The sequence below is a fragment of the Erpetoichthys calabaricus genome, chromosome 5 (genome assembly GCF_900747795.2).
Source record: "Erpetoichthys calabaricus chromosome 5, fErpCal1.3, whole genome shotgun sequence".
Lineage (NCBI taxonomy): Eukaryota > Metazoa > Chordata > Cladistia > Polypteriformes > Polypteridae > Erpetoichthys > Erpetoichthys calabaricus.
In genome coordinates, this window is record NC_041398.2 from 203650031 (window position 1) to 203722119 (window position 72089).

The 72089-nt window shown below is 37.1% G+C and overlaps 3 protein-coding genes across 8 annotated transcripts in view; 2 read left to right on the plus strand and 1 right to left on the minus strand.

The window, feature by feature from the left end:
- Window positions 1-11520: 11520 nt before the first annotated feature.
- Window positions 11521-31514, minus strand: rmi1 (RMI1, RecQ mediated genome instability 1, homolog (S. cerevisiae)). The gene is made up of 2 exons (XM_028802413.2): window positions 31242-31514; window positions 11521-13829 (listed from the first exon to the last, which is right to left on the minus strand). The coding sequence occupies exon 2, from the start codon at window positions 13782-13784 to the stop codon at window positions 11997-11999; it is 1788 nt and encodes a 595-aa protein (XP_028658246.1). The 5' UTR covers window positions 13785-13829; window positions 31242-31514; the 3' UTR covers window positions 11521-11996.
- An 83-nt stretch (window positions 31515-31597) lies between these two features.
- Window positions 31598-45106, plus strand: hnrnpk (heterogeneous nuclear ribonucleoprotein K). 4 transcript variants are annotated; one of them, XM_028802417.2, is made up of 16 exons: window positions 31599-31711; window positions 33700-33821; window positions 34919-35016; window positions 35204-35260; window positions 36449-36492; window positions 37638-37710; window positions 38639-38752; window positions 39099-39227; window positions 39311-39618; window positions 40069-40122; window positions 40819-40858; window positions 41408-41423; window positions 42558-42590; window positions 42793-42872; window positions 43919-44088; window positions 44649-45106. In XM_028802417.2, the coding sequence occupies exons 2-16, from the start codon at window positions 33761-33763 to the stop codon at window positions 44677-44679; spliced, it is 1308 nt and encodes a 435-aa protein (XP_028658250.1). In that variant the 5' UTR covers window positions 31599-31711; window positions 33700-33760; the 3' UTR covers window positions 44680-45106. The 4 variants fall into 4 exon arrangements, with proteins under 4 accessions (XP_028658252.1, XP_028658250.1, XP_028658253.1 ...); XM_028802418.2 differs by having other exon boundaries at window positions 31600-31711; window positions 42805-42872; XM_028802419.2 differs by lacking the exon at window positions 40069-40122 and having other exon boundaries at window positions 31598-31711.
- A 10612-nt stretch (window positions 45107-55718) lies between these two features.
- The window catches only part of qng1 (Q-nucleotide N-glycosylase 1), a 39031-nt gene continuing 22660 nt past the window's right edge, over window positions 55719-72089 (plus strand). The window contains exons 1-3 of one of the 3 annotated variants that reach the window (XM_028802422.2): window positions 55719-55787; window positions 60225-60587; window positions 71733-71989. In XM_028802422.2, the coding sequence (XP_028658255.1) occupies window positions 60251-60587; window positions 71733-71989 (594 nt within the window). In that variant the 5' untranslated portion in view covers window positions 55719-55787; window positions 60225-60250. Of the gene's footprint in view, window positions 55796-58904; window positions 59034-60224; window positions 60588-71732; window positions 71990-72089 lie in introns of those variants that run through there. The other 2 variants (XM_028802421.2, XM_028802423.2) reach the window with 2 other exon arrangements.

Genomic DNA, 72089 nt, shown 5'->3' on the forward strand with positions numbered 1-72089 from the left:
CAACCTTCCTTTAAAATGTCCAATATGCCCCGGGGTTGTCGCCCATATAATAATTCAAAGGGTGAGAACCCCGTTGAGGCTTGCGGGACTTCCTGGTAGGCAAAGAGTACGAGGGGGAGGAGTTGATCCCAATTCCTCCCATCCCCGCTGACCACCTTGCAAAGCATCTGTTTGAGAGTCTGATTAAATCTCTCTACTAAATCATCGGTTTGAGGATAATACACCGCGGTTCTCAAGTGCTTTATTTTGAGTAACTTGGCCGTTTCCTTGAACGTCTCCGAGGTAAACGGCATCCCTTGGTCCGTAAGGACTTCTTTAGGGATTCCAACTCGCGCAAAGACCTCCATTAGTGCCCGTGCGATTGCTTTAGAATTAGCTGAGCACAACGGAACAGCTTCTGGATATTGGGTCGCATAATCTATGAGGACTAGTATATATTTATGTCCTCGGGCCGAGGGTTCCAGGGGTCCCACTGTGTCGACCCCTATCCTTTCAAAGGGAACATCAATTAAGGGAAGGGGAACGAGAGGAGCACGGTCCCTCCTAGGAATTTGCCGCAGCTGACATTCCGGGCACGAAACACAGAAGCAGCGAACCTCCTCGTTAATTCCCGGCCAATAAAAGCGGAGCTTAATACGCTCTAAAGTTTTTTCGGTGCCCAAGTGGCCTCCTAGGAGATGGGCGTGCGCTAACTCACAAACTTGCCGCCGGAAAGTTTGCGGAATTAGCAGTAACTTCCGCACTCCCCCCTCGTGTTCACTGACCCGATATAATAAGTCATTCTCCAACACAAAGTGGGGTCCTTGTGGCATGGGCTGATTGGTGCGTTGGCCGTTGGCGAGGACTACTACGTTCTTCGCAAACTTAAGGGAATCATCATTCCACTGTTCCCTTCTAAATGATGCCGGTGTTTGTCTGAATTGAAAGCTCAGATCTGAGAGAGGTTCCGGGCTGACATCAAGGGGCGGAGAGTCGTCCCGCTCTGGTGAGGTGCGGACTGATGACGTATTAGTCCGCGACGGGCCGGGAAGCTCTCCATCCTCCTCGGGGTTTCCCATATCTTTCTCCACCGGCTGCGTACACGGTGTGGAGACAACCCGAGATGGTGGATTCCCATTTGTTACTAGGCCTAATTTCGAATAAGGCGAGATCAGTACTGCACCGCTTTTAATGTCAGACCAGTCCCGCCCGAGAATCACCACACACGGTGGATTTGGAAGTACTGCTACAACTAGTTTTCGGAGTATTCCTCCGTGGCAGATGAAACACCGGGAGGAGTCATAGGCGCGGACATTTCCGTGTACACAGGTAATTCTGGTCTTTGTTTTTAACCACTGTCGCGATAGTACATATCGGCAATCAACAATAGAAATGTTGCTGCCGGAATCAAATAAGGCCTCTACCTTGTAGCTATTTACTATGACCTCACCCTTATGAGCCAAAGCCAGAGGGTTTGAAAGTGCACATAACCCATCCCTCTCTCTCCACTTACATTCCGCCTCGCCTCCGAGCGAGGACCGCGCCCGCGGAATCGGGAACTCCGATGCAAACTCCGGTTTATGTCGAGAGGGCAGTGTAAGAGGGACGTAATCTCTACGGCTTCTACTTAAGGACCGTTCAGCCCTCTCAAATTGTGAGGCTGCCCTAGACGTTTCTATGAGCTCAATGAGCTCATTTACATTTGCAAATTCTCCCCAGACCGGCTGGGTGAAATGCTCTGGCAGGCTATTTATGAATAAAAAACAGGCCACTTTTTTCACTACTTGAAAGGTGGTACATTCAGCGGGCCTTAACCAGCCTGCCACCTCTTCCCAGAGAACGTCGAGCTGTTCTTGGGTAGACCGTTCAGGTTTAAACCTCCAGTTTTTTATTTTCTTCTCCTGCTGGTCTGGGGAATGTCCACCTTCCTCTGGGACCTTAGCCCCGGTGGGACGGACAGCTTTCTCCTCTGAGAGAGCATAATAAGTCCCCATCGTATCCCCCATAGAGACCAGCCCACGTCTGTGTGTCCCAACGACAATCTCCCTATTCAATTTAGGTGACCCAGAGATAGACAAAGGGAGCGGAGTCTACACCGGTTCTTTCCGAAACCCGAGACGCACTCCCCACCCGAAAGCTCGGCCCAGGTACTCTCCCACCTGGACATGATTCAGGTCCGGTCCCGTTCTCTTCAGGGATTCCTCCTTCCTGCCGACTACGTCACTGTCAGAAAAACGACCAAAAGACATCAAGAAGGTTTGGGACAGCCACCCATTTAATCAATTACGGCTGCAAAAGGTATCAAAAAACAGAGACATGCTCATTCAAAACAGAACTGATCTCCAGGTAGCAAGATGGCAGCTTTAAAGGCCAGTAGCGGAAGTGATGTCATCCCGACCGGAACCAGAAGTGACGTCAGTGACTGCCCCAGAGCCGGGTGGGATTTCCCTAGAATGGTCTGTAAAAGATCGAGAGGGAAAATTAGTGCACTCCGCCACCCCCTGGTCTGGCATGGAACTACCTGTATTTAAGCCCTTTAGCTGCCTCCTAAACACACGTGTGTGACACACTTTATGTCTTTTGAGTTCCTGTGCTGTTGTGTAATCTCTTGCTGTTGGGATCAGCTCCTGAGTAGAAACAAGCACGTTTAGAAAATAGATGGATGGACATTTTGAAAACTGTCATTTATAGAATTTGGAATTCCTTCATTTTTAATTACTTTTAGGACATTACTTTTTTATACATTAATAAACGAAATCCAGTCAGTATTTTGGTTGTTACTTTAAGCTTACTTACTTTTATTTGTTTGTCCTTTTACTGGCCATTGCCTCTAGCTTCCATAGTGTGAATGGGATAGCTATATAACAAAATCTATTAATGTAAACTTGTGGCACAGCTGCGCAGGTCTAACCATCTTACTGACATCTACAAGACTTCTGTTGATAGCAGCATCACTCCACTTTCTTATTATCAAAGCTGGAAGTTCTTACATGTTTTTTTGTTTTTTTTTTATAGTATTTATATCTTCCCTGAGCTTCTCTAAATAAGAATTTCACTACAATCCACACTGTGTGTACAGTATAATTACAAGTATAATATATGTATAATATTAATGTAAAATATAATTTGCCACCTGATAGAGCTCTTTAGGCTTAGATCACATTGAGCTTAAATAAAAATTTCCACCCTTTCAGGAGTGCCATGATACATGTAAGGGTCCAATATAGAACTGTACAAATGAGCCCCTGCTTCACCTCAACAGCATATTGGCCACTTAGCAACACCGTTACTAACACAATATTACCAAAATGTTTTTTTTTTTTAAACATCTCGAGTCAAATGCAAAATATCATCATAAGCTTGTATTTTGTAACACTACAAGGCAAATTCAGCAAAATATCCTTTTAACATTATGTAAAATAAATATAGGAAATAAACAGTCCTGGACTAATTTCTATACAACACTCCTCCGAACTTTGCAGTTCCAAAGTCATTAATGATATCGATAAAACTCCCTTGACCCACAAACCCCCACTGCATCGACAGGATTGCAAGACAGTCAAAGTGGTTCTTGGTACATGGATGCGTGCAAGAAAGGTGCAACATTTAAAGTGGGTATGCATGACCCATAGCAATGAAGACAGAGAGATGTACTTTGGTCTACTGCGACCAGGTGAGGTTTGGGGTTCTGGAGGGGAGTCATAGTCGCTAAAGAATGAGCAATGCTCTTTATGGGCCCTGTCTGCTATGGGTCTCCATGCAATGCCTCCTTTGCAATTCCCCCTTATTTGCACCCTTGTGTTTAAGTAGGTAATCTCTCACGGATTTCAGATTTAGACCACAATCCTCTGTGGAATAACTGAAATCTGGCTGAGGTGGGTGGCTGCTTTTTCCTTTGGCGGTCAGTGAGGTACTAGAAGCAGGAGGCTAATTTTCATAAAGGTCAGAAGAGATTCTAGGGATTCTGGGAGCCTTAGGCAGAAAAATCCATGGGGCCTGCTTCTGTATCTTTGGAGTTCAGTAGGTTTGGTATGGGACACTCATGTTCAAGCTTTTACTACTTGAGCATAGATTGCGGGTCGTTGGTTTCTTGGATGTTGACTTTTTATTCCAACTGTAATTTTTGTTTTACTGATGGATCAAACTAGTTTTTCACTCCAAAGAAGTTATCCGCCATTCATCCCCTACTGGTGTGAAACACTCCGCCCATTTGTTCACAGTGTGTGAGGTTTTGCTTCCACTCCAACAGACTACTTTCGCAGTTCAGTTCCAAATCACTCCAATTAAGTACATCCAAGTAAATACGGGAATACCTGAGTCAACATTACAGACTCTACTATATATCATTGCCCTGTTTATTCTTTTTCTTGTGTTTTTTCCAATGTTCACTTTCTCTTCATGATTTCTGAAAGTGGCACTGATTACATTTAAAGTTACTAAAAAAGTAACGCTCATCACAAACACTCTTGCAATAGACATTGGGTCCCCCCTTAGAGGGATTTCCGACTGTATCACTGTAGCGTGTGTGGTATGAGTATTACAATGAGTGCCTACAGTATCTAAACAGACTCTCTTATGGGGTCCCTTCCCAATTCAGGCTCCAGGCAATTGCCTGCCTTGCCTATTCTGTCACTACACATTTGCACTCAGTTCAAGTCATTATGCATTCCTGCCTGCTGTAGCCACAAAGCTGTTGAAGTCACTTTTGCCGATAATGCTACTGATGGCACAATTACGAAAAAATGAAATTCTGCACTGACCATTCTGGGCCTATCCCAAACCTGTTTCCCTCACCTGTGTTGGCACCCCTGGTTACAGGAACTAGAAATAATCTAAAAGGTAAACCAACAAGAACTAAAACCTCGCTACAATGGTATAATAAATACAATCTTAAAGTCCACCCATCCATCTTTTAACCAGTGTATGCAGTTCAGGATTATGGGCACTAGTCCACTACTCGTGTAGAGATAATTTCGACCTACCAATCAAAATATCCTACACATTTTTGGAATATTGCTGCAATGTCAGAGTTCCTGGAGTGAAAAAAGTGAACATGCATAGTTTACAGTGATCAAGCAGGATTCAAAGTCAATTTCCACATCCTGTGAGGGAGCATCACTAGCCACTGTGCCAGCCTATATGAGAATATCTTGAATTTAATTTTAAAAGAAAACATAAAAACATACAGGTTCAAATGCTTTAGAGACATGGAAAAAATGCATTGCTGAAGCAATGTGTGGTAGAAAAAATGAGTATTTGAAGAACTGGCAATTGTAAGCAATTTAATAAAATCAAAACTTTGTAAAAACACTGGTCCACAAAATTCTGGCAGCAGAATTGCTTTGCCACATCCAGTTTTTGAGAGGTAAAGGGTTAACATGAAAAAAAAAATTTAGAGAAAAAAGTAATATTTTGAAAATTAAAAGTGATAAACTACACATCCAATTGTTTTAAAGATAATTATTTTGTAGAAACTAGTCACTCTGTAGTTTTTATCCCTCTTATAATCATATGAAGGTGTTTCACAGTAGAATGACTATCAAATATCTGCTAACAAAGCGAGCATAGGAAATACATTTTTAAAGACATGTTGCATTCAAGTGCTAAGTAGGAAGAGAAAAGCTCCTTAGCTAGTTCCTCTTCGTTTTCCTCCTTTGTAGTCCCAAGAAAATTGTTGCACACACTGTATAATAAAAGAAGACTGTGTATTCTTTTACAGCTAGCTGACCTGTTACCCAGTCAAGACAATGGATGTATCAACTCAACCTTATATATTTCTGTATAAAACATTTAAACAAAAACTTTCTCTCTTACAGACAATAAAAATGTGTCTTTCTAACCTTCTAAATATAAATTATTGGCTATTTTGAATTAATTACAAAAGATACTGATAAAAAAAATACTGATTGACAGCAAAAAAATGTGTAGCAAATGCTTGATTTTGGGTTATTTCCACCTTGAGTAACATTAAGAATGAAAAAGAAACATACTTGAAGTAATATTATGAACATGAAAAATACTTGTGCCATAAAACAGTTTATTTTAAGCATTTGCAGTAATGATTTGTGGTAGAGAAATTCTAATTTCAGAAATAGATTCAGCATACCTAAATCTATAAAATACTAAATCTTTTGGAGGGTTTTGGTGTGGACGTGTTTCATAAAATAAAATTTAAAAAAATATTTTCTAAGCATGCTATTCCTTTACAGAGTTTTGTAGAGCTGTAGTCTGTCCAGGCAGCAATGTGGGAACATCTGGAATTAACCTTGATATGGTTGTCAGCCTGTCATAGAATACAGTCAAACACAGCAGGCTAATTTAGTGGCACCAACCTTTTCACAACATTTTCTTTTTTTTAATTAACTTGGAGTCCCCAGAGGAATCTGGTATGGGTTTGTAGAAAACTTGCAAACTATTTAGAGAAAGCTCAGGCAGGAAATCAACCTTAGGTTCAAAATCTGCAAGGAGGCAGCATTAGGCATCTCATCACTGTGTCTCTCGTATCCAAATATTATCCTCAACACTAATTTTATGAACAGTAAAGGGGACTTGGCATATTTTAAACTATCATTGATTACTATCGCCGTGTCTTTACCAGATGTCTCCAAGGATCCAAGGAAATTTAAAAGATCAAACGGTTATATTTATAAAAGTTGCAGTTTTTAAAGTACAGTGGTAGCTGTACTTCTCTACGACATGTGGACTCAGGTTCAGTTATGGGCTGAGGTGCTTCTTATGTAATGTGTACACATTCTCTCCATGTCCAAATGTGTTTCCTCAGTAGACTCCGACTTACAAAACATACGATACATATTACAATGGATGGATCTCTCATTCTAGAGCAGTGCAAGCTCCCCACAATCCTGGACTGATCTGACCAGTTCTGAAGATGGATGTTACTGCTCAAAGAAATTAAAGGAACACTTTGAAAACCCATCAGATCTAAATGGGAAAAAAATCCTGCTGGATATCTATACTGAAATGAACTGGGTAATGTGTTAGGAACGAAAGGATGCCACATCATTTGATGGAAATGAAAATTATCAACGTACAGAGGGCTGAATTCAAAGGCACCCAGAAAATCAAACTGAAAAAATGATACGGCAGGCTAGTCCATTTTGCCAAAATTTCATTGCAGCAACTCCAAATCATACTCCGTAGTTTGTATGGCCCCCATGTGCTTGTATACATGCCTGACAATGTCGGCCATGCTCCAAATGAGACGACGGATAGTGTCCTGGGGGATCTCCTCCCAGATCTGGACCAGTCTGAGGTGCAACCTGGCGGAGACAGATGGACTGAAACATAATGTCCCAGAGGTGTTCTATTGGATTTAGGTCATGCGAGCGTGGGGGCCAGTCAATGGTATCAATTCCTTCATCCTCCAGGAACTGCCTACATACTCTCGCCACATTAGGCCAGGCATTGTCGTGCACCAGGAGGAACCCAAGACCCACTGCACCAGCATAGGGTCTGACAATGGGTCCAAGGATTTCATCTGATGATTAATGGCAGTCAAGGTGCTGTTGTCTAGCCTGCAAAGTTCTATGTGTCCCTCCATGGATATGCCTCCCCAGACCATCACTGACCCACCACCAAACCAATGTTACAGCCAGCATAACATTCTCCACGGCTTCTTCAGACCCCTTCACGTCTGTCACATGTGCTCAGGGTGAACCTGCTCTCATCTGTGAAAAGCACAGGCGCCAGTGGTGGACCTGCCAATTCTGGTATTCTATAGCAAATGCCAATCAAGCTCCACAGTACCGGGCAGTGAGCACAGGGCCCACTAGAGGACGTCAGGCCCTCAGGCCACCCTCATGAAGTCTGTTTGTGATTGTTTGGTCAGAGACATTCACACCAGTGGCCTGCTGGAGGTCATTTTTTAGGGCTCTGGTTGCGCTCATCCTGTTCTTCCTTGCCAAAAGGAGCAGATACTGGTCCTGCTGATGGGTTAAGGACCTTCTATGGCCTTGTCCAGCTCTCCTAGAGTATAGTAACTGTCTCTCTCCTGGAATCTCCTCCATGCCCTTGAGACTGTGCTGGGAGACACAGCAAACCTTCTGGCAATGGCACGTATTGATGTGCCATCCTGGAGAAGTTGGACTAACTGTGCAACCTCTGTAGGGTCCAGGTATCGCCTCATGCTACCAGTAGTGACACGGTCGTAGCCAAATGCAAAACTAGTGAAAAAACAGACGAGGAGGGAAAACTGTCAGTGGCATCCACCTGCTAAACCATTCCTGTTTTGGGGGTCGTCTCATTGTTGCCCCTTTAGTGCACCTGTCATTAATTTCATTAACACCAAAGTAGCTGAAACTGATTAACAACCCCCTCTGCTACTTAACTGACCAGATCAATATCCCAGAAATTTAATTGACTTGATACTATACACTGATTAAAAAGTGTTCCTTACATTTTTTTGAGCAGTATAGTTAATTTTTCCTTTAATGTTTAAAAATATACAGTATATAACAAACCATTTGCCGGGAAAAACACATAAATGTTTAGAACTGATAATTCAAGTTTTCACCGGTTACAACAAGAATTATAACAAGGCTGACACTATTTCATTTCCACTGCACCATACACCCATCTGTGGACTTTTAATTTTATAAGATTATGTACTGTCACTACCGAATTAGCTGGCATTAAATACATGCTGAGTAATTAGCAAATAACATCATAATGAAATGCAATGCAGGATACTAATTAATATGTTGAACTTGATTAACAAGTAATGTATTCACACCATGATTTCTTACATGAGGGCACAAAGCTGTATTTAAATCAAAACATTCAGAGAGTCTGCCAAGGTTTTAAGTACTTAAAATAAGGGTAATAAATGGGATGTGTGGAAAAATGACAAGATAAAGGTTCTCAGTTGACAAGGGATAAATATATTGGAAAATGACTGTTTACTGAATAAATGCTAGTAGTTTACATGCTTAATGAAACTGAATAAAAGGAAATTACAAAGCATCATTGCCCTCTGCAAATTGACCTTTTCAAGGAAGTGTTGTTACACCATAATTCCTTTCTAATCCACATGCCATGCTACTATATGCATGGCTTTACCTGCAAAATAAAACCTAGTCCAAATAATTCTATAGTATAATGTTAAATGAGAAAGTGGAACAATACACACTTTTAAAATAGCAATGAAAATAAAGTATTTTTGAGTAGCAATGACTTACTTCTTTGCATTGAAAAAAATAATATTTAAACAAATCATTCATGTAGGACCTCAGCTTTTCCACGCCTTGTGAAGCTGTCAGGTTAAACTGCTTCATATTTTTTTAGCAATCATAAACGATATGGTAGGCCAGCTATTATCTGTACAGTTGGCCAGATTTCAATATGATGTCAATGTGTATATTATAGTGCTGTTTTACTCCATGTTAAATACAAGTTGTGGGTTCACGGATAGACGTTGCTTAACAATTTGCTATTTACACATTGTAAATATGGATTTCTGCACACCTTAAAGCTGAAGAAAATTAATACTATCAAAAATAAATTGCACTGAATATGTAGTGTATCTACTTTCAGTTCTTGGTTACCAACCTTCCTGCTGCTCCTACCCCATCACCCACTTCTCACGAGAAGAATATCTGGTGAGAGACAGCTGGCGTCTTTACCCGGCCAGTATGTCTCCTTAAAAGGGCAGGGGGAGATGGCTTTTGAAGGGCGCTACCTCCCCCGAACTGCTACTTGGCACCCCCCCTGGTTTGCAATGACACCTCATTCCCACAGGGTTGTATGGGAATTTCTATTTGTCGGCACAGTCCTGTTGGGTTCTGTTGATCCTGCCAGGGGGAGCTTTGGGGGCTGCTGAGCTCAACCTGGGCATCCGCCGTACCTGTGAGTAATTCCAGACCTCCCTAACAAGCCACCTGGCATGCTCCCGGGTGTGGCTGCCTAGCAGAGACGAGCCAGACTCAGGAAGAAGAGGACGAAGCTCGCTAGGGGAGGAGTGGAGGCGGAAAGAGAAGAAGAAAGTGATTGTGTATTTGGTGTGTGCCTGGTGCACTGTACTGCACTGCGGTGGGGAGCGAAGTAAAAACGTTTCCCCAGTGGAAAAAATGTATGCTGTGCTGGAACTCATGTCTCCTGCCTGTCTGTGTCGGGCTGGACGGCTGGAGCGCCTTGTGGTGGTTCACAGCCTCCTTCATCACTTCAAAGATTACAGACATTCTAATACAATGTAAGACTAGTGACAGCCAGGTCACCTAACTCATCTGCCAATCTACAGTTTCCTAAAAGTTTTTTAAAACACACATCAACATTTATTGAATTCACATACCCACTATTTGAACCCCATTTCAATACATCACTTACATTGCATCTTGTGTAACCTGCTCCCATAAGTTTATTTTACTTTCAGCTACTTGCTGCACACTGAAAGCTTTCCAGCAGACTCTAAGTGGATCACTATTATTTAAAAGCCTTTTCTTAATTTTTTTGCTACTAAGTACTATCATCCCATCTTCCTTCTTCAATTTCCATTAAAATCTCTAACATACACAGTTCTGCAAAAGTTCTTATTTTTAATAAAATAGAAAAGCTACGAAGTCTGTTACAATCAAGTTTTTCAGTGGGAATCATGCAACTCTACAAAGCTACTTCAACTGCAAAAGAGCATGGTTCTGCTCAAAATGCTTCCTCCTCTAATCAGCTTTTATTGTGATTTACCGTTCTTTGCCTATCACTTCCACATATGAACTTTAGATAAGAGTTCACATCGAGATTGATTCAAGATGTTCTTTTCTTATCAGTCCTTTTGTGTCTAATAACTTGGTGTTCTCCCTGTTCAAGCTCTACTGGTTTCTCCAGGAATGGTACAGCCCCTTCCTCTTCTTCCTACATTTGTTTTCCCTGTATTCTTAATTATACCATTTCCACCGCCACAAAAAAAAATTATTTGCTTCTTTCAATTATCAAATTTCAGTGAAAACTGTAGATGAAACATCATGTTAAAACTAAAATAAAAAAAATCACCAGGTCAGGCTAACCACTCTTCTAAGTATTTCATTTGGTAACATTGCTCTCTCTATGATGGACTACTGCAACTCTCAGCTGATAGAGATGCCAAAAACCACTACATGACCTTTGTAACTGAATTAGTGGTGTGTTTGGACCCATGCTACACCCCATACTTATACACCTCCCCTTCTTCAATAGGTTTCTATTGCAGGGTCCTCTGTAATCTGCTTTCCTCAATCACACCCAAGTCTATCATTTTCTACCACCAGTTTTTGCTCCCTCTGTGTGTCCCTCCAAGAAGTCTTTGTTCAGCTTTAGTTGAAATATCAATTGTAATTCTCCTCCGCAGATGAGATTTAAAATGATGTAATTATTGGAGTTCCTGTGTCCAAGTTGTAGACCAAACATCCCATGATCATTTGTCATCACAAACTCCTGATCTACTAATGTTCAAATGCCTCTTGAAGACCAATGTTTCCACTAAGCACATTTGTACTACATAAGCTTTCCTCTGAATATCTACAGTATAGCTTGTATAGAATATATATTAACTATCCTTTTGTTATGCTGATAGTTTATCATCTAGTCAGTGGGGAAACATCAGAAATAAGGGTATTTGAATGTTGTTGATTATTGCCTGTTAATTTGAACAATCTTGCAAATGTCCAGTATGTTATCAATTTTTGCAATGTGTGTTCTGTTAAGGATATCTACTTAACAATAACAAGGATGTTGGTATAATTTTATATTTTATTTTTCAAGACAGGTTCCAAGTTTATATAAAATGAGTTATTGACTTAAAGAAAAAAACATATTCAATACAATATTCAGGCAGTGAAAAATTAAACAATCCATAAACATTACAGATTATATTAAATGTACTGTACAAGGTTCAAGCACACTTGTTTGCTGACACTGCAATAATTCTTAAAAGAATACTCTGAAAAGTACATTTAACAAACATAATTTTGTGAATAAGACAAACTACAGTTACATATATATGACACAGAATTAAACAAATTTTCCAAAATTTAAATGTCATTTTGGCCTTTCACACGTAGTTTCAAGACACTAAAAGTCTCCAAAGTAATATCTTCTAATGACAACAAAACTGCTTTGGAATACAAGGGGTTATATTCAATAACCATTATGCCACAAAGATCTGTAAGCTTTTGCTGGCACCTTTGTAGCCCCTCAGTGACATTTTTACGCTGAATGGGATCCTTTTTTAAAACTTTGGTTTCTGCTACTGTGTATCCAATTAAGTCAACAAGGACTTCATTAGAAATTTCAACATCTAAATATGATGTACCATCTGAAATTTTGGCTTTTATATTCCAGCTCGTAGTCTTACTTGACAGACTTGATAAAAGGGTAATAATGAATGCTTTAACTTTTACAGTTCTAACAGCCATATGATTTTCAGACAGTAATTCACACAAGTAAGTGAATGGTTGAGAGCTTCTGCCATTGTTAAGGATGTTTTGACTTCTTTTTTTGGCATCTAGATTGGAACTTCTAGGTAGAGGAAAAACAGAACCACTAACCTGCTGGACTTTAGCCTCTGTATTGAATGTGGTGTTTTCAACTGGACTTTGGGCATTTGACAGTGTGGTACCAGTCCTGTTGGCTTTGTTGTCTGGTGTTCCCTTGGATGATTGAGCAACAGCAGGATATGTATGAGCCCTAAACATACCAATCCCATTTTCTCCAAAGGACTTACTTGCAGAACTAGATTTATTCATAGTATGTGCTAATGAATTCACAGAGGACTTCACATCAACATTATGAATTTCTTGAAGAGATACTTCATCAAACTGATCTTGGTCATCTTCTTGAAATATTACATCTTCCAACTCTTCAACTGGAAAGTCATCATCCTCAAACTCTACCTGTTCTTGGTGATCTGTTGCTATCAAAAGGTCTCTTGAACCAGCTCTCTGAGTAAGGCTGTTGGGATGTCTATTCTGATCAACTGAGGATTCAGGCAATGAGCTGGGATGTTCACTTCTGCTGCCATATCCACTGTCTAGTACCATTTCATTGAGCATTATGTCATCGTCTGTTTCTAGACTAGCAAGCAATTCTTCATCAGAAGGTCCAACCAATTGGTCAAAACCATCATTGGTGTTTGCCACTTGCTGATTCTGGGCATGTGCATTCTCAATATCATCAACTGGTTTACCCAGCAATTTGCACAGCAATTTTGCCTGGAAAAATTCTTTTCGAAGGGCATCTACTTCACCACCCAATACTTTCAAATTGTCTGGTTTAAGAAGAAGAACACCAAGACGACACATAATTTTCCCCTGTAGCAGTATTTTGGTTCCCGGGTGGAGCTCAGTGTGAAGGCAAGAAATATGCTGATACTCCATTCCTTGAAGGTGCTGAACACCATCTGTCAACTGAAGCATCAACAAACGTGAAGGTTTCATTTCCCATGGCTTTTGAGATGGCTGTGTAGCAGCAGAAACATTTTCATTTGTACAGTCTTTTCCTGTAAGTTTCTGAAGTTGTGAGTATGCTGGCTGGCTCACATCAACCAAAGAATCTATCTGTATACAGTATAACCCATTTATTTCTGTTTTCTCTGCCTTCCCAAGATTATGTGGCAAAACAGAATGATCCAAGTCTCTAAGGTCAGTAAGAAGCCACTGTTCAAACACCATTTTATTAATCTGGGCTTGTGTTAAATTCACACCTGAATTTTCTTGGTGAATCCAAAGGATACAAGCATCCAGCCACTGCGTAGGAACACTTATATGCCATGTAGCCTGCAGCCATATCCCTACTCTACTTGCAGTGGCTGATGAATTCATTTTTTATTTGTCTTGAAAGGAGACTTTCTGGAGTAAAACAAAAGTCTAGAGGAGAAAAAAAACAATATTAAAGAGAATGTCAAAAAAGGAAAAAGTATATGATCTATAATTGTAGATTATAACAAGAAGAAGAAGTCATAATCAGGGATTGCAAGAAGCACATATTTAGTTTAAAAATCCTGCAGATCATTTAAATAAAAAATGGGAAAATCCAGCTGTTTTCCAGAGAAGTAGTCATGATGGATTACTTGTAAGCTTATGTTATTAGAAATGACTGTCACTGTTAAAGGAACCCTGACAGCCCCTAGGGAAAAAGAATCATTAAAGTGATTCAACTAGTTTAAAAGTATTACGTCTAAGTGCTTTTCGTGCAGTTTTGCACCTGATATCTTTGATATAACTTAACTGCATTTATAGGATTTTGCAATATATAGAGAGCTAAACCTCAATGAGCCAATATTTCAATAAGTAACTCTGAATGGAAGAATAAGCGATAACATATGCTCCTGGATAATCACTAGTCCCTGGCACCACTAAAACAGTGAAAGTTTAAGTTTGAGAAAGAATTAGCAGTGTCCATGGTTGGGGAGCAAACCACTCAAATAGAGATGATAGCATTTCCAACAATTATATATAATATTCAGAAAATAAAAGGTAGTTTTTACCCGTACAAGTCTGAGACATGTGTCTGGCTTTGATACAGATGGCTGCTTCTGTAACTTGCAGTTGTACAGTCCTGATACAGAGGTCATCATGACCTTTAACGTCAAGCTGCACTATCTTCATCTCATTACATCAGAAACTGATTTAATGCAAATCGAAACATTTTCTTATGTGCAGCTGTTCCTGAAAGCATATTAAGAAGCTATGGGTTGTAGTGCAGGGTTTCATAGAATGCAACCATTTTTTAATTACCAGTACTTAATAGCACTGCAATTGCATGAAGTTATTTACAATTGTGTTTTTACACTGAAAGCTGTCCAACTGGTGTCTATGTAGCTGAACTTGATATTTACTTATTTTCTTTTTTCCCCCTTAACCAGCGTGAGGAAGCACAAAACATACACAATCATACCCATCTTGATAAGAGTCATCAACCACCATTGACATGGGAACAAAATATCCTATGTACACCACCTAAGACAAATAAGGAAACTGGGGGGTAAAATATTTGTCCTTTATTAATATAATAAGTTAATGCCACAACAAAGAAGCAAATATAGTGAAAAACAGCACAACTATTAAAACACAACAAACCAATTAGACTATTTACAAAGTAAAAACACAAATCTACAGCATTAAAAATGCAACAGTATGACCAGTGACATTTAACCTAAGAAGCAACTTAAACTCAAATATCTTTTGTAGAAACGGTACCACAATTTGTGTTGTTTTTGAGAATTGTTTGCTAAACTGTTTGCCTCATTTTTACTTTCTCCTATACATAGTGTAGAGAAAGTATAGGAAAAGTGAAAAAATTCGACCTCAAGATTATGATGATTCTTGATGTTTTAGACCTTCCCGAGTCTGAAAATACCATTTTTGAAATTATGTCTGTCTGTGTGTAAACACAATAACTTGAAAACGCTTTGACCTAGGTCAATTAGATTTCATACACCTGATTTACATCAAAAATAAGGATAACCTACCAACTTTTGGGCCACTTCCGGCAACCAGAAGTGGCACTTTAACTGAATACTTTCACGAATTTTCAAGTAAACTAGGGTTATAACTAGAGATACAGTATATGATTCAAATTTTGTATATATATTTATAATGATAAAAAGCACACAGATATGAAATTTGAGAAAAATTACTCAACCAGAAGTAGTATTTTATTTAAACAACCATCTGAATTTTTTGTATCATGGAAATATGTGTACATGATATTAAAAACTGTATTCAATATAACAGATATTCTTTCAATAAATATTATTGATTTTATTTTAATTATTACATAATCAGTTTAACAATAACATGTAAACATTGAACATACCATGTAAATTTAAAGATGTAATGGGAACAATAAGCTGCTACGTCCCCGTCACATTCCCGATAATATATTTAATTTGATTTTTTTTTTTAATTTCCACCATCATTATAATTAAATATAGCTAAATGCAGTTTTACCTATAGAAATTTATTGCAACAAATATTATATAATAATAACACTTTTTCTATGTTTTTAGGTGATTATAACTCTTTTTACTTTGCATGTAATCTAGGTAATGCATATGTAATCATGAAAAAATTCCAACACCATTTTCAACCTCCCTAAGTGCAAAAAATATCATTGTAATATAAAGTTTGATCATAAAGTGTTATGATGAGAAACAAAGAGATATGATATTTGAGAAATATTGCGCAACTAAAAGTGGTTCTGATGACCTTTACCTCTATTTCAGTATACAGTATGAGAAAGCCAAATTTTCTTTGATATGTCTGAAAATGAATAGCTTGTCTGCGGTGGGTTGGCACCCTGCCCAGGATTGTTTCCTGCCTTGTGCCCTGTGTTGGCTGGGATTGGCTCCAGCAGACCCCCGTGACCCTGTGTTCGGATTCAGCGGGTTAGAAAATGGATGGATGGATGGATGAATAGCTTGTGTGATACTGGCCTATTCAACACATGCACATGTTGCTGTTGATTTTACTAGTTAAAAAAAATTACTTGAGGGATGTTCTAACTAAATAACTATTCATTCAAAATCTGTACTAACCCCTACTCTCTCTTCTGTTTCCTTTTCCGGTGTCCTGTTGGTGGTGGCGTGTGCCACCACCATCTACCCAAAGCACCATGATGTTCCAACAATGATGGATGGATTAAAAGCCAGAAATCTGTATGACCATCAGCATCAAGTGACTCCGTGAAAAACCCGAACTACAAAGAGGACTATTTCATTTATGTTAGGTAGAATGCCCAAAGGGGACTGGGCGGTCTCGTGGCCTGGAACCCCTACAGATTTTATTTTTTTCTCCAGCCTTCTGGAGTTTTTTTTTTGTTTTTTCTGTCCACCCTGGCCATCGGACCTTACTCCTTTCTATGTTAATTAATGTTGTCTTATTTTAATTTCTTATTTTGTCTTTTATTTTTCTTCTCTCCATTATGTAAAGCACTTTGAGCTACTTTTTGTATGAAAATGTGCTATATAAATAAATGTTGTTGTTGTTGTTCAAAAATTTTGATCAGGAGTTTCACCATTTTATTTAAGCTTTGTAAAATTATAGCAAACATTCATAGTTTTTTTCTGCAATATGTTATGGAACAAAACTTGTACAATGGTTTATTCATTTTTGTGGTCTCAGAATTACCAGTTGCTCAAAATGTTCTAGCCTCTGTATTTCCTTGTCCTGCCCCAATTAAAAAAAAAAAAAAAATGAAATATATGCCCTGTATTATTGCTACTGTAATTTTATCCAATTATTGCGTGAGTCCAGAAATAGAAATACACTCTACAAGTATGCTTGGAGAGTGCTATGAAATAACCAATCAATCAGCTGCAGGTTTCAACAGTTTCATTATTTAGAATCGACATGCAGGTTAGGTGAATTGGTGTTGCTAAACTGGCCCTAGTGTTTGTGTTCACCCTTTGATAGGCCAGTGCACTGTCCAGGGATTGTTCTTGACTTATGCCAGATAATTGCTTGGATAGGATCCAACTGCCCCACAACCCTGCCTTGGATAAGTGGGTTAGGAAAACTAATGGGTAGATGGATCATTTAGTACCCTGCAGTTAAAAAAGCGGACAAGCTAGGTTGAATGACAGAATAGGGGAAAAAAGAAAATGTTTCCTTGAGTATCTAATCTGCTCTATACAACATTTTCATTCCAATGCAAAGCTTGCAAGTTGGTATTTTAAAACCTCCGCAATGATGAAACACTTGTGTGACTCAGCTGATGATGCAAGCTTAAACAGAAATGCAGATAAGACAGCTTTAAAGATGCTACTGCATATATGCTTTTTTTTAATGGCAGCACAATCTAATTGATATATAAATTTTGTAGTACAGCTAAAAGCAAAGAAAAAAACTTTACATTTCTCACAGTCATTTTTGAAGATGAAGAAGAAAATGTTAAGAAATTTTCAGTAAATGTTATTTAAAAATTAAAGTACACATAACACATATGAATATAGTATGAGAGTGACTGAGATACAGTATTCAAACAAAAACAATTACTGTGGCAAAGGATGGTGTTGATATAAGGTGTATTCTGGGCAACCACCCAAACATAAATAACAATAATTTGATTATACCATACATGTTGAATACTTTAAAACAAAACAATATCTGTTTTTACAAATGAACTTAAGAGAAAAATATAAGACTATTTTTCTTTAAGTATTATTAAGTAACTAATATTTCTAGAACATACAAATAATAAACAAAGCACACAACAGCAAATGTCAGATATCTGTCAAACTTACCTATGGTCAAAGTTGACCTGAAAAATCTTGTTTCAAAAACAGTTTTAGAGAGCTGTTATACTGTAAGTTAAAGTATCCCAAATGTCAGTTTTTACTACTTCTCATGGCAATGGTATTATGAAGTTTGTTTAAACAGAACTAATGAACACTATTTTTCAATAGTTGAAAATAAAATACTGGTTAATGAATTTATTAAAAATGGAAGATAAATGAAGTAATCTAAAGTCATATTATATGATTCTTTCTAAAACATACTATACATTCCGTCCATATAAAATTCGCCCATTTGTTATTAAAGGTTAGGCAATTCCCGCCAATCAAAAACTGACTTTAAAATCTGATATGATATGCACCTGCATTCCTGCTTACCAACCTGTTTTCACAATTGCTACTACTCCTTGTTCAAATCTTTAAACCCTTCTTTAATTAAATTTATTGTTTTCTCATTTCTTCCTTTATAGGAAAACCTGACAGTGATTGTTTCTTTGAATTAATTTAGTAAAGATGCTGGTTTATTGTACACGATGATTTTACCCCTGCACTAATTTCTAAAAACTTTCAAAATAATAATTAGATGAGGTTAAATAATCATGAATTTCCTTGCACTTTATTTTAGAATTTACATTAAAAATCCAATTAAAACAAGTGGTTGCAGGAAGGGCTTGGTAATACGTATTGTCATCAGTTTGCAGAATATTTAATGTCATTCATAAAAATAACAGGTTTGCAAGTGACAATGCTCTATAATTTAACAAGTACTATCAATATCTAACCAATTGGCCAAGTACAAATAAAATGAAAATACTTGATTAGTTAGTTTATGCAGGATATAAATGTTTATTCTTTTGTTGTAGTAATTAAAATTCCTCAAGCCATTTCATTTTTCCTTATGGAAGGGACAGCACAGTTACCATGATAATAAATACCAGAGCAGACAAATTTATAACATATTAATGACACTATGAAATCGAGTGATGTTTAGCCTGGAGTTTTAAAAAACTGCATTTGAAAGCCAGACGTACTAATAAACAACAATGTAAGATACATAGAGATGGTGATAGTTCTGATATCCTAAGGGAGATTTTTAATGTAATCAGTTTAAATTACATAATACAGAAGAGAGCAATGAAAATCTAAGGGAAATTAAAAGATGTTATTATATTGTATATTTTTGTATATGAATCAAAAACAAGACTGAAAAAAAAGGAATGCAGATGGGTCTCAAACCACAATGTTGCTCTACAATTGCTGTATAACAGCACAAAGATGGTTCTTTCCCAACTTAAATGTGAAACATCATTGCAGTTTTATGTCAAATTATTTTTTGAAGCTACGAGACTGATCAACTGGTGAAAACTGCAACAAGCCAAGAATTCCTTATTAGTCACTCATTCAATTATTGACATGTACCTTTGTATACAGAGAGATATTACATTAGAATATTATGGAATGGTTTTCAGATATAGTTTGGAATTGTTACCCAGTTTAAAAGTACAGTGTGGCACACTTGAAACTTGACAACAAGAAGCAGAGAAAAAAGCAATCAAGTAAAGCATTAATTTTGATATACAGTAGTATTTTTTTTAAATATCACATTTTATAAGCGTCCCAACACACCCACTTGCTGTGACCAGTTACAATAAATCTTTTAGAACTGCTTGTTAGAAACTATCTAATCATATCAAAAAGCTGCTTTGTGAAAAAGGAATACTGCCAGAAAGTTGTTTGTCCCCCAAAGAAATTCCACCTGTCAACTTTTTCTTCAATGTCTCCATTTACAAACATCAGTCTTAAGTACAACTGAAAAGTCTGTGGCTTTCGACAGCAAAAAATGTTCTAAAGAGAACTTCCAGCTACAAAAAACAAAACACCAGTGTCTCAAATGAAACACCATATCCAAAAGCAAGTAAACTCTCTGAACAAATTAGGCTATGAAATACAGTTGGACCAAATATTCAATATATTCTATAATTTATAAAATTTATTTTTCATGAATAACAGTTATATTACTACATGATCAGCCATTCTGTGAGGAAATGATGCTCTAATACCCTACAAAGTTGGAAATCCAAGTTGAACGAAACTACCCAAATTCTCTGAAGTTGTGACATAAACATTGATCAGTCACCTCCGTCAAGAATATAAAATAAAAACATAACCTGTTCATCCAGAAATGATGTTTTTGCATTTTCATTGTATTTGTACCAATACAATGTACTTTTACAAGTAATACATTTAGTTTATGCTGTATCCTTCTGATTTTTTTTAGTTTTACAAAACATGTTTAAGGAACCTACTGCAAAACAACTGATGTTTCTTAATGAATTATAAAAGACAGTGGCTCTGATTAATGGATTGACCATTTTCGACCATTGCACAGAAACAGCCTTGATGGGAGAGTCTGGAAAAAAATCCGTATCATTGGTCATACACTGCATGCAAAACAAAACATACTGGCAACTGCAGGTATGGAGTGGAAAATCTGCATACCAAACAGAAATTTCCATTGTCATGATTTTATGTAGTGCAAAATTAATAAAAAAGGTAGATCCTATTCTGGCAGCACAGAACAGAATTCCAAAACTAACAAAATGGTTTGCAGTTCAGAAGGCTGAGGCTTAAAATGAAGAAAATAAATATCCTTCAGGAGAGCATGGAACTTAGCACTACCACTTCAAAGATACAGATATAGTCTCATATCTAGCTGCAATCCTCCATGTATCTGCAGGGGTTTTCCTCCCACATTCCAATCTCATGTATGTTTGAATAACTGGCATGTCTAAATGGACTTAGTGAGAGTTAGTTGGTCCTATGTTGGATTGGCACATTATCCATGGATGGTTCCTAAGTTGTGCTTAATGCTGTCAGGATACTGTACATTCTTGAATTCCAGGACTCTGAAACTGATAAACAGTGGTGCATTTTTTTATCTAACATGTTTGAGTAAAAAAAAAGTAAAGGAGAATTCATTTAAAACGATTGTTATTATAGATGTGTTCAGCAAAGTACACCTAGGACAAATCTGTTTCTTAACGGATATAATTTTATCTTTTACTATTTTCTGTGATATAAGGCTGTTAAATCTGAATATAGAATTAGTAACATGGTATAGAATTACAGGGTGTTCCAAAAGTCACTATACACTACCTTATTTCTATTTCGTTCCAGGTATCATTCGGAAAGACTTAAGCCATCAGCATATGACAACTTAGGCTTTGCAGTTTTTGTAAGCGTATCATTCCCTTAACCATGGCGCCCTTCCCCACTTTGCCAGGTTAGTCACAGATTTCATGAACATCAAGTTTCCTGACTGATGAATCATTCGAAGGGGTCCCCTCGAATGGGCTCCATGCTCCCCTGACCTTACGCCTTGTGACATTTTTTTTGTGGGGCCACACTATATCAAAAGCAAGGTGTATGCCACTAAGCCCTGTAACCTGTCAAAGCTTGAGGAAAGAATCTGCACAGCCTGCAGCAAGGTCGGGGAAGAGATGCTGCAAAACGTCAGAGACTTGCGTCCGAAGGTTGCTGAATGTTGTTGAAAACGGAGGTGCTCATGTGGAGGTATACAACTAGTCTTCAAGGTGTTGGAATGTGATTGCAAGCCTAGCAGGCAAAACTGCAACGACTCCTTTGTTGATGCTAGATATATTAATAAACTCAGTTTCTTGTGTTAATTTTTAAGAATTTATTAAAAGTGTATACAATAATCCCTCCTCCATCGCGGGGGTTGCGTTCCAGAGCCACCCGCGAAGTAAGAAAATCCGCGAAGTAGAAACCATATGTTTATATGGTTATTTTTATATTGTCATGCTTGGGTCATAGATTTGCGCAGAAACACAGGAGGTTGTAGAGAGACAGGAACGTTATTCAAACACTGCAAACAAACATTTGTCTCTTTTTCAAAAGTTTAAACTGTGCTCCATGACAAGACAGAGATGACAGTTCCATCTCACAATTAAAAGAATGCAAACATATCTTCCTCTTCAAAGGTCACATAGATAGAGAAAAGCAAACAAATCAATAGGGCTGTTTGGCTTTTAAGTATGCGAAGCACCGCGGCATAAAGCTGTTGAAGGCGGCAGCTCACACCCCCTCCGTCAGGAGCAGACAAAGAGAGAGAGAGAGAGAGAGATAGAGACAGAGTTTGTTTTTCAATCAAAAATCAATACGTGCCCTTCGAGCTTTTAAGTATGCGAAGCACCGTGCAGCATGTCGTTTCAGGAAGCAGCTGCACAAAAGATAGCAACGTGAAGATAATCTTTCAGCATTTTTAGACGAGCGTCCGTATCGTCTAGGTGTGCGAACAGCCCCCCTGCTCAATCCCCCTACATCAGGATCAGAGAAAGTCAGCGCAAGAGAGAGAGAAAAGTAAGCTGGGTAGCTTCTCAGCCATCTGCCAATAGCGTCCCTTGTATGAAATCAACTGGGCAAACCAACTGAGGAAGCATGTACCAGAAATTAAAAGACCCATTGTCCGCAGAAATCCGCGAACCAGCAAAAAATCCGCGATATATATTTAAATATGTGTTGTGATGTGAGATTTTACATATTATTTGATGAATATTTTTGTATGTCTTTATTTGATTTTTAGGCAAAGCAATGTAATTTAGTGTTTACCCCCCCCCCTTTTAGGAATGGGTCTGTTTGAATTTTACGACAGATTTGGGGGATGTGTGTTTTAAACCAGTTTGGCAAGTGTTTCTTTGCTAAAGTCATTTCTACCCCCGCAAATGGGCTAAGGTGTACTTTAACATATGGTTTGGGGGCAGGTGTTAAGATGTTCTATTTCCCCCATTGGTATGAAGTATGGCTGTTTGGAATTGGCTTGGTTCAGAGGCCTTTAAGTACCATGATGTCCTATTGGCTCTCGGGATTGGACAGAACATCTATAAATGTATGTGTTTAACCTCAGTATCTCTCTCTTACCAACCAGCATATGATGAAGAAGCATCTCTCTTGCTAACCTGAAGAGAACACAATGAACAGCACAGCTCAGCAGCCATTTTGAACAGACATGTGGCTGAAAGCTGAGCATCAATGATGCCTTAACTAGAGACATTTAAGTAACCAGAAGTCTGTGTGCCACCTGAACTACATATCATCATTTAATCAGGTTGTATGGTTGCCAATATTCAAATGTACTTTGCATTTTGCTATTATTTATGAATATTATCAATAATACTAATACATTGTTTAAACTGTAACTTAACTTCTGCTTGTCTTTTACTATTTCTAATTGCCTAAGGTTATAGATATAGAAGGGAAGGTGGGGATAAGTTATATACAATAATACCTTATAAACAGTGGTAAGTCTGTGAGATTAGGCATTCTAAGGCTACATATTAATAATACAATAGGGGAAAGTAGAGCAATATATATATTACTCTACCAAGACAAAACAATTGGCGTAGTCCGGCAGGATTTTGCGGTAACCATTGTTTTGCACCTTTTCAGACAAAACAATATGCTTACATATAAAATCTGCGATGGAGTGAAGCCGCGAAAGGCGAAGCGCGATATATCGAGGGATCACTGTAGTGACTTTTGGGACACCCTATACATCAAAACATTTTGGGTCTTCTTCCGAGCACCATTGGAACTGACTAGGAAATGAAAAGTGTACCACATAGCCTAGAAAACTGAAATGATATCCACAAATTCTTGGCCTCCAAACAATATCTTTCAGAGTTGCAGCACCTCGACGTCAGTGCAGTTTTTGGACATGACTTCCACTCAGTTTTAGGATTACTGTTTAAGAGCATAAGTTTGTATACACAGGAAGAAACCTTTCTACAAATAAAAAGAAAACATCAAATGGTGAAGTATTTACAGGGGGCTATGCGTTCAGTTAAACATACAACAGTTAAAGCTGTTAGCAACATAAGTGCGGAGCTAACATATTACATGAGGAATAATGTTTGGCTCAAAAAATAGATGATATTGCTCATTGGGCAACAACTGCTTTGAAAGACCATCAAAGGTCTTACTAGCTCCGATGGGAGGATGGAAAAACAAGAGACCCTCTAGAGTTTCTCAGAAAACAAGAAAGTGAGCTCACCAAATCTTAGGAAAACGTCCAGTCATCAGATGACACCAAGATTAAGATTTCTGGGTAAAATTGAAAGCACTGTGTGTAATTTTAAGTTTGCACCACACGTGGCTCAAGAAACATTACCACTTCTGTAAAGTATAGTGGATACAGCAACATACTATAAGGTGCTTTCAATCACAAGGAATTAGACGGCTTGTTAGAGCTGAAGGAAAAATGGGAGGCAGCATAAAAAACAAACCAGAAATAAACAGATTATTAATCTTTCAGTACAAATCAAAATCGAACCATGCTTTCTAATGTGCCTCAACAAGGTTTAGCACATTTTACACAAAAGTTCATCTGCTACTCACAATAAATTATCTCTATGATCTCTACATACACATTGACATTGAGTCCTCTGCTTGTTTTCTATGTGCAATAAACTGCTTACAAATCGCCCTAAACTATAACTAGCAACATTCTCAAATCCAATTAATCCAATGATGTAATACACAGTTGTTTAGTAAATAATTAAACACTCACTGGAAGATTCCAAGATCATTCACATTGTCACTGGCATGTTCTTTGATACACTGTATGTAAACGACCCTATACCTTCTACTCTGCTGCATTCAGAAACACTTTCTCTCGGTTATGCTCACTGTTTTTCAGGTAAAAGGAACTTTATTTTCATATTTATAATTTTGCAATTATTTAGTGATTACTACAACTATAATACCTGTGATTATGAAGTATGTTACTGAAAGGAAAAAAACACTAAACCCAAACTGTCTAATAAACAAGAATATGTTTATAAATTACTTTTTAAACTTCTAAAATATTACTAAACACATGGATGCAAAAGAAATGTGTATGTTTTATCTGTCCATCCTTATTCTAGCCTGTTTGATGTAGTTGAGAGGAATAAGGAGTCAGAGACTACACAATGGGAGTAAAGCAGAAACCACCCATGGACAGGGCACCAGTTTTGTCACAAAAGAAATCCTAAAAACATGTATGCATACAATTTACAGTTGGCAATTATAATATTTCAGTAATAAACCAAAGAACAGCTGACCAATTCATAAAACACACTTAAATTACCCTACAGTTAAAACATAAATAAGTATTTTAACTGAATTAAATTACTAAATACATTGAAGAACATTGCACAATACTACATTTCATAGTATTAAAATTTGAACCAACACACACCAAACATACATTTGTACTGGAACAATTTAGGTAACATTGACATCATTGGGAAGAATACTGTGGCTTCAAGAGAAAAATTCACACAGACAAGGAGCATACAGTATGTGCAAACTCCAAAAAAACAGTGACTGAATTGGGACTTTCACATTGCCTCCTAAAGTTAACCACTGCAGAGTTAACTGATAACTGACCTATGACAAACAACTAATTGTAACAGAATTAACTGATAAATACAAAATTATTACTAAACTGAAGCATACTGCAAAGCAGAATGCACTAAATTAAGACAAGAAGGTGTGACATCTAATTCAAACCTGGCAAGATAAAAATGTTTGGAGGCTATCAACAAGTCACTAGGTCCACTGCTGGATTTCACAGATGCACATTCAGGACAAAGCTATGTTAGTGTCACCCTTGTGAAGCCAGTTCTTCACCTTGTTAACACTTCCAATGTTACTAATGCAAGAGGAACAGACAGACTTGACCAAGACGTTGAAGAATGAGATGTTGGGCTATCTTAATGAGAAATATAAAGATGAAGCTACTCAGGAACTGCTAAATATGGCATCTTGTTTGGACCGCTGGTTCAAAATGGGCTTCATCAGTGCAGACAGCAAGATCAAAGTCAAGGGCCAGAGTAACATCAAAGATGATTGAATGCCAAGAGACTTCAGGCTGCAGCACTGAAGTTGAGCTCGCCCTTGCTGACACACCCCATGCAAAGAAAACCAAGAGCTCCTTGGGACTTTTCTTTAAACAAGGCCGAGCTGCAGCAAAGGGTGGTTCCTCTCTGACCCTTAGAGAAACTATGGATGCTGAATTAAAAAAGTACCAGCTAACACTTCCATCCATCCATCCATTTTCCAACCCGCTGAATCCGAACACAAGGTCACGGGGGTCTGCTGGAGCCAATCCCAGCCAACACAGGGCACAAGGCAGGAACCAATCCCAGGCAGGGTGCCAACCCACCGCAGACCAGCTAACACCTTCCATAGACAATGAAGAAGATCCAAATCATGATGCCAGCTACAAGCTCCCCATCAGAGATGATTTTCAGTGCAAGTGACAACATTCTCACTTGTCAACGTTCTTGTCTTAAGCCAGCAATGGTCGATAGACTGGTATTCTTGGCTGGAAACCTCTAAGCTAAGTAGTCTTTTAAGAAAGAAACCAGATGTTATACAATTGAGAGGCTTCATTTCATCTTCTTTAGACATGATCAACAAAAATTTTGTTTTACATTAGCACTGTTTGTTGCTAAGAGAAGTTTAAAAACTGTTTGACAGAAAGGTTCAGTGTTTATGTTTATTTATTACAAATTGATATTGTTATTTATTAGTTCAGTTTAACTTTTTAAAAGTTATTTTTTTACAAAGTATATTTAAGTTGGATTTTTGAAAACCACTCAGGGGACTGGTGTATAGCTGCTATTGTATTTTTATTATTTTGTTTAAAATTTACTGTTTTGCTGTTTACCAAAAAAGAGGTTTAATTTTGAAATAAAATGTTAAATGGCATATTTTATTACTCATGTTAATTCAATATGTGAAAGTGAGGCTTCCTTACTCCTTAGATTAATACTCTGTTTTAACTAGAGTATCCATATATCTTTTACTAAAAAAAATATCTTTTACTAAAAAAAAGGCTTCTGTCTGGCCACTCCATATAAACTCCAGATCAGGGGAGTGTTGCAATGATGGTTATCCTAATGGAAGTTTCTCCCATCTCCATACAGGTTTTTCTAGAGCTCAGCCAGAGTAACCATCAAGTTCTTGGTCAGCTCTCTCACCATGGCCCTTATTCCACAACTACTCACTTTGGCTGGGTGGTCAGCTCAAGGGAGAGCTGTGGTTATTCCAAACATCTTCCATTTAAGAATTACAGTATGTTGGGAACCTTTAAGGTCACAGGAATTCTTTCTTTCTCTAAGTTCTGACACCAGTTCTTTCAATGTTTATGGCTTGGGGTTTGCTCAGGTACACATAGTCAACTGTTGGACCTTCTATAGACTGGTATAAGCCTTTCCTCATCATGTCTAATTGGTTGAAGTGACCTCAGGTGAACTCCAAACAAGGTGTAGAAACATCTCAATGACGATCAATAGAATGGGATAAACAGATTTCAATTATCATAGTAAAGGGTCTCAATACTTGGTAATATTTCAATTATTTATTTTTAATACATCTGCAAAAATTTCTAAAACCCAGTTTTTGTTTTGTCATTTTGGAGTTTTAAGTGTTGCTTTATGTGGGGAAAAATTAGCATAAATGATTTTATCATAAGGCTGCAATATAACAAAATAAGAAAAAGTAAAGGGCCTGAATACTTTCTGTACCCACTGTAGATATAGAAAGATACATGTATATGTCGTCTGTATAATCTCAAAATGCAGTTTAATACTTGAGAACAGTCTTGGCTTGAATATGGGCATATTCATTAAATTAAAAGGGTTTCTTTTTTGTGTTTGGAACTGGTGACCCATACTATCCATTTAAATTATAAGATCGAGCTGTTTTACAACTCAGAAAATAAGTCCTTCACTTAAGGATACAACTTCCTATGGTAAATAAATGTAAAACCATGACTGTGAAAATTGACTTGGAAAAAATACCGTACTTTAATATCAGGTGACCGGCTATAATACCTGCGCACTGCCAAAAGGACGTGTCAAATTACTTTGATTAAGAAAAAAACAAAAACAAAATTGAATCCTTCCATTGGTTTCCAAACATTCAAATGAATCATTGATCACAAATATTACAAAAGCCAGTTTTGTCAAGTGTCAAAGGAGATAGCTGAAAAGCCCCAACTTTATAATCTAAACAGTAAATAAACATTTATATTAGGAGACTATATTACTTTAATGTGGGAAGTGACATTCTTCTCATCTTCTAGAACTATTTGATGGCCAGAGCGATTTCTGGTGTGCTAGGCTGGTAACACGACTTCAAAAGGGGCCCAACAGAATTAACAGGCTAATTAAAAGGGCAAGCTCAGTTATGGGACTACTCTGGACCCCCGAATGTAGTAGTGAAGGGGAGAATTCAAACAAAACTGAGCATGTAATACTTTCAGCCAATAAATTATTCAGCAGAAATGTGTCAAGATACGCTACTGAGGCTCCTTTATACCAACAGCAATATGTCTGCCGGATGCCTCACTGTAACTGTGACCATCTAGTCAGAACTTTCCTTTTTTTAATTTTCTTGCCTTATAGTTATTTTGGTGTGTGTATGTTTATGTTTTTACTTATCTACCCATTTAGGTACTTATTTATTTATTTAAAGAGCTTCTGTAAAAAGCCAAATTTTCCCCAGGGACATATAAAATTCTATCTAATCCAATTAATCAAACACGGAGTGTGATTTAATTTCCATTCTGCATGAGGGAAATGCCAATTTCTTTTTTTGATAAGATTAAAATGTGTTCTTCTAGTCTAACATATGAACAGTTTGAAAAAAAGTAACTATTGTAGGAAATAAAAAGGCATCAGTCAAGATCCATTTCATGAGCAGTTAGTTATGTCTTTACAGCAAATAAATAGGTGAGGCTTAATGACACCAAGCAAATACTTTAACCACAAGCATATCAATGACTTGCTTGAATTCAACTACATAGTTAATTATGACAAAATAGTGCAGAGAATTGACAAACAAAAACACGCACACTTTATTCAAATTATCAGTATTTTTCAATTTTGAAGAAATAAAATTTTATAGAATAAAAAGGGCAGTAATTTGAAATTTACATCAGCTTTCTTCTTCAGTTATGCATTTGACATCCTTTAATGAGATAAAAGGATATGGAGGTTTCATAACATGAACTGCTTTAAATAGTAACTATTCCGGATAACTATAACTTTTAGGAAAAAAAAAATTCAGCTGTAGCTACACATTAAATCTTTCAGAGAAGCACTCCAGTTTTCAGCCACCGTCCAAAGAAACGCCGGTTACGTGAATTTGCATTCCTAAATTGGTCTAGTGTATGTTTGTATGAGTGTGTTCATCTTGTGATGAACGGCTATCCCATCTAGGGATTTTTCCTGACTTGCACTTAGTACTTGCTGGGATAGAATGAATGACATTAAGCGCAACAACAGTTTTGCAATAAAAAAAAAAAATACAAAATAAATATAAAAAACAAAAACATTGCTGAAATATGTAGTGCATTTTAAAATTATATTGAATAATAAAACTTATTGCATAAATACTTTGATTTCCTTTATTGTTGACAAATTTTGATATACATTTTTCAGACCTGCCATCAAAATCAAATAGTACAGTAGATAAAGGGCACCCGAGTGAAAAAATAACATTTCTTTTCAACTTATTTCAATTATCTTAGTTGCAATGACTGCAAGCAAATACATCAAAGTGAAGAAATTTTAACCTACTTCCTCTTGCAGAACTACAATTGAAAAATATACAGTATTTTTCAAGCATTAACTGCTAGTTTCAGCTCAACCATAACACATGTATTAGGCTTAGGCATGGGCTTTGACTTAGCCAGTCCAAAACTTTAATTTAGCTACCTTTCAGCTATTATGATGTGTATTGATTTTGTGTTTTGGATAAAAGTCTTGATGCATGACCCACTATGATTCAGTTGACGGATGAACTGAATACAGAAAGAAATCATAAATAGTTCGGAAGGACTAAAAACTGTGAGATTTCATGACACAATTGGACAAGGAAACGCTCTACAAAACTATACTTTTCTTTAAAAAAAATAATAAGTTTCTATTTTACTTTAGGTAGCTGCCGAGTTAAAATCACAAGGTTGAAATAAAGTACAGCAGTTAATCCGAAATATGATGTAATTGTAATAGATGAACGTCCTCAGGGGATATTAACCTATCGTGAAAGCAAAGTATACCCTTACTTCTACCTAAACATATAGAATGGTAATGTCTGTCCTTAATCGAAAGTCTATGACTTGATATATTCTGGAAAAAAAGTATGTAGGCTCATTCTGGTGGGCACTTCACGAATGGTCAGAAAAGTTCATTTTAATTAAAGCACGGTCGCCCAGGACATGATATATACGTGTTCGGAATTCATAATCAAGTCTAAATCTTTGTAAGCAACGAGCAGAGAATTTACTGTTGTTTAAATCTAATGTTTCGTAGTACTTTACGTTAGTGCCGTAGGTCTGCGAGTTTCACTAGTATTTAATAAGATCTATTGAATCAGATATTATATAATGACATAATTCTTTAGCTCATTAAATCTGCACACCATAACAACAGTAGCAGCACTTTGGATTTTACAGATTTTTTTTTCTAGAGGTAAAATTACGATTTAAAGAACACCGAATGCAGCGAGTCATTATAAACACAGGTGCAGTCAGATTAGGTAAAGGTGTCTGAAAATGTGATCAGATCAACAAACAAATGATCATATATTTATGCAAAACGTTTCATTAAGTAGTAAAACACGTACTATTATTGCTATTATTAAATACTGTGCATATCAGAGCTCCATCCAAATGTTTTAAATTAATAGTTCTTCAGTTTTACCTGTGTTGATGCCACTGACGTATAAATTTACTTACAATAGCCACTTCCAAAATTGAAAAATCCCGGTAATTGATCTATGGCGGCTGCACAACTGGCCAGAAAAAGGCTAACGCAAAAAAAAAAAAACCAAAAAACTGCACCACTTACACGACAGTTACAGAAACGCGCAATATATAAACAAGGTAAAAATATATTCCTCAAAAGTAAATCTTTACAACCCGATGTTATACTACAATTATTTGAACAAGGTAGCGCAGATAACTTACTTTTCAAAACCCCGCATTTTCTGACGCCGTTAATAGGAGCGATACAAAATCTCGCGAGATAACATAACTAGATAAGGGGCGTTGTACTTTTCTATTTGTCTATTTTACTTATATTTTGGATATATTTACGCTAAAAAATTCCATCTTTTTGTGTTTAGAAGACGATGTTCGTGAGGCTTAACCAGTAAATATACATTCAAGAACGACGAAACCATGGAAAGCCAAGATAATATTCTTATTTTCAACCAAACCTAAAAATTTCACAACCTAATTTGCCTTAGTAGCTTGTTTCCCCGCCCATTACGTCGTTTTAGTCCAACCAAATATTTGATTCGCAGAAGATTGAGTTATATCTCACCAATCGGATGTTTCCGCGGTCTGCAGCGGGCGGGACAGAACTAGTATCAATGCTCGGTTGTGAACCTGTTGGTTCTATACGGACTGGAGAACACTGCGGGTTGTTGAAGCTGGTAAGCGAATATATTCTATCGGTTTATTTAGAATCGTACGTAAATCGCAGTAGAAACCATTTGCTTTTTGTTTTGTGTAATATTTTTATGCATTTGTACGTAAAGCTTGAAGAAATTTGTGCCTTGTGTTAAAACATTCGGAGGCCGCCGAGTCACGATATCGCATGTAGGTTAGGCAGTGGATCGTACGCGGAAGACACTTTCGATAGATTGATAAAATTTGTATTATATAGACAGAGGTTGTTGGTACCGTATGATGAATTAATGATCAGCCTGTACACTTACAGCTAAGCAACGTTTTGTTTAACATTATGAACCAAAACATTTTTTGTGGGCGGCCTGCACGTTAGGCCGTTTTATGCATTACCTCGGCCGTAAATTAAATGTACCACTCAATTTGAACGATACAACATAGGCGGAAACGGTATTTACATAATGATCTATATTTTATGTTTGACAACGCCCGCGAGCATATATAGCGTGGATTTGAGTATTATTTCTTGAAATCGTGAACAGTGCAATGTTGTCATTGTTCGCAACGATTCTGATATGTATACATTGCCTCATCGGTCGAAACATCGTTATTGAGATTTGAGGAAAATCATAACTAAGGTGTTTCATGTCTAAATTGTAAGTTAAAAGTAAAATTTAGTTGCATTAAATAATTATCGGTATTTAAAGGGTGCTTTGGCGGCCATTTCCTCTCTGGCGTTAAGGCCTAGAAACCAGAAAGTCGACTCCAGCCGGGGAGGAGGGGAAGTATTGGGGAGTTGGCTAGTGGTGCAACGTCGTTGGCGTGTTCGGGGAGGAGCGTTTTCAGATTTCCTTTTCGACGACGTCCTTGTTAACTCTTTAGCTGGCGGATCGTTGCTGTTCCCAGGATGCGGAGCCCAAATTTATTTTTTTTCCTAATCTACAAGACACATTCATGGAATTCAACTAGAGATGCGATCGCTTTCCTAATTCGGTATTGATGAGCAAAATTGTTTTGGCCCTGTTGCTTTAACAATTCGCGCCTACTCAAAAATACGTATGTTTAAAAGAACCTTTCCTTACAACGCCATCACTCGGAATAAAAAAAATCGAGTTAGATATTATACACCTTTAACCCCCATTGTATCTGTTAGTAAATCTTAATTTTTGTCAGTTGTTTAAGAAAATTAGTATTTTTTGTTTGCTTGCTTCTCCAACAGAGGGAGGTGCATTTACTATATATTTACATTCCTCGAGACTATAACGAGTGATCTGTGTGTAGAAATTTGATTTTTGCACATGAAAGTGGTTACCTTTAGTTTGGCTACCTGAAACGTGTGACTATTCCAACAGGCCATATATTTGTATTGTCATCGTTTATTCAAGATCTCACATTGGGTGTTTGATATGTTGTTTTTTTTCCTGGAAAATAAGGTCCCTTTATAATCGGAGGCCCAACATGGATGCTACCTCGTGTAATAAATAAATCTGAGTAACCGACACTTTCGTGGGCGTGGAATGATCTTAATAATGTCGAATAGGGGCATGTCCTGCTGAGAGACGTATTGGCATGTATGTGACATCTAATTGTTATGTGTTTAGTTTAATAAATCCATTTAGGATATTTGAATATGTTGGTTGGTATTTTTGCCAGCTTACAGAGATCAGTATAACCGGTCATGCCATTCAGGTAAAGGTAAAAGTTACGTTGGTTTTTAAAGATCTTTAGCTACATTAGTTTTTTGAACCGGCTTTTTAAAAAAAAAAAAAAAAAATGCTGCATTCGGTTAGAGAAGTTTAGTAGGTTAGACGAATCTTGCAGTTCAGTTTCCTTTTCGGTAGGTTTTAAACAGATCTAAATTAAACATAAGTAGTACCCGCCCACTGCCCGCCCATTCGGATAGAAATAAATACTGGCAAGTGGCTGAAGCAAATTCAGTACTCTGGCATTTCTTGGTAGCAGTGTATTCTTAATTGGTCAGCTAGTAATTTTCAGATCTATTTTGTGATGGCAGGTCTTAGCTGTTTTGAGCACAAAGCAGTCAATTTTCTACCCATTTTTGCAAACGAAAGACAATGGAGACAGAAATTGAACAACAGGAAGAGGAGACCAGCTTTAGCAACACCGAGACAAACGGTAAGCATTAGTTAAAATTTAGCGTGTCTTTGGCCTAAATTTTGAACATAAAATGTTCCAATAATAATCCATGAAGGCGGGACTGTTTCTGCAAGTAATGATTCCTGCTTGTTGAAAACAGTTCATTTACTGTTTATTCCTTTGCACGAAAAGTGCGCTGGTAAGGATTGATTTGTTATCTGAACTTGTCAAGGTAATCCATCAGGCAAAAAAATCCCAGCAAGTTTTATGAAAAGATTTCATCCTTACGTTTCTTTACAAATCAGCTGTTTTTGTGTCAATTAGAGGAATACAGTTGACTGTATAAGTAATAGAATGCCTTGGCTGAAAGGCCTTAGTTAAATCTGCAGCAATTTTAGCGATCAGAAAGACCCCCAGCTCCTTATCCTAAGATATATAATTGACAGGGCATGGGTGTGGTTAATTGAGTGGTCGCTTCTGTAAGTAGATTGTTTGCCTTTGTTTAAAAAAAAAAAAAAAAAAAAAAAAAAAAAAAAAAAGCTAATGAAATAGACGATTCTGTAGAAGGGTCTCTGGTTGTCATGGCAACATCAGAAGCAAAGGTTGTCTGGTTGTCTCAACTGCCAGAGACAAAGCTTCCTAATTACCCCCCCCCCCCCCCCCCATAATATTTAAGTATGCTGCTTGTTTTATTTTTTCTTGTTCTGTGTGTGGGTGTTTTTTCTTTTAAGTACTTTTTGGTTTTCCTGGCAAGACCCCACCCCGACTCAACAGGTATCTGTGCTATTTAATGGATCAGATAGGATGGCTTTCATTTTTGCCTACTGCAAATCATTTGTTTGCTTTTGTGACCTTAAAATTATTGATTCAATTTCCTTGGTTAACCTACAGAATACACTTATGTTTATGGGTGTATTTTGTAAATTCTAAAACTAAAATTTTGTTGCTTTGTTCAGATATATTGTGAACTGTAAAGTACATTTGCCAAACAAAACTTGTACATTTGAGATGCCATGCTTATTGTCGGAAGAAATTTCTAATTGCCCTAATTCAGAGAATAATGTCAGGAGTGAAAGTTTTGTTGTGTGTGTGTGTGTGTTTTACTTTTTAACCCATATTGACATTTGTGTGTCTAGGCAAGCGTCCCGCAGAAGATATGGAAGAAGGGCAAGCATTTAAGAGATCCCGAAATACAGATGAAATGGTGGAATTGCGTGTACTGCTGCAGAGCAAAGTAAGTCTGTGAAGTTTCATTGTTGTCGGTGTTAGATTGTTCTCCATCTGTAGCTTTCAAGTCTACAATGTGTGATTAAGCAGAGATTTGGCTGAATGTTTAGTGATTTGTATTTGTGTTTGGCTGTAGGAAAAAGTCCCATGATAAACTTTTTTTAATCCAGAATTTTTCTGCATTTTCTTTGTAGAATGCTGGAGCTGTAATCGGTAAAGGTGGCAAAAATATTAAGGCACTTCGCACAGATGTGAGTATTAAATTTTATTCTGTGGCAGCTGTAAATTACCAAACTGTTAGAAGTGGGATCCATTTTCTTTTCAGAGCGGGAGCTGTCATCAGCTCTCTTGATACAGAATCATTACTACTCCCGCTACACACTTGAGAAGCTTTTTGTGTACAATCCATATTTAAGAATATTTTGTCCAATACTTTTCAAGGCTTTGTTAAAACTAATTAGTACAATTCTTGAAATACTTGGATTATCCCATCAGCACTTCCCACTTCTATAAGGGGTGGATGGTTGCATATTCAGTACTTGGCATATTTTGTTTTTGTTTTTTTTTTAATCGTATCTTAAAACAAGTTTATACTTAAAAATAGCATGTTTTGAATTATGAGGAATTAGAACAACACCTTAAGTGTTTCTGTATATGTATACCTTTTTAAAAAAAAAAAAAAAAAAACTTGCAGCTATATCATGTTAGTTACTCATGTAAGAGTTCTATAGGTTGGCTCATCTGAAAAGACTTTTTTTTTTTTTTTTTTTTTTTTTTTTTTTATATATATAATGTGTTAATGACACTTATTTTTTTATTTTTTTATTTTTTTTTTTTTTGGAATTTGGTTTTAAATACTTGATGAGAATAGTAGCATTTGCCTAGTTCTCTCTTTCAAAAGAAATATGTAAAATTAATCTACATGTCTTCCAAGCATGGAGCCTCATTGAAACAATTGTCTACACTCTTGAGCAGACCTATAGGCTTGAAAAGCATAACATTTTAAGTTTTTGTTGACCCTTCTGTCCAGTTTTAATGTTTTGATTTAAAAAAAAAAAAAAAAAAAAAAAACCTGTGTAGTTATTAGCTGCAATAGTGGTTTAAAGAAAAAAGTTAACATTACATAACTATTGCTCACAATTTAATACTTATGAGTATAGATTGTATTCAATTAAAATGTATTCCTTTTCCCCCTTTTCCCTCTCCTTTTTATTTTTTTTATTTTTTGGCCACCTTTCTCCGTTGCCCATGTTCTGGATCGACATGCCCCTGCGTTGCCCATCATGACGTTGGCCCATCCACCCCTGAACGCCCATGTGAAACCCTGGTTGGTCATGCCCATAAATGTGCTCATTTCCAATCGGGCACCTTACTTGACAACTTGTGATTGAATGCCCATGCCCAATGCCATCATCCACGAACGCCAATGACCAATGCAGTACAATGCCAGTGTATCAGTCCCAGACAGCAGTGGCCCCGAGCGGTATGTCCCAACAGTTTATGCCTCACTGCCTGATTAGAAAAAGAGAGAAATGTGTAATATAACCTGCCTTTTAAAGTTGTTTTTTAAAGTCTTCCCCTTTTAAAAACGGTGTATTGTTTAGTTTTGTTTCTTTTCTGTCTCTCTTGCCATTAAGTTTTGTTTTTAATTCTTCCTTTGTCACTGAACTTTTATTTCGTGAGCTGCCTGCACTGAGAAATCCACTGATTCATTTGAATGGAAGGAGCACAGCTTGAAGTGTTGCATAATTTGCTTCATTTTTTTTTTTTTTTTGTTTTTGTTTTTTTAATCTTGAATTCTTAATAGCTTCTCGCTCTGTCCTTGTGGCCCACCTTGCTCTACCTCTTTTCCCGTACCACTTCCACTATTCATCTTTCCCCATTGTCTTTCTATAATCTTTAATAAATAACATGCTTGTGGTTGTGACCACTTTGTTCACTACTCATTAGTGTTTGTTTTTGTTGTGCGTTTTGTTTTTGGTTTCCTTTTAGGAGCCCATTGTAGCACTGTTTCTTTGCAACTTCTGTCACTCCCTTGCTCTAGACTTTTATCCAGCACCTTTACAGTGTTTACTAGTTCCATACTCTGCTATTTTTTTTTTAATTTTATTACTTTTTTTAACATTTGTTTCTCTGTGCCCACCACACCCCCACCTCTTATTTCTATGAGAAGGTGTGCCAGTGTTTCAAATGTAATGGCGAGAATTTTCCAAAATTATTGGTGGTGGGAATTTTTTTTTTTTTTTTAATCAATTGTCTGCTCTCAGCTGTGCCAAGTTCTCTTGCCCACTTAATCTGAGCCCTTCCAGCAGCCCATTCTTCAAGAGCGCTCATTGTTCCATTTTAATGTGTATTGTAGCCTAAAAAGTTAATGTGCATGTTGTATATAGCTAGGGTTTTTAAGCCAAATGGGTGGCACTTTTAAATTTTTTTTCTTTAAATGTTCTGTTTTATATATTGTTAATGAAATTTTAATTATAAATTTGTGTAATTATTAGTATCAAATATGTATTTTCAGTGATTTTGCTATTTTTCCTCATGGTTTTTTGTTTGCTTTTTTTGTTTTGTTTTTATTTTTTTTATTTTTTTTTTTTTCCCCCAATATTGTTCTAAACCTTGATGTTTCAGTATTCTGAGTATCAGTGCAGACATTGACACGATTGGAGCGATTTTGTTAAAGATAATTCCTACTCTAGAAGAGGTGGGTACTTTTTATATTTTCATTATTTGAGAATTTGGTGTGTGCCCTGAATCAACAATGCCCATGATAATCAGCCTGAAGAATAGATTTCTTTTTCTAGGGGACACGCTTGTTTTAATATCAGATGGACTTTCAGAATTTTCAAATTAGTGGTCAAGATTCTGAAGCTTTTGTTTTGCTTGATAACTGCAAATGCGATAAAGCAATGTACTTTTTCATTTATCATGAAATGGAATGGTTGGGAATAAAATGCATGGCTAAAGATTTTTATTCTGACTTGTGGCTATAATTTAAAAGTTAGACTTCATGTGCAAGGAAGTACATAGTGGTTCTGTGTTTGCATGAGTATTCCCACTATTACATTTCAGATGTGTTAAAACAGTTTATTGGTGATTCTTCCATATATAATGGTGTGTGTGACTTAATCAGGTTAAGTAGGTGATGGAGGGTTGATATGCTCCTTTTTATGATCTTTGCTGGCTGTAGTGTTGCCACATTGTATCTTGTATTGTGACTGAAGTATTATTGAAAGGGCTACATTTTTGCATTAATAGAAGTGGCTTTGCCCCTTAGCTTTGTGAAAACTAATTTTGGTAACTTTCTCTGGCTTACATGAAGCCTTGCTTTAAGCATTTGAAATATGCATCAAAAGAAAACTGAGTATTTTAATTTTACAGCCGTTTTACCCAAGACAGATGGTGCAGTGTCAAAACTAATTGTGCCCCAGTTGTGTGTAGTGGATTCATAAAGAAACAATTACTTGCACCTGTTCTTTATGACATAGTGGTGTTTGCTTGCTAATAGTTGGACATAGATTGGAGTTAAAATAAACAATCATAAATATTCATTTTAAAGAAACATACCTTTTATAAGTTTTGTGCACTTCAAATGTGTCTCTACTTTTTTACATCAATTCTTTATTTTCTAGTACCAGCATTTCAAAGGCATTGATTTTGACTGTGAGCTGAGGTTGCTTATTCATCAGAGCCTGGCAGGTGGCATAATTGGGGTGAGAGGAGCGAAAATAAAGGAACTTCGAGAGGTAAGGTTTTTGAATGAAGTTCACTATTCAGCAGTATACCGTCATGAAGATTGATGCATGCTTCACCTGTTGTTCTTAGTTTAGTCATGCTGTGTATTAGCTAATCTAGTACAAAGCTATCATAATGGATTACATTTCACATTTCTTCAAACGTTACTTTGATAGATATCTATACGTCATTTAAGTTTCATATTTCGTTCACTCATGTTGGGTTTATACAAAGGTATACATAAATTTTAATGTTTTTATTTAGTGACTGAGAACACCAGAATGATCACAAATCATAGTTTGCGCTAAGCTACCATCCAGTCTTAGGAAATAAGCTTATATCTAATTTGTTTTATAGAATACACAAACCACCATCAAGCTCTTCCAGGAATGCTGCCCTCATTCCACTGACCGTGTTGTTCTTGTTGGTGGAAAGCCAGAACGGGTAGTAGAGTGCATCAAGATCATACTGGACCTTATATCGGAGGTAGGGTCTTCTAGAGTGTTATCTGTACTTCTGGTGAATAGGTGTGAGGGGTGTTTTTAATCGCACTGTTGTTTGGTTTGCAGTCTCCTATAAAAGGACGTGCCCAGCCATATGATCCAAATTTCTATGATGAAACCTATGATTATGGTGGATTCACAATGATGTATGATGATCGTGGAAGGCGCCCTATGGGGTTCCCCATGCGTGGTAGAGGGGGCTTTGACCGTATGCCACCAGGCAGAGCAGGACGTCCAATGCCACCTTCTCGAAGAGATTATGATGATATGAGCCCTCGCAGAGGACCACCTCCACCACCACCTGGACGAGGAGGTCGTGGAGGAAGCAGAGCTCGCAACCTTCCCCTGCCTCCACCACCACCTCCTAGAGGAGGGTAAGAAATTACACTTTTTATTTATTTTATTTATTTTTTAAATTTTTTTTCTTTTGGCATGTATAAATTTAAATGTGTGTGTAATTGAGTGTTTACATAATATACGTTATCTGGGAATATGGTACTTGTATATTCAGTGTCTGTATTGATAAGAAATGTCAGTAAGGAGTTTTAAAATATACTATAACATTTTTTTTGTTCTAGTATGCCTTTTTGTTTGCATGCATTTAATATTTCTAATGTTTTTGATAAGCAAAATTATCTTTATTTATCCCACATAGTTGGACATAGATATTGTTTCTTGTAAATCAAGCTAAATGCAGGCTTAATGTGCAGCTAGTCTTTTATTAACATTTTTGTCTGTGTGTTTAATCAAGCACTGCAGTAGACCTTGCAAAAACATTTTAAAGTTACAAGGCTCTATATTCCCCGTTCTCAAATTATTTACAGAGGTGACCGGTTTTGCTACGAGACCTATGGTGCCAATTCGGACGACGAAGTTGAGTAAGTTTTTTTTACCGGGACCTGGGTGCCTGTGGCTTTCCGGGAAAATACAGTATATATCACCTGTTAAGGATTCTGTGGAATGTACTGCTGCTAAATGTAGCAGATATCTTCACATGTAATGTTAGCAGTTTAAATGAAAACAGGGTTATGTTTGTCGGTCACATCAGATGTAGAGCAGAACACTTCTCTCCACACCCACCCCCCTATTTCTTTCTTTCTTTCTCTCAGTACACAATGTGGGATAAATATCGGGGGAAACATGTATGCTGAGAGCAGGAAATATTGAAAAAGAAGTTGATTTGCTCTGAAAATGGAATTTAATCTGTTCCTGCCCTCAGTGTTCACTCCTTTTGGTCCCTTGTTTTGAGTGTTTAAATTTAATAAGTACAAAACAAGATTATTTTGATCAACACATGGAAGAAAATGTATATTTTAAAACTCCCAGTGCAGGATTTGGGGGGGGGGGGGGGGTGTAGGCTTGGGATTTTTCCCCCCCTTTGCACACCAGTTTTCACTTACTTACACAACCAATTTTATGCTTCTGTAGCAAATCAACAGAGTAGTAATTCTTACATTTTCCTGTATAATTTCATTATTTTTTTTTTCCCACTCAAACATTTTAAAATGTCCATTTTGTGCTATCTTTTTTTTTTTCTTTTTTTCCCCTCCTCCTCTCTCCATTTATTTAACCAGTGAAAGAAGAGGCAGGCCTGGAGATCGCTATGATGGAATGGTAAGAAATGCCTACATGTTCTACTGATCACTTGGTGCTGACATATAAGCTGTGTGAAAAGACACCGCTTGCTCTGTGCTTATAAATTGCAGAAGATCTGCAATTCATGTTGGCAACATCTTTTCCTTATTTAATGCATAAGGAGCTACCCTGCTCTGCTTTTCATTGCTAAGCAACACACTTTTGAATTGCTGGTTGCTTGGCTACCAAGGAATACTTGAATGCATAGGTAAAAGCCACCCATCTGCACACTGAATACAGAGCACATAGCAAAGAATGAAATGAAAATTGTAAACAAAGCTTTAAAAAAAAAAAAAGTGACGTGCTCTAAGGGGGGGGGGGGGGGATTTTTCCACTAGTAAATGATTTTGAAGACTCCTTTTAATATGAAGGGTTTGAGGATTGAGTTAAACGTGCATCTAACCTTTTAAACATGCAAGAAATTTTTAATGGGGTCAATGTCTATTTTAAAGAGAGTGTATCTAATTTTTTTTTTTTTTTTTTTTTTTTTTTTTTTTTTTATATAAACATATACCCCCGGCCCCCCAGGGTGGATCTGGATATGGTAAGTTCAGCTTGTGTATTTTTTTTTACCAATTATTGGGCATTAGATCAGTGCAGAGCATTGTAATTTGTAGTAAATGTGCTTGTGATTATAAATAATGATCGGAATTGTGCTCTATGTAGAAGTACAGTTCAAATTAGTGAATTTTGCTTACTGCATGGAAAGACTTGCCAACCATTTTTAGAAAATTATTTATTGTTGAGTATTACAGCTGATGGGGGTGATGTATATCATGTGCTGCACATGTGACGATTTGCTCAAGTAAAACATTTGATTTTATAGAATGCCACCCATTGTCCATGAAATGATACAATTTTCACATACTGTTGTGGTTTAAGATGGGCAATCGATCATTTTGCTGTATGTGAACATTGTTCTTGCAAGCTGCCATTGCAAAGTGCTTTTTTAAACATAAGTCTTTGTAGGTTTAAAGAATACAGGTTTAAAAGGCATGATTTATTTATGGTAAGAGTTTACTGTGCTTAAGTCTTGTTTAAAAGTGCGTTGAAATTTTGACTTGCCGTCATTTTGTTGCTGTATTCAGGTGTATTTATGAAATGTTATTTATATTGTCTTAATTTTTATTTTTAAATCCTAAAATTAATTGAAGCCTTAATTCTGAGTATTTTGTGGGTTTGATATCAACATGTTTTTGCAATCCGTTCACCTCTGTTTATTTTTGTAAAGTATAGGCAGTCTTAACCTATTTCGCTTTGCAATTTAGTATTCATGAGTGTAAAATTTTTTGTTTTTCATAAATATTTGACAGTAATTGAAATGGGGTTTAGCAATATGGAGAAATATGCATGTGAAGGGAGCCTATAAATGTCTGCAGATGATACTAATTGTATCTCACTCATTATGGCCAGATTAGCAGGAGCACACTTAAATGTAATCTTTACAGTAGTTTTTTTGCAGTGATCCAATTTTTATTTTTAATGTGCACAATTTTCCTTTTGTTGCTTCAAACAGGGTAGGGCATACTGCTACATGTTGCATTGGCATGCTGTGTTACTGATTGGTAGCTGTATTATAATTTTTATTCTTAAGCCACTAGTTCCTAACTTGTACATTTTTAGTCATTAGTATTGGGATTTGCTTTGTAAGTGATGGCAAATGTCCTTTCTTTCCCAGATAATAATTCATCCTGGGAGCCATTTCAGTCTGGTAAGTAGTCATCCTGGAAATCTTAAGTAGTTTTGGGGAAGATGTTAAATATTACACTATCGATTCCTACAGAGGAATGGAAGATTTTTAAATAAAAAAATGTTGAGGCAGTAGTTTTATGTGTTCTGTATATCTGTAATATTTGGCCTTATGTTTCATGAATGGTCTGTTTTTACTTGTGTGATGTGTCATTAAATTTCAGATCCATTTACAGGTGGCCGTGGTTCATATGGTGACTTAGGAGGTCCAGTCATCACCACTCAAGTTACAATTCCCAAAGATGTAAGTATGCCTAATGCATCACTATGGCTTTGCCTAAGCTGCTAAAACAATTTTTGGAGATATTTTATAATGGATGCATTTTTAAATCCAATAATTACATTGACCTGATTTGGTGACATGACGTTGTGAGCGCCAGTGGTTTAATAGTGTGTTAGACAAATATGGAAATCTCTTGCAGAAAGTTGAAAAGGTTTAAGTGGGGAAAGTCAAGTAATAATGAATGATGTGCATTTAAATATTGTGAAGCAGCTTCACCAGCATTGTGCAAAAAAAAAAAAAAAAATTGTATTAAGAAGAATAATTTATTTTAAGGAATGTATTATGTTTAGAAATAAGAATTTGTGGACCCTAATTAGCAAGGCAATTGTTTGTGGGATTTGCTGATAACCCTAAGTTTTTTTTATATTGTGGTGTTTATTTTTAATCGTCATGTAAAGATTTGATCTTGAAATGAGCAGTTATCCCCCATCTAATCGCATTTTGTTTTTTTTTTTTCCCCTCCCCTCTAAAAGAATTATGCACATGGTAAAGAGAAGCCAGTTTGTATTCTGATAGTTAAAAGATTTACAGTCCTTTACCTGCTAGACAAAGTACAAGAATTATTATATGAAGTACAAGAAACTTAGTGTCTAGATTAGTATGTTTTGGAGGTTGCAATTAAATTCCAGGAGTAACCTTTTTGATGCAAAAACAAGGTTTTTATTTTCAGCTTGCGATTAATGCTGTCAGTTTTTATTTTTTATTTTTGTTTAAACCTCCCTTTGGTCTTGCATGATCTTTCTTCAGTAGGTTCTCACTACCTTGATTTTGGCTGGTGTTAGTGACTTGTTGCAGATGTGGCATATTTATAATAAATAAATTAAATTGCGGGCTTCCATGTGCATATTAAATGGTTTTCAACTGAGCCGCCTTACACAAAACAACTCTTGTGGTTAAATTAGTCAATACCTAAAATAATCTCGGGATGTGGACAAATTAAGATCCATGCTGTACAGGATGTTGACCCCAAAAAAAAAAAAAAAAAAAAACCTTTTTTTCCCTTTTAGCTGGCTGGATCAATAATTGGGAAAGGAGGTCAAAGAATTAAGCAAATTCGACACGAGTCAGGTGCATCAATCAAAATTGACGAACCTTTGGAAGGTTCAGAAGATCGGATTATTACCATCACAGGAACACAAGACCAGATCCAAAATGCACAGTATCTGTTGCAGAACAGGTATATCATGTTTAGCTTCTTGCAAATTATTCTTGTTTGCTTGCTCTGTACTGCTTTTCTCACTAATAAATTCACCTCTTGAGGGGGTGAAAACAGTTCTCCTGTGAAATTGCTGCTTAATTGTTGAAAAATTACATTTAAAGTTTAGAAAAACAAATTGATTGCAAAAGCTGTCATGTGAAAAACACCGGGCAGAAGATGAAAATTGGCATGCTTCTGTGTGGAAGACTAGTGATTTTGTTGTTTTTAGATAGATGAATTGACAACAAATCACAGTCTGCCATATGGCACAGGCCTAGCCTCATCTGGATGGGAAAATAATATATTGCAAATTTACTCTGTGTGAGCAGCATTTCACATTTACTAACAAAGCTGCACGTTCTGTATCAGCAAGGACTCCTTTTGGGGGTGGGGTGTTTTTTCTTTTATCTAACTTACTAACTGCTGTGTTGGATGCTGTCATCTTGCTAGCCAGGTAAAATACAGCATTTTTCTTTTGTATGAATGAAATGTGGACAGCTATATTATTTTTTAACAAGACCTGTTTGTTTTGTTTTCAGTGTGAAGCAGTACTCTGGTCGATTCTTCTAAAGAATGGTGTGATTTGAAGAAAACAGCTCAGCTCTTTTTGTTTATGGTCCCTGCTTATGTTCTGAGTCAACATTCCTCTGCTTTTGGGTAGATTGCTACTTTTTTTTTTTTTTTTTTTTGGTCCCTTTCTCCCCCTCCCCTATGCAATGTTCCATTTTTTTAATTCTTGGCGAACTCTTAAATGTTTGCAGTTTCGGAATGGCAGAAGATTATGGATTTTATTTTTTCACTTTAATTTTGATGGTTTTGTGTACTGTGTGTGCTGTACTTTATAGTGATCATCAAACCCATTTTCTGTGTATACAGTTTGGACAAACTATACTTGTAGTCTCACGGTTTCAACCATCCATTCAGTTCAATGTGCAGAATGTAATCTTTGTTTTGTAAGAAACATTTTATGATTTTTAAAATAAATTTAGTAAACTAATTTTGTTTCAATGGAGTCTGTGTGCAGAATCAGCATTAATGTGTATTCTTCTGTAATTGTTGGAACTTTTTGGTATCTTGAGGATATTAAGACCAATTTGGAATTTGCATTCATAACAGCATGATTTATTCAGACAACTTGTGTGTTAGGATTGATACTAATTTCTTTGGTTCCAAAAGCAGACTCTCCTGAAATAAAACTAAGGAACTAGTTAATTTAATCTTTTGAAGACCCTGCAAGCTTCATAATTTTATAGGTGGTGGTTTGTGTCAGGGCATGAAAAATTTGTGGCTATAGAACTGTTAAAACGCATTTTAATATACTTAGAATTTTGTCAAGTTCAACATTGTTTGAAGCTCTCCATATTTTTACATTACTAAAACGAAAATGCATTTGACTGTCTTAAGGTTGTTTTTGAAGAGATACAACACTATATAAAATTTGACTTGCATTAATAAGGTAACAAATTATTCCTGCTATTTTTAGTGGGTTTACTTTAGGTACATTTTAGGTATACTTTGGAATTATGTTCAAAGTTCAAATTATGTTCTTTTTGGAGGGTTTTAAATGATGTCAGCCACCTAAAGTTCTCAATTCCTTTGAATTTAAACCAAATATCCAAGTGCTGCTTCACTGTTAAGGTATAGCGTTATGGCCTGTACTTGTTATACAGAGCAGAAAATATTCCTTAACAAACTAATTCTGTTTTATTCACTGTCTTTCAAGTGTTCTGTTAGTTCCCACCTTGTGATCTGTAAGTTCAGTACTGTATAGAACTGTTGAGATACAAACATTTTAAGGTCTTGTCTAGTCACCATAATTGTTGAAGAGGAAAGAAATGGTTAAGAAGTAATATAGAAATCTGTTCTTTGTGATCCACTCTGGCCTCCTCAAATGTTTTGTTTACTATGAATAATACTAACATCTGCTATACTGTAATAGTATGCATTTGCATAGTTGTGTATTAAAATATGTATGGCAAACTATCTTTATTGAAATACGGTAATAGATTTTGTAAATGAAAAGTAGAAAAATAGTCATACTAAAATGTACAATGTACTACAGAGCGTTGCTTGGTTCTTCATTTAAAATCTAGAAAAGAATATGGTCACTACAGTTTCATTATTTGTAATAGTGTCTTATTCCCAGATTGCAACGAGAATTACATTATAGTACATGAATTCATTAATAGCATTTTACAATATAGTTAAAAATTGAGCCCAAATAGGTCTGTGGTGGCAGAAGTACATTTCATAAATACCATATTTCAACTTTTATTAATGTACAAATTGCGTCAGTTGATGTACGAATGTTAGTTGTTGGATGTGGTGGGTCAGTGGGTTATTAAATGTCATATCTTTCAACATAAAATTTTTTGAAAGTAGTAACCAGTGGGAGAAGTTAAGATTTGCCTGCTCAAACAAGCATCTTTTGAAATCGCAACTTCCCATTGTATGTGTAGAGCTCTGCCAGCATTTCAGTGTTGCGATTGTTTTGTCATTTGGAGCAAGAAATGGACATCCATCCATCCATTTCCCAACCCGCTGAATCCAAACACAGGGTCACGGGGGGTCTGCTGGAGCCAATCCCAGCCAACACAGGGCACAAGGCAGGAACCAATCCCGGGCAGGGTGCCAAAGCACCGCAGAGAAATGGACATGTAAAAGGTTATTTCAACTAGTCCACTTTCCTCTTTCTTGGTAAATCAGTGTTTGAGGTCGTGCAGAATGTTTCAATTTCAAGATGGAAGAGTAAAAAAAAAAAAAAACTTTTTAAAAAGGGAGTTTTTGGAAATGTGTTGGATTCATATATTGTTACATTCAGTTCATTGAACTGTCCTGACCCATTCCTTAAATGTCCCTAATTTCATCAAAATCTGGGAGCTAAGTAGGTTATTCGTATGGATGGACACCTTGATGGAAGAGTGCTTTTGCATTGTATGCTGAAACAACTAAAACTCAACTGTATTTTAAACATTTAGGAATCGGTCATTTTTTGACACATTTAGTCATTTCTGACATACACCCAACAGGTTTGTCAAAAATCATCTTATTTCTGCTGCTCCCGTTAGGGGTTGCCACAGCAGATCATCTTCTTCCATATCTTTCTGTCCTCTGCATCTTGCTCTGTTACACCCATCACCTGCATGTCCTCTCACCACATCCATAAACCTTCCCTTAGGCCTTCCTCTTTTCCGCTTCCCTGGCAGCTCTATTCTTGGCATCCTTCTCCCAATATACCCAGCATCATGCACATGTCCAAACCAACGCAATCTCGCCTCTCTGACTTTGTTTCCCAACCATTCAACTTGAGCTGACCCTCTAATGTACTCATTTCTAATCCTATCTATCTTCGTCACACCCAGTGCAAATCTTAGCATCTAACTCTACCTCCAGCTCTGTCTCCTGCTTTCTGGTCAGTGCCACTGTCTCCAACCCATATAACATAGCTGGTCTCACTACCGTCCTGTAGACCTTCCCTTTCACTCTTGCTGATACCCGTCTGTCACAAATTACTCCTGACACTCTTTTCCACCCTGCCTGCACTCTTTTTCACCTCTCTTCCACAATCCCCATTACTCCGTACTCTTGATCCCAAGTATTTAAACTCCTCCACCTTCGCCAACTCTACTCCCTGCATCCTCACCATTCCACTGACCTCCCTCATTTACACACCTGTATTGTCTTGTTCCTACTGACTTTCATTCCTCTCCTCTCTAGAGCATATCTCCACCTCTCCAGGGTCTCCTCAACCTGCTCCCTACTATCGCTACAGATCACAATGTCCTCCGCAAACATCATAGCCCACGGGGACTCCCTCTCGTCTGTCAACCTGTCCACCATTGCAAATAAGAGAGGGCTCAGAGCTGATCCCTGATGTAATCCCACCTCCATGTTGAATGCATCCGTTCATCCTACCGCACTGTCGCACTTCCCTCGTACATATCCGTTACAACTCTTGCATACTTCAGTCACTCCTGACTTCCTCATACGATACCACAGCTCCTGTCAAGGCACCCTGTCATATGCTTTCTCCAGGTACACAAAGACGCAATGCAACTCCTGGCCTTCTCTAAACTTCTCCATCAACATCCTCAGAGCAAACATTGCATCTGTGGTGCTCTTTCTTGGCATGAAACCATACTGCTACACACTAATCATCACCTCACTTAACCTAGCTTCCACTACTCTCCCATAACTTCATGCTCTGGATCATCAATTTTATTCCCCTGTAGTTACTGCAGTCCTGCACATCCCCCTTATTCTTAAATATCGGCACCAGTACACTTCTCCACTCCTCAGGCATCCTCTCACTTCCCAAGATTCCATTCAACAATCTGGTTAAAAACTCTGCCATCTCTCCTAAACACTTCCATGCTTCCATAGGTATGTCATCTGGGCCAACGGCCTTTACATTTTTCATCCTCTTCAAAACTGTCCTTAATTCCTCATAGTGAATCTGGTAATCCGTTGCACTTCCTATCTCCACATCATCCAATCTCTTCTCTCTCTTTCTCTTCATTCATCAGCCTCTCAAAGTACTCTTTCCATCTGCTCAACACACACTCCTCGCTTGTCAGTACGTTTCCATCTTTATCCTTTATCACCCTAACCTGCTGCACATCTTTCCCAGCTCGGTCCCTCTGTTTAGCCAATCGGTACAGGTCCTTTTTTACTCCCTCCTTAGTGCCCAACCTCTCATACAACTCATCATATGCCTTTTCTTTAGCCTTCGCCACCTCTCTCTTCACCTTGCACCTTATCTCCTTGTACTCTTGTCTACTTTCTGCATCTCTCTGACTATCCCACTTCTTCTTTGCCATCCTCTACTTCTGTATACTCCTGTATTTCCTCATTCCACCACCAGGTTTCCTTTTCCTCTTTCCAGATGTCATGCCAAGCACCCTTCTTGCTGTAGCTTCCCAGCTGTCTGGTAAGGGTGACAACAGATGTAGTAACTCTTCACTGCCACCCAGTGCCTTTCTCACCTCCTCCCTAAACTCAACCTTGCAGTCCTCCTTTTTCAACTTCCACCATTTGATCCTTGGCTCTGCCCTCACTCTCTTCCTCTTCTTGATCTCCAACGTCATCCTACAGACCACCATCCTATGCTGCTTAACTACACTTTCCCCTGCCACCACACTGCAGTCTTCAATCTCCTTCAGATCAACTCTTCTGCATAGGATGTAATCTACAGTGTGCATCTTCCTCCATTCTTGTACATAACCCTATGTTCCTCCCTCTTCTTAAAATACGTATTCGCCACAGCCATGTCCATCCTTTTGGCAAAATCCACTATCCTCTGACCTTCTTCATTCCTCTCCTTGACACCATACCTACCCATCACCTCTGCATCTCCACTGTTCCCTTCACCAACATGCCCATTGAAATTGGTTCAAATCGCCACTTTCGGTCCCTTGGATACACCGTTCATCACTTCATCCAACTCCAAAAATCTTCTTTCTCACCCATTGCACACCCATGCGGTGCATATGCACTAACAACATTCATCATCACACCTCCAATATCCAGCTTCATAATCATTACTCTGCCTGACACTCTTTTCACCTCCAAAACACTCTTGACATACTGTTACTTCAGAATAACTCCTACCCTATTTCTCCTCCCATTCACACCATGATAGAACACTTTGAATCCACCTCCAATCCATCTGGCCTTACTCCCCTTCCATTTAGTCTCTTGTACGCACAATATATCAACCTTCCTTCTCTCCATCATATCGGCTATCTCTCTCCCCTTAGCAGTCGTACTGCCAACATTCAAAGTTCCTACCCTCAGTTCCACTCTTTACTTTCCTCCTCCTCCGGACACGTCTCCCCCCTCTTCTTTTCCTTCGGCCAACAGTAGCCCAATTACAGCCAGCACTTTGCCAGATTTGGCAAAATTTCACACCAGATGCCCTTCCTGACGTAACTCACCCCATTTATTCGGGCTTGGGACCAGCACGAAGAAACACACTGGTTTGTGCATGGTGTTTTTCAGAGAAAGTGACAGGATAAAGGTTGTCTAAAATGTAATCCCACTTAACGTAAATGAGAGCGTGTGTAGGATAAAGTGACAAATGTACGAGGGTCGTTCAAAAACTTTACACACTTTCATATTTCCGTTGGGCATTAAAAAGTTGGTATGACGCTGGGAAAATTGCATCGCAAACGAAAGTGACTTATGTAGAAAAGTGATGTCATTTGTTTTTGAAATTCTTAACAAGAGTTTATAAAAATAAAGTGCAGAAACTTTTTGAATGTCCCCTGTATATCCAATTAGTCCAGTGATGGACTGGCTGTGTAGAGTTTGATATCCTGCATCATAGAAGTACTTCTAGATGATTTTTTTTTTTTTTTGTGCTTGATCAGGTAGACAGCTTTGTGGAGGTATCGGGGAGGAGAATATCCTAAAATATACACAATTTGTGCCCCCAATCTAGCCTTGGTGAAGCAAGCAATCATACTGTGGATCTTTTTTGTTTTGTTTTGTCTGTTAAGGATTTTTACTCCCAGAGCCTCACACAAGTAACGGAAGTTTAGAAAGGGAAGCAAAAGCAATCCTTTTTACAGACTTAATAAAATGTAGACATCTATTGTGATATATTGAAGGTGAGCAGATGATGCCTATTTTTAAAAAGTAGCTTGAATTCAAGCAAATGACTTTTGTTGTCCTTGTGTGTTTCTACGCCTACATGTTTTTAAGCAAATGCATATTTTTCAGGATGCGAATGGTTGACATGATAGACCTGGATTGCTACTGGAGACTGATCAGATGGAACTGCATCGCACTGATCTACAACTTTACTCCCTCATGAAAATAAATTTTGTTCTAAATTAGTGTTATATTGTTAGTAGATTGTTCATATAATCATGACCTGTTAAAAGCATTAAACTACATTCAAGTCTATTCACATTAGTACTAATTTTTTTTTTTTTAAGCTAGGAACAGTGATGTAAGGCAAGAAGTAAGTTCCACATATCAAACTTCAGGTATAGAGAGAAAAACAACTTTTTAAATATTAAAAAGGTCTAATTCACCAGGATCTGGTTTGGAAATGTTAGTTATCATTAATATGATGACTAATTATCCACACTTTTAACTGTTTTAGGACAAATAAGCAACCTAGCCAAAAATATGTGGTTGAATCTACAAATTTCAGAACACAAACTGGGAAACAGCCAAGTACTGGATGGCAGTCTGTTGCAAGGACACATTAACACAATTTGTAAGTCCCTGTCAACTTCATATGTACAACTTTTGAGAATGCTGACTACCTGGTGAAAATAAATGTGGATTTCATATAGCATGCACTCCTATTTATAGTTGAAATATATGAATTTTGGGCCTGGATCTTTGAAGACACTGCAAACAGTAGTTTTGCCTCCTCGTATCTTGAGGTAGAAAACAAATTATCTCTAGTATATCTGAGCCTGAAAATGGTGAAATGGCACGTTTTGTAATAAACTGTTCATTGTTACTTGATATATTAGTGTCAAATTTGTTGTACACTTATGTAGTTCATAAGGTGAACCATGGCTATGAACTAAGGCAATGAGTGCTGCTGGTATTCAGCCCTGGTGATGCTGCCGTAAGTGTATCAGAAGTACAAATCCTGTTGAGAGGTTTGAACAGGAAAATGTAATTTTGGTATCCGGGCAGTGTGGTATATTGGCTAAAGCACTGGATCTAAATCCACCAGTTCAGTGGCTGTGTCTTGATTTTGACCTTGACCAACCTATTTTGCTTTTCAGGGCATCAGTTATGTGTGTGTGTGTGTGTGTGTGTTTTTTAATATGTAACCATCTGTTAACAAATGCTGATCTTGTAAGATGCCTTCAATATAAGGCTTTGGCCATATATTCAAAAATAATAAAAGTGGCACTGTTCAGAAATGTTCATTAGTAGAGGTGTGTTTGGAAACTAGTGAAGATTAACAGACAATAGTTATATAGTCTATGAGCCAACACCTAAGTGCAGGCAAGGAGCAAAAAGTGGCATATCATTCCTAACCTAACTTTTTGTACATCATGATGTAGTAAGTGTAGAAGCTGGAATCCAGTTTCCCTCTTGTTATGGGAAAACAGGATGATGTGTTTGTAGTGTGCAAAGAATACAGAAACTGTAACATTGGGAAATAGTAAAAAAAAAATTCACCTGAGCTAATAGTTGTCTTTTTGGCCAATTCATGCCACAGGGTAGTTGGACATAGGCATTTGCCAGAATTCTCCACAGTTCATGATCTATTCCAGTGTTTCTCAAACTTATATGCTTTTTCCAAGTGGGCTGCGATCAGATAACTCAGAGGCCCGCTAGGCCCTTTCATAACTCACATTTAAAGATCGGTCATATTTTACCGCCAGAGGTGTGCCTACAAATGCTGCATAAAAATATACAGTATGCCCATGTAGTCCAGTCAGTAAGAGTTCTGCACAAAACGTCATTGTGTACTTTTCCTAAATATGCATATCCAACATATGCAATGAAATGAGCTTTGCCAAACACATCGGTAGACTCCTCGTCTTCTTCTTTTTTCGGCTACTCCCGTTAGGGCTTGCTACAGCGGATCATCTTCTTATTGTTGTCCGCATATTGATTTGGCAAAATTTTACACCGGATGCCCTTCCTGACGTAATGTTGAAGCGAAAAGTACATATTCTGACGTACAATCGCGATAACAGGTGACATTTCACCCCGTGCATGTTCAGCGTTTCATTGTAACATTAAAAAGGTTTGCTTTTACCCCCCAAGCATAACCTTTATCATTGCTTTGCAGCAGGTTTTATCAAGTTTTCTACTACAGAGTGATCTTTAATAATAATAAATAATTACATTTATATAGCGCTTTTCTCAGTACTCAAAGCGCTATCCACACAGGGAGGAACCGGGAAGCGAACCCTCAATCTTCCACAGTCTCCTTACTGCAAAGCAGCAGCAGCACTACCACTGCGCCACCTAGCTATCAGTAGTAAAGCTCTGAAGCCTCCGTAGAGTTTCCTCCACCAGCAGCAATGAAATGCGTTAAATTCTTATTGTGGTTAAGTTATTTGCATTTGTTCTGAAAAGATTGCAGAAGCTTTGCAAAGCGCTCTTTGTGTTTAGTTTCAAAATGATGTTTTCATTTGGAGAGTTTCATTACCTCATTGGAAAGAGTTTCGTTAACACTAAACACATTGTGGGTTGGGATCTTCTTTTTCTGCTATCCACAAAAATGCCAATTTAAAAAAATCACATACTTTCTTTTTACTTTTTTGTTTTTCTTTCTGTCATTTTATTGTCTTGTTGATTCTGTTCATTGCAACCTCCACGTTATGAATCTTTTCACAGTCCTCATTTTCGCAAAAAAGGATCATCATTTACATTATGCACATTTTTGTCTTGACTGTTTATTGTATACTCACTGTTTATCTTGACTGTTCATTGTGTTCCCACAATTCCCCCGTTCTGGTGTTTGATGTGAACAGTTACCTAAGTTCCTACCCGTGTCTGCTTGATATAATGCACTATGCTGCTACCACATGATTAGCTAATTGGATAATTACAAGAATAAGCAGGTGCACGGGTGTTCCTAATAATTTGCTTCGCGAGTGTACATCGAACATATACTGTATCTACATATTTATTCATTCCAATTAAACAGCTGAGCACAAATGCATCGACCACATGTCAGGAGCCTTATAGGAATGATTCTGGTTCTCTGCGGTGTACATTCAAATACTGCCATGTATAATGCTTACATTTTCTCTTTATACAGTACACATAATTATATTTGGTTATATTTACTGGCGAGCAAATTATGGTGACACAAGTTTGTCCGGCGACAGCCACAGCAGGGTGTTCGCACGTTCACATATTACTCGTTTTGGTAAAGAAGAACGGATAAGACTGCAGTGGCTGAGGCTGCGTAACATGTAAACGTTGCTATGGTGATTTGGCGGATTGTGGAACTACAAAACTAAAATCGTCTACGAGAAAGACATTCTCCATACTAGTCTACCTGATGCGACTGAAAAACAACGGGTGAGTTAAAAGGCAAAAGTGACTTCATTATGTGCGCTAGTTGCAAGCACAGCTGGGTGAATTCCACAGACTGATACCCGAGTTATGAACGCATAAGGAGAATTGTATACTTCGCCCAGTTTGATTATCATGTCCCCAAGTTTAAAGAAGATACGCAGATTATTCTTTTACTAAAACAACAAGCTGTTAGAGGTGCACAGTATTAAAAATGGCAAACACCCATATTGTCTCTCCACTGAACAATGACAGAACAACATTAAAAAGAAATTAAATTTTGAAGAAAGATTACTTTGGTGGATTAGGTATTTACTGTTTAGATTATTTATTTATAAAAACATATTTAAAACAACAGAAGTTGCGCCAAAGTGTTGCACAAAGAAGCATTAAAATAAACACAATACAAAGAATCATACAGAAGCAGATTATTAAAACAAGCAATTAAAACCAACCCCTACAAACCTATTTTGCACAGTGAAAGGTGGAAGAAAACAGATCTTAAGAAAAGTGATAAAAAGCTCGATAGAGGATGAAGACCTGATGTGGAAAGGCAGGTCATTCCAGAGCCAAGGACCAATACAGTGACCGAGAAAGCTCCGTCTCCCCTAGGCTTCAACCGAGATCTTGGAATTACGAGGAGTAATTGACCGGATGACCTCAATGCTCACGGTGCCACGTAGGGGTGAAGAAGGTTGCAGATGTATTTAGGAGAAAGACCATGCAAGGCTTTAAAAACAAACAACAAAATTTTAAAGTCAATGCAACATCTCACCGGTAGCCAAATGTAGAGAGTTTAATACGGGGAAGACGTGATCCTTTTTTCTAGACCTAGTTAAAAATCTAACTGCTGCGTTTTGAATCAGCTCAAGGCACGTCAAAGCAGATTTGGCAATCCTACATATAAGGAAGTACAGTAATCTGAGAAGTAAAAAAAAAGCATGAATGAGTGCTTCCAAACCCTTCTGTTAAAGACATCATTTTAGTTTTGAAATTTGCCACGGACTTTACTACCGTGGAAATTTGTTTTTCGAAACATAGTGAGGACTCGAAGATAATACCTAGGTTTCCTACATCATTATGAATCATTGCTGCCAATGAGCAACTGAGTGCCAGTTTCAACTGCGGATGTGGTAGGACCAAATATAATCATCTGTTTTATTTTCATTTAAATGTAAGAAATGTACGGAAGGAAAACGTACTGTCGTCGTTAAATTGGAAAAAAAAAACGGATTTCCGATTTGCCACCAATCGCATGCGGCTAATGTGTTCATGGTCAACTTTAGGTATTGAATTACTTTTATTTTCAGTGGAACATACGACATCAAGAAATGCACAACGCAACAGCTGTAGACATTTTACTATTTTTCGTCGTTCAGCGGTGTATCCTCATTTTAGCAGAAACTCTAATACTCCTGCTTCTTAAATACACGGTTGTATTCCATCTCTCGTCAGGCGCTCGAGAAGCTTATCTTTTGCCTGCTCCATACAATCACTCGCTTAAGGGCGAGTATGCTGTAATTGGGGTTACGATAAACCAATCAAAACAGGCATAAAAGAAAAAAAAAGCAGTGACATCCAATCACGCAACAGAAGAGGCGGGTAGTTTACCGGAAGGCTTGTTTAATTTTATATCGGGATTTCTGTATGAAGCACGCATTGTGGTATGTTGGTGAGTGTATCGAGAGTGTTTCGTGGCGGTTATAGGGCAGTTATTTGTTTAGTTGTGCCATGCGGCTTTAGTTTAAATAACAATATTAGGCGAAGTAGTGTATTTTATTATTAATTCAGAAAGACACATTAATACCGATATTTTCACTTTACCCTAGATTTCCCCGTTAAACAAACAATTTGTACAGCATAGAGAAGTAAAAGGTTAATATTTTAATATTTCCAAACTGTATAACATAATTCCACAACTTAAAAGTGAACTTTGAGCCAGTAACTGATTTACAGGAGTCCATTACAAATGCTTATTGCAGTTTGTTCAGCCAGACTGCGTTTAAATCAGGGCCATGCAAGCCTGGTGAAAACTGCTGCCTGCGGTAATATTACTTAAAAACAAAAAATCACTAAAATCAAGGAAAGTAGAATAAAGGTTGCATGTTATTATTGGCAACTACTTATTCTTTCGGTTACAACGTCTTCAGAGATGGAAGAACTATAAAGTGGCTTGAAGTGTTGATTCAAATTGTTAAATAAGCATAGTCACTGAATTTCTTTTTTGTCCACGACAAATTATATATTTATTGTTAAAACTTGCAATGTGGTACAAATGCCAACATACGTAACAGGATAGAGGTACGAATGAAATTCTGGTCTGAATTCAATTTACAGTACCTATTGTAATGTGGTGGTGTAGAGGTTAGCAAAGGGGTCAACTCCAGGGTCAGATTTTTTTGTTGAACTTGCCAGTATTCCATAACTTCCTGCGAGAGGTCAGATATTTACATGTTAGGCCATTTGATTTGGAAATATTAAATTGACTCTTTATCTGTCACGTGTAAGAGTGTGAGTGAATAATGTACAAGATTGATTATTATCAATATATGAGGGGAATTCAGAAAGCCGTGAGCCTTTCAAAGAAAAATAATCTGAGAATTAATTTTTTCAAATTACCAAAAAGCTAATTTATTCACAACTTTAAATGTAGTCACCATCAAGAACAATGCAAATTTTTTGGGCGTTTAATTCACTGGTCAAAGCGTGACATAAAATCCACCTTGGTCAGTTTGTCCAACTCTCCATTCACAGCTTCAGCTCATTGGTAGTTTAAAAAACTTTCCCACACTGAGGTTCTTTAATTTTTTAAAATAACCAAAAATCACACAGTGCCAAGTTAGGGGGATAGGGAAGGGCTCTGCAATTCAACACCAGACTGCTGAATGGTGGCCATGGTCAGTTTGGCAGTTTTTGTGGTGGAGAAAAAAATGTGGAATGAGGTAACTGAGGGTGATGAGATGTCTCTGAGAGAAAAAACGTGGCAAACATTGTTTTTCCAGCTGACTTTCAGTGCCTGGCTTTGACTGGGGTCTTGGGGAGCCACACATTTAACTGATTTTTGGTTTCAAGCTGAAAAGAGAAATCGGGCTTTGTCTCCAGTCACTAGCAAAAAAATCAGATTCCAGGGACTAACATTCTTGAGAGCTTGCAAGGAAGACTCGACAGAAACTGACTCGACAAGGTCTTGGAATTGGCAAGCTTTTCCAAGAAAACTTGGAAAAATGTAGCTCCATGACTTCTGTGGGGATGATTTTTTTTCTTTACTCTTTATGGTGCTCTCTAGGACAACATATGTAAATACAAGGAGAGCTGTTACGCTCAGGATTTTCTGAATGCCACTTGTAGATGTAGGATAAATATTTCACAATTCTTCTTTCAGCTACTCCCGTTAGGGGTTGGCACAGCGGATCATCCTGAAAAATTTTGTCCGTATATTGATTTGGCAAAATTTTACACCGGATGCCCTTCCTGACGTAACCCTCCCCATTTATCCGGGCTTGGGACCGGCACAAAGAAACACACTGGTTTGTGCATCCCCTGTGGCTGGGTTAGGATAAATATTTCACAATAAGTTTGCAAAATTATGTTGAAAAGTAAAATACAAATAGTTGTGGCCAAAGCACATACAAATAGGTTGGTCCAGTATTTGAGATACAATACTTGGCAAATACTATTTAATGGCAATATAAATAAGAGAAAATTAAATTTGTAACTCTAAATATGTATTACTCTGCACAACCTTTTCTTTATATCAACTTTTAAAAAATACAGGATATTGGCACAAAAATACAGATTATCTGTATCTAGGCACCAGCTGAAAAATAGACATCTCTCAGATAGGGTGGAAGTTATGGAATTAGTGTATTCTGAAGTTGAGCATGAGAGACATAATGTGAATATATTTTTTTTTATCTTTAGTTATAGCTAATCAGAAATAGAACCTAAAGCAACTACTCTATACAGTATGTGTTTTTGTGACAAAAAGCTACAATACACAATAAAACATTTGCTAAGCAAGGGAAGTTTACGCTACAGCAACAAAAGGAATAGTTGAGCTGAGTGTGGGATAGTGCAGCCATCTTTCCAACTCTCATTTAGTGTGTGGTTGCAGTTTCAGACATGCTGCTTAGTGTACATGACTGCCAATTCCTTAACAATACAACACTATTGCACAGCTGGAACTATCTGCACTATTTTTTATTAACATTTTTCATGAAGGGTTTTCCAAGCAGTACGCAAAATCATGAATATAAAATCTATTCACAAAAAATATAATGTTCACTATGAACAAGCATACACATTTTCCTGGGGGCTATATATTTTGCCATATAAAAATAATATAAGAAAACATTTACTTTGTGCACATTGTTACAGGAAACATTATGTTACCTTATCAATTTTACCAAATGTAGCAGTTTTCCAAATAATAATAGCTATACAGTAATTAATATATTCAAACACATTTTTTGTATATTGGTACATTCTTCACCTTGTGGTTGGCTTAGCAGTATACTATTTGTGTATATTAGCAGTGTGCTATGTGCAGATAAAAATATATGGCAAAGATTATATGCTCTAAGTAAGTAAATCAAATACTAGATAAATGTTACACTTTTAAAGTTAATAAACATTATTGAGGTTCATGGTTATGTGAGAAAATATTTTGGGTGTGTCATAGTAAGTAATAAATAGATTTAATTTATTTTTCCAGTAGTTTTGCCACCAGTTATGATTATGCACAGTTGTTCTGGATTTGCATATTCTTTTGCAGGGTACCATTGATGTGTTTGGTGAAATATAGCAGTTTGAACTTTATAAAGAATTTATATTTCTTTAGCATTTCTGTCTGGATATTCAATTTTTTACTTGGTAAATTTTAAATATGGCATTGACATTTTGAAAGCAAGGTTAGTATATTTTTGTACCTTTTTGAAATTTGTATTCAAATCTGTGTTGTTTGCAAATCATTTTGTGGTGTAATCTATTCTATACATTTACATTAATTTTAATATATAAAACACTTTTTATATTTTTATTAAATAGTTTTTATTCAGATGAAAATTAGTTTAAATTTTAACAGGTTTTAGTAAATATGAAATAAGTCAGTTTTGTCATGGTTTATTCATACTCTGTATGTAGATACAATCACCATCAAGTTTTTAAATTATATATTAAATAATGGTAAATATCCATAATTTATTGTCTTACCATAGTGTATGACACCACAGATCCTTGTGAACTATAAGCCCACAGTGAAATATGAAGTAAGAGTGAAGTTTAGATTTAAAACTCAGATGTAATGTGAAGGTCAGCACATGATTTTGCCTTGTCTGATTATGCAGTGTGAGGAGGTGACTAGAATTTTTCAGTTGCAGTGTTCCTATGCCGCAATAAGAATAGCTGACAGCTTGCACTCTGTAAATATCACTGACATGCTGTATGTGTCATGATAGCATGAAGTTAATTCCACAGACAATGTTCATCTGTGCCTCTTTTTTATTTAAAAAAAAAAAAAAAAAGCAGACCTCTTAGAATATTGGTGAGCTACACATTGGTCCCATTCAAGTGTAAGTGTGGGTATATATGTGAGTCGATCCCTCAGTGAACTGGCAGTCCATGCAGTGTTGGTTGCTGCTTTATACCTGATGTCACCAGGATTAGGCTTCTGATCCTTGAGTTGGATTAAGAGGGTTTAAGAATACTCTGTCATATTGCCCTATCTCACTGTTCAAAACTTATGGTGCTTGTTGTGGCTGGTAGCCCTAAATATTTATGTTAGCCTGTATCAATGGTCACTTCCAAATCCTGCTTAAAAATTCAACTTTGATTTTCTATTTTTAATACTTTTACTTTTTATACCTTTAACTTTATTACCCAAAGGGAATTCATACTATTAATCCGAAGTAAATGTTTACTTGTTTGAATTTTTTAAGAAGTGTTTCCTTATAATTCATTATATATATGATTACCTGTTACTATACTTTGATTTATATTAGTGTTTGATGATGTGATTTGTGAAGGGTTCTGAGTGAAATGCAAAGATGACCACTGTATTGATAATGCATTAACCAGGTTTTTTTTTATATATATATATCTAGGATATTCAAGTACTTTTAAAAAGAACATGGAAACTCCTTTATCTCCGAGAGAATCTGGAGAATACATACACGAAAACAGTAAAGATGTATATATTAACGAAGAAGGTGTTAAGAGGATCGCTGAGTTGCTGTATGCTAAACAAGGCACTGAAGAGCTCAGTGTAAATGGCTGGAAACATCAGAATCCATTAGCCCCTGCAAATACTGATGACAATTCCATTAACTGGGTGTATGTGGTTGACACCCTTAACTTTTCCTTCTGGCCTGATGATGACAATAAGCCCTGTTTAGTATGTTATAAGGGCAAAACATACAGTGGGTATATGGCACTGTGTGCAGCTATTACAAGAGCCTTGGATGAAGGTAAGATTGTACGTATTGTACCTAATCTTAGCAGAACCCAAATTACTCAGTGTCTGATAAAGTTTCTTTCTCCTTACCAATAAAGCATTATGTCTTTGACATTTATGACTGTTTACCTTTTCTGGGACAGTATAGTTTATTTTTAAGCACTTTATATGGCGAGTCAAATTAACATTTAAAGATACAGTAATCCCTTGCTACTTCGCGGTTCACTTTTCGCGGATTCACGACTTCGCGGATTTTATATGTAAGCATATGTAAATATAAAACGCGGATTTTTCGCTGCTTCGCGGGTTTCTGCGGACAATGGGTCTTTTTACTTCTGGTATTTGCTTCCTCACTTGGTTTGCCCAGTTGATTTCATACAAGAGATGCTATTGGCGGATGGCTGAGAAGCTACCCAATCAGAGCACGCAGTTAAGTTCCTGTGTGCTGCTGATTGGCTCAGCGACGGCGTGCTGCATTAACCAGGAAGTCTCATCTCACTCATTCAGCATTAACGTGCTCTTGCTACTGCATTCAGGGGATTATCACCTTCATCGTCATCATTTTTACTGCGCAGCATATTCATCACCATCATTACGTCATATATAGCTACGTGTACTTCGCTATACAGTAAGTGTAAACTTATCTACCGATTTCATATTGTTTAGCAGTTGTCCCTGTTATTAATAGAGTAAAGGGTGGGTTGTAAACAATACAGGGAGGGTTTAAAAACGTCCAAATACACGTTAAATAATTAAATAAATATGGTGTCCCTACTTCGCGGAAATTCAGTTATCGTGGTCGGCCTTGGAACCTATCTCCCGCGATAAGTGAGGGATTACTGTATCTCAAAATTAGTATATCTTAAAGTTTTAGATACATCTATTTCAGATATTTTAAATGCACTTTCAAATAGATAATCAAGATATTTTTAAATTATACCATGTTTCTTTGAGATATCTCAAATGCATTTCAAGATACCTTAAAAGTCTGTAGGCATTATGAGGCACCTGAAATGCAATTCATGGTATCTCTCAATAACTTCCTGTAAAACTAGCCTGATTTAAGTTGGAAGTCTTGTCAATTTTATGAAATAAATGTGAGATATCTTGGAATGAGCAGGAATTTATTTTGAGTTATCTTGAAATGCATTTCAGATTTACTGGACAGGGATTTGGATTGTAAGAAATCTGGAAATGTATTTGGGATAACTTAAAATGTCGTGGATAGAATTTTCAGATACCTTGAAACTGTTGACATTTATTCTAGGTACTGTATATTCATATTGACTTGTGTTTTGGGTATCTGACATAATATCTATCTTCATTTCAGATACCTTAAAATGTATTTCAATGTATCTTCAGTGAGTGATGCAGTGTTAGTGCTGTGGTCACACAACAAAGAGACTTGGGTTTGCATCCTGGGTACTCCCTATTTAGTGTTTGTATGTTTTCCCAATGTCTGCATGAGTTTCCCTCAGGTGTTTTGTTTTTTTTTCATAGTCCAATGACATGCTGGTTAGTTGAAATGGCATTGTTATATTGGTCCCTGAGAGTTTGTGTGTGTATGTATGTTCCCTGTGATGGGTTTTTGCCCTGTCCAAGTGGTGTTCCTTCCTTGCACTTAATGACTGCTGTGGTAGGCTCCAACTAGCCCCTGACCCTGCCCAGGATAAGAGGGTTAGGAAAACGGATGGATGGACAGTACCTTGAATTTTATTTCAAAATACTGCTAATACATTTAAGGTCTCTTTTTAAAGACATTAACTTATTTCAGAATATCTATCATTTTCAAATATCTACAATATTACTCAGTATATGTCAAATACATTTCCAGATCTTTTATAAATAGTTTTCAGTAAATTTTAAGATGTGAAATGCAATTCAAGATATCACAAAATAACTTCTAGCTCATTTCAAGATATCTAAATTGCATTTCAAAATATTTTAAAATTGACAGATCCTAAAAAAAGAATAGAAAAGTTTACAGGAAGTGATTTCAAGATATCTGTAAATGAATTTTAGGTGTCTGAAAATGCGTGCTGTATATTTGAGACAACATAGAAATGCATTGGCGGTAATTTTGAGGTACAGTAATCCCTCCTCCTTCGTGGGGGTTGCGTTCCAGAGCCACCCGCAAAATAAGAAAATCTGCGAAGTAGAAACCATATGTTTATATGGTTATTTTTATATTGTCATGCTTGGGTCACAGATTTGCGCAGAAACACAGGAGGTTGTAGAGAGACAGGAACGTTATTCAAACACTGCAAACAAACATTTGTCTCTTTTTCAAAAGTTTAAACTGTGCTCCATGACAAGACAGAGATGACAGTTCCGTCTCACAATTAAAAGAATGCAAACATCTTCCTCTTCAAAGGAGTGCGCGTCAGGAGCACAGAATGTCAGAAAGAGAGAGGAAAGCAAACAAATCAATAGGGCTGTTTGGCTTTTAAGTATGCGAAGCACAGCGGCACAAAGCTGTTGAAGGTGGCAGCTCACACCCCCTCCGTCAGGAGCAGACAAAGAGAGAGAGAGAGAGAGAAAAACAAACAAGCAAAAATCAATACGTGCCCTTCGAGCTTTTAAGTATGCAAAGCACCGTGCAGCATGTCGCTTCACGAAGCAGCTGCACAGAAGGTAGCAACATGAAGATAATCTTTCAGCATTTTTAGACGAGTGTCCATATTGTCTAGGTGTGCGAACAGCCCCCCTGCTCAATCCCCCTACGTCAGGATCAGAGAAAGTCAGCACAAGAGAGAGAGAGAGAAAAGTAAGTTGGGTTTCTTCTCAGCCATCTGCCAATAGCGTCCCTTGTATGAAATCAACTGGGCAAACCAACTGAGGAAGCATGTACCAGAAATTAAAAGACCCATTGTCCGCAGAAATCTGCGAACCAGCAAAAAATCCGCGATATATATTTAAATATGCTTACATATAAAATCCGCGATGGAGTGAAGTCGCGAAAGGCGAAGTGCGATATAGCTAGGGATCAGTGTATCTGAAAATGTAATTGACCTATCCTGAAATGCATGTGAGATATCTCAAAATATATTACAATCGTCTTAAAATGCAATGGAACATATTTTGAGATATTTGTTTCCGATAACTTAAATGCTGAACTCCATTTGAGATATAATAAACAATCAGGCCAACCCAGGTACATTATTTGGAAATGCTGTGGAAACATTTATAGAAAATCAGCTAAGAAAGACAAGTTTGTCAAAGGGTAAGCAGTATAAGGAAAGGCAAATCAATTTTCTACCACAACAGTACCAACATTTATTTATATAGTATAATTTCATGCATGAAAGTAGTTCATAGTGATTTACAAAAGTAGTAGAGCTATATAGGTAAAGTAAAAAAACAAAGTTATTTATAAAAGTATATGCTAATTTATACTAATATGCTAGAATTTTGTACAACTGAAAAATATGACTGCAGTGCATAAACCGTGTTCCTGTGTCTACATTACTTTTTCACACAGTTTCCATTGGTGTTGGGTAACTTTGTTCATTAGACAAAATTAAATAAAAGTGTTATTTGTTAACTCAGATTGCCTTTTCCTAATACTAGATTTTTGATTGTAAAGACTGTTTTCTTATCAGAACTTCATAGTTTTTATTCTTTAAGTTTTAGTATTGGACAGCAATCCATCTCTCTTCCATTTTTAACTTATTCAGAAATCAGAATCTCTCAAGTCTAAAACAGTTAGCCTATATAGCTGATTGACTGGTAATGAAAGTAGTAATTGGTGTTTTACATTAATTTTTCATGGCATTTTTTGTGTCTAAAGTGAACATTTTTTCTTGTTTTTTTTAACCCAAAGAATTAATTTTGATTTTTTTTGAAAGCTTGCTTCAGATGTTATTAATTTTTTATGTTATTTTTCAATTGAATTGAATATTTTTCCGATTGAATTATCGGTATACAGCATGAAGCAGATGCTGACTCAGCCACGGCAAAACACTTTAGAGACTTCCCAGTACGGACTTCGCGGTTTAGAAAAAGTTTCATCCCAAGAACTCTAAACACGCTCAATCAGTCCATCAAGTGCTCCTTATAGAACTGTTTACTTATAAGTACAATTACCTCACTGTAAACTTGCACTACAGTTATAATATTGCACAACCTGCGCCACTTTGTTATTTTTCACTGCCATTTTGTTTGGCCTTGGATGTCGCCTTTTCATGCAGTTTTGTTGTAGTAGTCCCTATTGTGTTGCAATGGGTGATTTCCAAGGACACACTGCCAGTGTCATTAGGGGTGAAGGGTATGAAGGTCTGGTCCATACACTTCCTCTTATCCAGGATTGGATAGCTTTACGTGTATTGTGCTTTGCTTTCAACCATTTTTGTTTTTTTGCTTTGCTGTTTGATTTCTGCATTAGGCTTTGACAAAATACAGGACTAACTTTATTATTATGAACTTTGCTTGGTTTCTGACTTGCGTTTCACCTCCCAATACTTATTTATAAAAAAATCTCTGCCTTTCTCTGAAGGCAGTCAACAATTTCATTACTGTCTCAAAGCATATGAAACATATTTTTAGCAATGAACTTTCAGTATAATTGGGCACACTTGTTACTAATGGAAGGCTTTTATTTCAGTTTTTTCCTTGAAAAAACAGCAGACCGTTACTGTTTAATTTGTACAAACTATGTTGAATTTTCAATGAATATGAGATTCTTAAATTTCTACTCTTGAATTCAGTCCCTCTAAATACAATAACCTTTGATGTAAACTTTCATAACTAAATGGATTTTCATTAAAAGAAAATCTTAGTCATTATTCTTGGCTTTGTTAAAAATTACCAAAATAAACATGTAACTTCTTAAATACTGGCTGGCCTCATACAAATACCGTTAGGTCCATAAATATTTGGACAGAGACAACTTTTTTCTAATTTTGGTTCTGTACATTGCCACAATTAATTTTAAATGAAACAACTCAGATGCAGTTGAAGTGCAGACTTTAAGCTTTAATTCAGTGGGGTGAACAAAACGATTACATAAAAATGTGAGGCAACTAAAGCATTTTTTTAACACAATCCCTTCATTTCAGGGGCTCAAAAGTAATTGGTCAATTGACTCCAAGGCTATTTCATGGACAGGTGTGGGCAAGTCCGTCATTATGTCATTATCAATTAAGCAGATAAAAGGCCTGGAGTTGATTTGAGGTGTGGTGCTTCCATGTGGAAGATTTTGCTGTGAACAGCAACATGCGGTCAAAGGAGCTCTCCATGCAAGTGAAAGAAGCCATCCTTAAGCTGCAAAAACAGAAAAAAAAATCTGAGAAATTGCTACAATATTACGAGTGGCAAAATCTACAGTTTGGTACATCCTGAGAAAGAAAGCAAGCACTGGTGAACTCAGCAACGCAAAAAGACCTGGACGTCCACGGAAGACAACAGTGGTGGATGATCGCAGAATCATTTCCATGGTGAAGAGAAACCCCTTCACAACAGCCAACCAAGTGAACAACACTCTCCAGGTGGTAGGCGTATCAATATCCAAGTCTACCATAAAGAGAAGACTGCATGAAAGTAAATACAGAGGGTGCACTGCAAGGTGCAAGCCACTCATAAGCCTCAAGAATAGAAAGGCTAGATTGGACTTTGCTAAAGAACATCTAAAAAAGCCAGCACAGTTCTGGAAAAACATTCTTTGGACAGATGAAACCAAGATCAACCTCTACCAGAATGATGGCAAGAAAAAAGTATGGAGAAGGCATGGAACAGCTCATTATCCAAAGCATAGCACATCATCTGTAAAACACGGTGGAGGTAGTGTGATGGCTTGGTCACGCATGGCTGCCAGTGGCACTGGGACACTAGTCTTTATTGATGATGTGACACAGGACAGAAGCAGCCGAATGATTTCTGAAATGTTCAGAGATATTCGGTCTACTCAAATCCAGCTAAATGCAGTCAAATTGAATAGGGCGGCGTTTTATGATACAGATGGACAATGACCCAAAACATACAGCCAAAGCAACCCAGGAGTTTATTAAAGCAAAGAAGTGGAAAATTCTTGAATGGTCAAGTCAGTCACCTGGGGCCTCGTGTATAACACCGTGCGTAGAATTCACACTATAACATGGCGTAAGCACAAAAGCGGGAATGTGCGTACGCACAGAAAAATCTAGATGCAGGAATCTGTACGTACGCAAACTTTCACGTTCTTCCACTACATAAATCCCGATCAGCATGAAAAGTAACGCACGTGCACGCGCCTTCTGTCCCGCCCCAACTCCTCCCAGAATTACGCCTCTTTGAATATGCAAATTGATATAAATAGCCTTCTAAGAAAAGACAATGGGAAAAGCACGGGGAAAAATATAAGAATTTCAGCAAATACCAAGTGGAGGCAAAGGAAAAATGTACTATTTGTTGGTTTAAACAGTGGTATAATCAACAAAAGAAAGTTGTGATCGAGTGACAGAGTGTCGGAGAAACTCGAAAGCTCAAGTTCACAAAGGCACACAGTGCCCGAAATAAAAAAGAAATCACATATCAAAGTCGCCGTTAAAAGGCAAGTCGTAGCCCACCGTCTGAGTGTCATATGAAAGCTTATTAGGGTACAGACAAAAAAATAGGCACACAGTGGGGGAAAAAAGCATGAAATGTCAACTTTAATCTCGAAATTTCCACTTTAATCACGTAGTTTATTTTGCCATTAAAGTAGAACATCATAAACTTCATCTTAAAATCATTTAATTTACTAGTTTCTAAAATCCCATTGTAACTAAAGTAGGACGTTAAATGCTTTGTTCTGTATTTGATCTTCTTTGTGCTCTGTGTGTGAATCACTACCTGCTTCTTAAACGGGCTTTCTCTTTCTCCGACAGGACACATAATCCATTATGTTCGTAATATTACAGCTCTCTGAATAATTAAAATACTGAGATGTATACATGCTATCTTTTTCATGATGATAGGAATGAAAGCATGTTATTAAACATGGGAACACGGTGGCACAGTGCTTGTTCATATCTCATGCAAGTGGCTTGCTGCGCCATGCGCGACCTTCAATGACATTTATCAAAGCAGTACTGTCTCTTTCAAACGTACTAACCTCCAATTCCTGTCCTTACTTTTCTTTCTGCAAATACCCAATCGCCACACAATCAGCTATGTAATAGATGTGAAGCCATTTGTAAGCTTAGAATGCCGATTCTTCAAAACTTTTAAGGAACACTGACATATCTTTGTAGTACATGTTTAATTATTCTATCCGTCTATCTTTCCAGTGTCGCATCAGTGCAAGAATACAACGCAATGCAGGAACAATCCATGAGCTAGCTAGCGCTGCGGCACAGTGTCCTCACATGTTTAATTATTAACAATACAGATTATTTAAATGAAGTTAAAGTTTAATCTGTATAATATAATCAACATATTTTGCTGCATTTCATCTTAAAAATGAATACCGTCATCATATGTAAATACGTGCTTTATAAAGTGGCGCAGGTTGTGCAATATTATAACTGTAGTGCAAGTTTACAGTGAGGTAATTGTACTTATAAGTAAACAGTTCTACAAGAAGCACTTGATGGACTGATTGAGCGCGTTTTAGAGTTCTTGGGATGAAACTTTTTCTAAACCGCGAAGTCCGTACTGGGAAGTCTCTAAAGTGTTTTGCCATGGCTGAGTCAGCATCTGGTTCATGCTGTATACCGATATTTCTCTTTCCGATCAGCTGCTGCTGTGATTCCCCACTCAGATACAGTGATATAAATACTTCGAGTGGTGCTGTGAGAGTAATATGGAAAAAGATGATCTGCTGTGGCAACCCTTAACGGGAGCAGCTGAAAGAAGAAGAAGATGCAGTGAGAGTTACAACGCTAAAGCAGTTATGGTATTTGGAATACTATGGCTATTCCCTGGACCATTATATTGCTGCAGGTTAATTACAATCATATGCTTTACACTAATAAACAATATGCAGTTAGTTTCAGTGTATTTATAAAGCCGCATCAGGAATGTGGAGCTAAGAAAGAAAGGGTGACCACACAGGAACAGTAGCACTGCTTTGATGCTGGGTGCCACCAGTCTGCAAAACCGAGCGGAGAAATTGAGTACGCCATGGTATGAGGTACCGTGGAAATGTGCGTGGCTTTACGCCAAGTTTAGGTTTTATACATCGTGATTTGAGCGTGGAAACGTTTGTACGCAACATTTCTGTGCGTACGCACCGTTTATACATGAGGCCCCTGATCTTAATCCAATTGAGCATTTCACTTGTTGAAGACTAAACTTCGAACAGAAAGGCCCACAAAAAAAGAGCAACTGAAAGCCGCTGCAGTAAAGGCCTGGCAGAGCATTAAAAAGGAGGAAACCCAGCATCTGGTGATGTCCATGAGTTCAAGACTTCAGGCTGTCATTGCCAGCAAAGGGTTTTCAACCATGTATTAGAAATGAACATTTTATTTCCAGTTATTTAATTTGTCCAATTACTTTTGAGTCCCTGAAATGAAGGGATTGTGTTAAAAAAATGGTTTAGTTGCCTCACATTTTTATGCAATCGTTTTCTTCACCCCACTGAATTAAAGCTGAAAGTCTGCACTTCAACTGCATCGGAGTTGTTTCATTTAAAATTCATTGTGGTAATGTACAGGACCAAAATTAGAAAAAAGTTGTCTGTGTCCAAATATTTATGGACCTAACTGTATCTTTGGTGAGCTTGTTGAGGAGACCCTGGAGTAGTGGAGATATGCTCTAGAGAGGAGAGAAATGAAGGTCAGTAGGAACAAGACAGAATACATTTGTGTAAATGAGAGGGAGGTCAGTGGAATGGTGAGGATGCAGGGAGTAGAGTTGGTGAAGGTAGATGAGTTTAAATTCTTGGGATCAACAGTACAGAGTAATGGGGAGTGTGGAGAGAGCTGAAAAAGAGAGTGCAGGCAGGGTGGAATGGGTGGAGAAGAGTGTCAGAAGTAATTTGTGACAGACGGGTATCGGCAAGAGTGAAAGAGAAGGTCTACAGGTCTGTAAGATCAGCTATGTTATATGGGTTAGAGACCTTGGCACTGAACAAAAAACAGGAAACAGAGCTGGAGGTGGCAGAGTTAAAGATGTTAAAATTTGCATTGGGTGTGAAAAGAGTAAGGCCCAAGAGAAGGTTTATGGATGTGATGAGAGAGGACACACAGGTGGTGGTTGTAACAGAGCAAGATTCAGAGGACAGGAAGATATGGAAAAAGATGATCTGCTGTGGCGACCCCTAATGGGAGCAGCCAAAGGAAGAAGAATAAGAAGACTCCTAGCAGGAGGATTCGCATGTGCCATCAATCCACTGCAGATGGTCCAAAATGCAGTGCCCCAACTTGTATTCAACCAGCCAAGACGAGTGCATGTCCCTATTCTCTTCAGGTCACTACATTGGCTCCCTATAGCCTCACATATGAAGTTTATATTCTTGATGCTTGTCTACAGAGTAGTCAACACATCCGTTCCAGTCAGTTTGCTTTTTTTAACCATTAATGCAAAGGTGGAGAGAAAGATTTGCTGTTGCTTACAAGAGATATGAGACAAACATTACTTCAGACAAAGTGCTATATAAATGTAATGAATTATTATAATTATTTTAGAATAACAATATTACCAAGAAAACTGGATAAATACAGAATGTGTGTATTTTGAGGATTTTTACTAAATTATATATGCGCAGTATTAATGTGGTGGAAGGTTATTCAGGTATTTCCTGTAGGAGAGTATAATAAGCTTACTTTTATGTTCACCGGTGAGTTAATCAAAATTACTTTATCTGTAGCTCTTGACTACCTAAAATATGTGGCATATGTCTGTTATATCTCGTGTTATATAGTGTTTTTAAGCCATTTACCAAAGTATTGCTGTAGTAATTGGTAGAGAGATTAATGAGAGAGCAATTACAAAAAATTATTAACTAATTGTGTTTGCCAGTAAACAAACATGCCCAAGAATGTAAATAAAGAATTCCACATCAGTATCATCCGGTTATCACAAAATAAACTGTTGTAACTGTTGACCATTATATTGTTACAGAATGACTACAATCAAGTGTTTTAAATTTGTAAACAATATGCAGTTACTTTTAGTGTATTTGATAATTCCCTCGTCATGGATGCGAATATAAAAAAGAAAGAGAAACCGCACAGAAATAGCAGCAACAACAACAACATTTATTTATATAGCACATTTTCATACAAATAATGTAGCTCAAAGTGCTTTACATGATTAAGAAAAGAAAAATAAAAGACAAAGTAAGAATTAAAATAAAACAACATTAATTAACAGAATAAGAGTAAGATCCGATGGCCAGGGAGGACAGAAAAAAAAAAAAAAAAACTCCAGACGTCTGGAGAGAAAAAAATAAAATCTGCAGGGGTTCCAGACCATGAGACCGCCCAGCCCCCTCTGGGCAAAGCACTGCTTTGACTTTGGGTACCATCAGTTTACAAAACCGAGCAAAAATGTGCATACACATGATTTGAGGATGCCGTGAAAATGTACGTGGTATGACGCCAAGTTTAGTTTTTGTACAGTTTTTCAGCATTGAAACAGGCATATTCAACACTTCCGTGCATATGCACCATTTATAAATGAGACCCCTGGTGTTGTCAACAGCGACACTAAATAATGACAGCTCAGTCTTGAGAATCTGCCGTAGAGTGCAAAGAACTTTTGCACTCATGCTGGACCTGCTATAGTGTAGATACCCCAAAGTGCATTTTAGTTGAGAAAAGTGGTTAAAACCGGAAGTACTTCATCTGATATTTATTTATTTATATTTTTTTTTTTGTAAACTTATGTATAGTAAATGATTAGTTGAACAACTTTGCTCATAAAGATCACAAAAAGAAGTTAATTATCTGTGGAAGTACTTCATTGTGCAATGTGACGGCTTTTGTCAAAATATTTTTTATTTAAAACTATTTATTTGCATAAGATTACTTTATGCTTGAAAAGTATGCTTATGTTTTGTCAGCAGGACTCGTAATATACTTTTTTTTTGGTTTGGTGTGCATTTTACTAAACAGTATTGAATTGTTTATTGAAACATAGACATTCAGTGGTTTTCAAATGTTTCCAGGCTTATTAAACAGGTACAGTATTAAAGAAGAAATAAAGCAAGCAATGGCAATTTCTTAATTCAGACATCAATGGTTCTTAATATTTTTAGGTATTCCAATCACAGAAGCATCTTACTTTGCAAATATGACTCTGGATGAGTTGAAACACGTCCTGCGCTCAGACAATGATGTGCCAATGCCCATGATTGAAGAAAGGCATCGTGTTCTTAATGAGAGTGGAAAAATACTGCTTGAACATGGAGGCTGCCTGCGAAAGTTTTTGAGCCAAGGTGGCAGAAAAACCCAACAGCTGATAAAGTTTATTGTGGACAATGTGCCATCTTACAGAGATGAAGCATGTTTTGAGGTAAAATTGAAGTAGATACAATTGATGTTGCATTCATGCACACTTAGGTATATTAAACTGTAAATGTCAACAACGTATGCATTTCTTGTAATTCTGCTCT

What these genes read in the sequence shown, in the direction of transcription:
- rmi1 (XM_028802413.2), bottom strand. Translation starts at nt 13,784, where the DNA reads ATGAATTCATCAGCCACTGCAAGTAGAGTAGGGATATGGCTGCAGGCT.
- hnrnpk (XM_028802417.2), top strand. Translation starts at nt 33,761, where the DNA reads ATGGAGACAGAAATTGAACAACAGGAAGAGGAGACCAGCTTTAGCAAC. An exon ending in AATTCGGACGACGAAGTTGA is followed by an intron (nt 40,123 to 40,818) that starts GTAAGTTTTTTT and finishes TTATTTAACCAG; the next exon opens with TGAAAGAAGAGGCAGGCCTG. An exon ending in CAGTATCTGTTGCAGAACAG is followed by an intron (nt 44,089 to 44,648) that starts GTATATCATGTT and finishes TTTTGTTTTCAG; the next exon opens with TGTGAAGCAGTACTCTGGTC.